The sequence below is a fragment of the Phalacrocorax carbo genome, chromosome 1, assembly GCF_963921805.1.
Source record: "Phalacrocorax carbo chromosome 1, bPhaCar2.1, whole genome shotgun sequence".
Taxonomy (NCBI): Eukaryota; Metazoa; Chordata; class Aves; order Suliformes; family Phalacrocoracidae; genus Phalacrocorax; species Phalacrocorax carbo.
This window is the reverse complement of record NC_087513.1, coordinates 49,354,483-49,415,430: the sequence shown is the minus strand read 5'-3', so window position 1 is coordinate 49,415,430 and position 60,948 is coordinate 49,354,483. Positions and strand designations below refer to the sequence as shown.

Here is a 60,948-nt window from a genome sequence, read left to right as displayed (position 1 = left end):
TAGATTTTGGATGACGCTTACAGTTTGCAACAAAGTTTAATAACGTCAGAAGCAAATATTGCAGGTTCTTAATCATCCTTTCCAAAAGAAATTTGGAAGCCATCCATTCCTGTCATTGTAACTCTGGATTTGTTGTTTGATTTTACTGTAAATGTGCATGGTCCCTGTTAAAGGTAATACTTTACTCTTAACAACTAAGAAATTCCATGCATACTGAACGCAATGATGAACCAGAGTCTAAATAATTATGGGCTTTACATATGCAGGAAAACAATATTCTGGGTGCTCATTTAGAACAGCATCACAGTTTAGTAGACAAGACTGCATGAAAATATCCTGAGATGTCACTGTTACTAATCAATATTAACCAGATCCAGCATACACCTGACAAATTTTAAATAGTCTTGTTATTCTTTTTTCTGGAAGATTAAAAATAAAAAGGCAGCTGGACAGGCAGTACAGAAGAGCAACAATTAATATTTGAATGACAGGAAAAAAGTCTTATACTACAAGATCTGACACTTTAATCTGTTTACATCAACCATGGAAGTAAGAGGTGACAATAAAAATAACTTAAAAGAAAAAGATTAATATCATCTAAGGATATGTGAATGGAAAGGGAATACACCATCAAGAACTAAAAATCAGGCAAACTGAGGTGAGAAATAAGTCACTTGAGTTGATCCATACGCAATGGATTTTTAGTTATTTCTGCGACTCATTGAAAAGCTTTTTCTTTCTTGCATTCACTGTTTATGTGGAAATAATTAAACCTAAACAAGACTTTACTAGTAAAAACAATTGTAGCTATCTCACATTTTCTGTTTAACTCTCTTTTTCCTCCTGTTTATGGTGACTTGCACAAGGGATGGAACAGTTGGAGCACTCTAAATCCTTCTTTTGTACTTTGTTTAACTTTGATGAGCAAAATGGAAATGCTAATCCCTTCTGCAGACACATGATTTCCTTCCTTTCTTCTTCTCTCTGAGACATTTGTTTTTCTGTTCTCTGGCCTTTGTTCCCTAGTACCAGTGAGGTTCATATGATGCACTCCTTTTCCCAGGGTCCTAGGGTGAACCTGCAGTCCAACAATTCATGAAATGCTGTTGATACTGAGAGAGTCAAAGGATGTACCAAAGGAGCTTCCTACCTCTCTGTCCTCTCACCATGCCTTTAGAACAAACAAACAAACAAACAAACAAACAAACAAGCAAACAAAAAGAAGACTCAGGGTGTTCAGTATCTCAGAAGGAAACACTCTCAAATACTTGCTTGAATTTTAGGCCTGAATCAGATTGTAGCTAACTTCAATGATTACAGGATTTCACATTGTGGTTTCTCTTTGTTCAATATAATTCTGAACACAAATTTAAAATTGGAAAATAAATAATAAATCATGATACAGCAAACAATGACATCACACACCAAGAACAAGCTGAGAAAAACATTTGTTTGGACATGAAGCAGACTCTCTGGTACAGTATATAATATTCATGAACATGTTGGAGGATCTTAGCGCTAAAGGCCTGCAGAAGTAGGATGTCAAAGAAGATGGATCCAGGTGCAAAAAGGAAAGCTCTTTGCTATGTGCCTTAGTAAAGATCTTAATGAACATTCAGTGGACATAGTTTGTGATAAACACTACTTTTATTTAGAAAACTAAAAATCATCCAGTTGGATTAGGTTGCGTTACCTATATACAGGTTAGGGGGTATCGGTTGAAAAATCATATTTTAAAATCTAAAAAAATTTTTACAAGTTCACAATAATAGATGTCTTTCCAAACAGTCTGTAGAAGGAGTTACATCTACTTTGTGGTCTTCTTTACAGTAATGTCAAAGAAAACAAGCATTCTTTGTAGGCATTTTATTAATAAAGGGTACATGTGTGCCACCAAATAATCTGAAACCTGACCGAAGTAGTTAACAGTTTATAGTTATTTAAACAGAAGCAAAAATTTAAAAAATTAAGTAGTATATATAAATCAGTAACCAAAGTGACACAATGTATGACATTTTATTACTTCAATTATGAATTCTCTCCTAGTTTATGAAAAATAAACTGCATATTATACAGCACTTTTAGGGAAGCAACAAAAACTTTCTTTTTCTAGAAATAATCCTTGCATAATTTTAAATATATAAGGAATCTTCCAAAAATATAAAATTTAAAGTTTAAGACCAATGTTTTCTATGCTTTCTGAGGTGACACCCTCATAACTCTATTCAGAACAGATGGCTCTTGACCCTGCTTGATGAGCCTACCCTACAGTCTTTGGCTTACACCCAGTGCTTTATACCAATTCCACCTGACTATTTTTTGCTGCCTTCTTTTGTAAGTGCCCCACATTCACTTCCTCATACTAACATTAATGTTAACATGCTAATGCTAACATTAACATGCATGTGTTACCTGCATTTTGGTCACGACACATAGTATATCTTGAGAAACGAATACTTATGGACCTCCCACATATGACCAAGTCACAATTGTCCCCACTGCATAATGGAAGTGAGCTCTTTTTATTCATATGTTGGATGCACTTCTGGTCACAGAATGTGGAAGAGAGTTGGAGGAAACCCACTGTGTCTTTTTAAGAGCCTGTGTAGCCCAAGCAGCTGAACTTACTGTCACCAATACTGGAACACTCATGTATTTCCTCTCCCTTATGCAGGCCGGTCCCCAGACGAGGAGAAGGTGATCATTCATTTTGTTACTATTGTTTTATATGAAAATACATCAACATCTTCATTTATTGCTCTTACTCTATATTTTCAGAACAGGAGCACCCTTTAGCCAGGTGCCAAGTAGAAACAACCAAATGAATTACTCATTTTGGGACTCCCCAGAACTGGATTCCTTCCAAAGCTGGATATTATCTTGCCCTCCTTCTTGAAAATCAGCACTAGAACTTTCCAGAGCTGATGCAGCAGACTAAAGACCTGTAATTCTTTTCAGGCTGGCAGACAGAAAAGGTGCTGAGAAGAAAACTTGGTACTATACACAAACTCTTTCTGAAGGTCAGACGATTTTTCATTATATGGCAAAACTAGTATTTTCCCCACACATTCTTTCTTATCACAAGTTCCTGGGGATGAATCTGTGAGGCCCAAAAGAAAACAAAGCACAGAAAAAATTATATTTATATCAAGTGGATGCTGACAGTCTGAATCAAAGGCTCAGTGCTTTATAATCGAGGTTTTGGAAAAACAAGAATAGGACAACCCTGAGGCTTTGGCACTGAGTTCAAGAACACAGTTAGAAGTCATTGCACCTCCAAGAACTGGGAGAACCGAAATGGAAACAAAGCCCTCTCTAAAAACAAGGGAATAAATTAATTCATTTAGCACTGCCAGCAATTATACAATGGGAATGCATTTTAACTAGGAACGTGTTAGGCAATGACCACAGCTGGATATGCTTCCAGCTGAAGTCATGCTCCAAAAACCACTGAATTTGATGGAACTCTCCATTAACTTTAGTGAGCTTTTAATCAAGCACAAGTTAGTAGGTCAGACAGCAAGATTCAGAGACAGCTGGAGAAGTTTGCAAGACAGTAACTTAAACTGCACAAGGCCAGAGGATCTGGAAAAAACCCAAGAGTCAGTGAAGGGACTAATTAGAGGACATGAAAAGCTCACTCCCAAATGTCCTTTAGTCAGACTCAGGAATTTCATTATCTTCTGTGATAACAGGATTCATAAAACACTAGGCAGTGATCTGAATCAGTTGCTAGCTCAATCACAGATTTTTTGTAAGCTTATTTAAATGCTTGTCTTTCTGCTCAGCAACATCACAAGGGCTATAAGTAGCCTTCCTTTTCCTTTGTTTTTAATGGCCTACTATTGTTAAGTGCTTAAATGTTGGGTCTTTTGGGTTTCTTGCTGTTCTAGGGTTGTTAACATCAGGACTTCTAACATCCAAAGTTAAACAAAATGCCAGACATTAATTCCAACATCAACTAAGGTGTGTCCTCTACAGATATACCACTTGATCTCCAAGGTCTGGTTCTTCAAAACATAAATTGAGACAAACAAAAATGTTTCCTTTGTTTGACTCTTATTGGCAAAATTTGTGTGCCATATGAAACATCATTGTCATAAGGTTGTAAAATGTTTTGTATAAATTATATCCTTTTTTCAAATAAGTTCCCATAGCTCTAACAAAAAATAAAAGCAATATCAATGTTTTTAAGTTAACATTTGTCTTCAATTAATTTAACTTGCTCAGTGTTTTTGGAAAACAAGACCAGCAAAGCATATTGTAGTGTGACAGGGATACAGTAAGTCACTAAAATCAAGGTTAAGGTAAGATCCAAAGCCGAAGTGGTTTGAGCTCAATTGGTCTTAATAAAACAAAAAAAGTAAATCTACAGACCAAAAGATACAAAAGTTTCAGACCCTAGATCACAGTATGTCTATTTCGACTTAGTTGTGTAAGAATGAAGGAAAAAACATTAATATAGGTAGAATTTGTTGTAGATAAGAATTTTTCTTCAGTAAAGAATAAAAGATAGGAGTCTTTTGTACAAGTGAAATCAATGCGCACTGGGCCTGTCTAGAGAATATGTTTTGTAAATGAAGAAGACATACTGGGAGTGAGGATTTAGAAGAGTAAATCTTGAATGACCAAGCGCAACAGCAAATAAAATACTTAAAAGTGAAATAATGTTAATTACTTCAGCACATGAAGCAGTGTAAGAATTACGTGTAGCAGTAAGAAGGTGAAATGATGTATTTTGCTGCATTGAAGATATAGCTATTTGCTTTGTTGCCAGGAAGGAGCATACGTAGGCATTGAAAGAAACTAGATCACTAACTTAAGGGGTAAACTAAGGCCAAAGCTACTAACCTGAAGAAAAAAGAATAGCAACAGGACACAGCAGTGCAGTACTTGCACTGTATTATTGCCCTCATTCTTCATGGAAGAAGCTGCTTTTACATGGGAAGGGACTATGAATAACGAAATTAAAAATACCTGAATTAATGATTCAAGGCCCCCATTTTCATTGAAGCAAATCATGCTGAACCTACCTTAGGAAGAAGTCTGTCATCCATGAGCCTTTGTAAGGCTAGTTCTAGAAATTACCACAGCTAGTAAGGCACTGCAGGCTCCACTCAATTGCCAAAACAGCACATGACACCTAATGTCATTTGATATGTCCTATAATATCCTATCCTCTACCTATCTTCTAACAGAGCTGTTGCTCTTCTACACTTTGACCTATCTATCTGCCAAACCCTTTCAGATGTCTTGGATTTCCTAGGCTAGCACTAGCATTTGATGTTGGACAATCAAATTGTTGAGAGCTGGCTTAAAATTCTTCACATGCTTTAGTGTCTCATACAAATTTGGCCTTGGAGGATGGCTTTCTTATTGGCAAAAATTTGTTGGGGAAGTTATATAAAGCAAAGAAAATCAGCTTTGTTTAGCACATTGGAATCTTCAGCTTGAATCCAATATTCCTCCATGGATAAGGAATGGGTTCTGCTTTTTCCTGTTAATATAGGACATTGACAGTGTTAGGAGGTGTATTTCACTGAAGAGTTGGAAGAATGACAAATAAGTTCAGACGAATGGTTGTATCTTGTAAAAAATACTCGTAATATGAAAGTAAGCACAGAATTAAGTAGGAAGTGATAATAATAGTAAAAAACATTAATAAGGAAAAGAGCTTGACTTTTAAGAACATTGTAAAACCTCTTTCTGGCATAATAAGGTGCATGCTACTACAGTGTATGCCTATCATTTGCAGCATATTATAGCAGTTCATATTTACTAAGGAAGCGGTATTTCCCCTTCAGAAGGAAAACATACTGGATAGAGTAGATCCTGAGTATTGCCTCATAAGTACTTACAGAAAAATAAAGGGAAAAAAAGTACCTCTAAAGACATACCAGACAATACCAGAGACAATGCCCAGAGCAGATGGAAATTTGTTAAACATCATCACATACAATAAGACCCAAAACAGAAATGTTACATATAGGAAAAAATATTCATATATAATCCAATTTGCTTAAGCCTTTATTTTGGATGTGGAAAATACGCATTTCTAGGTTATCAGGACACCCAAAGAATGTTTCTGGAATGCAGCTGGGAGTGTTATTGGTATATTGGTAGGTGTAGTAAGATAATTGAGGGGAAACAGTAAGAAGCTGTGACATGAAATAAATGCCATTTGCTTACAATAAACCTTTGTTTGACCTTCCTAAAATTCGATTCAGAAAAATCAAATATAAAGGTGTTTGAAGTCTGAGAAACTCCCTGGGCTGAGGTCTCCTGTTGAGGGTGGAAGCAGTACCACCTCCCACAGCCCCAGAATGCCACTGCCATTGGTCAGGGTCTAATACCACTGGCTCTGCATTCTGAGTAACTCCATCCCATTTGAGACATTGGAAGCTAAAGGTAAGTTTTGGTACTTCTCTCTTAGAACAGTTAATTGGATTTTTAATGCTGGAAATATTTTTATAGTATTTGTTTTATTTTATCATGCATAATAATGATTCAAAGGCTGCATATTGAGGACACTATTTATTTTTCCCTGGATATGCCTTAGTTCCTTCCTGTGAGAGGAGCACATAATCTTCATCAAAATATTTGATCTTACAGCTACTGCAGATGCCAATATCATTACAGTATGTTCCAATATATTACACATAAGGAAAGTGCAGAGACATGCAAACTCTGCAAGTTAGTGCAGATACTATAGTCATAGGTAAATAATTTTTTTTTTCACAGAGATTGTCATTATATTTGCTGGTTTTACCTATATATATACAAAAGTAAATACTTATCAAGCCCTATACTCTTTAAAACCCTTTTATTTCTAAGGAATGTGAAATGAAAATAGTTTTGAATAATGAGTATTTTTTTATTTAAGAATTGTCAAAGGAAATATTACACCAGCTATGTTAGTATGACATTTGGAGTTAACAGATAATATCCTTTATAGCTGAATCATTTGGGATAAATGACATGTAAAAGAAAAGACCAAAACCAGTCCTGTCAAAAACAGGCAGCAGACAATATAATGACAGAAAAATACCAAACTCCAGTACACTTCCATTTATTTTAGAGATTGGTTGCATTTTTCTAAATTTTATTTCTTTTTTTTTTTTGTACTGAAGCAGAATACCTTTAGTAATATTGGAAGCTAATACTGAAAGGTGCAATTCAACTAAGTTGTCTCAAAGACAAGCCCAAGTGGCTCAAGCTTCTCCCAGTAGCAGCTGAAAAGTCTTTTTGAATAAAGCAAATGAGGGAAAAATGAACGCCTTGTGTTGCTGACCATCCCCAGAGGAATTTCATATCCTCATGCCTAAACCAGCTTCATAAAGTCCTCTTTTCATGAAGCTAAAATTCAGTCTGTTGCTCAGCACACACATTCAAAAAAATGTCTCATGCATTTCTTATACTTAACCTATTTTAAGTAGCTACAGTTTAAAAATGAAATATTTTCGTGTGTGTATTATGGCATCACAGGGGAGTACAATTTATTAGACTTATGCACTGCTCATTATCACCGTGCTTTTGGTGAAATTAATGGGACCTGTAGCTAAATCAAGGTGAAAGTAAAGAATGAATAAAGCCTTGTGTCAGGCATCTTACATGATAATTGAATACATCACTTAGAAGAAATAGGGAATGCATAAGCACTAATATTCAAGCCTAGCGTGGAACTTTTAAAAGGGTGATAATTCAATTTTACAATTCTATTCTCCAAGGAGAACAAGTGACTGTACCATGCTACCATTTCTCACTAAGTTAAAAATGGTGTTGATTGAATAATGAACGAATGCGGAGTACTGTCACTTACAGGGCTATGGAGGAAACAGACTACTTTTTATTTTGCTCCCCAGACTTATGCAGAAGTGATAGTCCAAATATGCCACACCATTCAACCAATTAGAACTATATTCAGCAAAACAACTACTGCGTGAAAAGTGTTTTGATTATGCTCATCCAGGGACAACAAAGAAAGAGGTCCTTATGTTTTCTAATATTTTTTTTTATGGTGGAGGAGAAAGACAAAATTACATTGTACATTTAGCCTTTGACTAGTTTCTCAGAAGTTCTTTTCTAATGGTGTAGTGGAAATACGTGAAGTTAGAAGAAAGGGGGAAAAGATTAATATATATCTTTCTTTCACCTTTTCAGGTACTTTCTCACTGAGACCAGTTTATTTCTATATCCATAAAACTCAGTAGGTCTTTCCTAAATTATCTGAATGTTTGTATGGCCAAAGCAGTCTGCAGAAATTCTCAGATCCAGAGACTCTTCATGAAGGAAAACAGAATAAACCATTGAGTCATCATGAAGAAATGAGAGTTATCCATCAGAAATATTGTTGCATACTTATAAGTACTGTATTTGTGAGTTTAAGTTTTCATAGAGTCCTTGCAAATAGCAGATTGCCCATATTTTGTCAATTTTTTTTTTCCCTTTCAGAGAAGAAAACAGAATGCAGACCTTTGTAAATATTTTTCTGGGATTTTTTATCTTCGATTCTGTTGGAGCTGTGCCTATCACTGATACCGTAATTTATGATTCTGAGTTCTATGACATTCCGCTTGGAGAGCTGCTTCATCCATTTGTTTATGATGAAAACAAGCAGTCTGATCAATTCAAGGTAATCAGAACTTCATTTATTTTATCTTTCCAAAGTGCACAAATGCAGTGACTACTGATGAGTTTTTGTTGGCCGTAAAAATATTTATCAGAAAAATCTACTCGTGGTTGCTATTGCCTTTGGTTGATCAAAAGTTTTCTGTGCTAATAACACACCATAGTTCATTCACATTTCCCCTCATCTACAAATGTGGCCAAAATATTTCCTGGTGGGTTTTTTTTGGTGGTAATCTTTGAGACCGGGTGAAAACTACCATGGTTCCTCAGGTCTCGTTGCATTGCCACAAATTCTGTTGGAGATTGTCCTCATGATTTATCTGTCCGGATGAAGCATGGAGGCAACTGAGGTAGGGCGTCCAGCGTTCCCCATTAAATGAGGTTGTAAAATGCTGTTTACTGAGGCTATTTCTTATAGTAATAGATATGTTCAATACAAGTATTTTAGGCTATAAATGCTAGTAGTTTCTATTTCTGTTAGGAAAGCAGGCAGAAGGAAGTAAAAAGAAAAGGCAAAGCACTTGAACTGAAAAACAGGAAAGTAAGAAAGATTACTGAAGAAAATCTGTTGAAATTCTGTTATAGTATGAGATAGTAAGAATTGTTGCCAGTACAAGCAAGGGACTCCATTTGTTGACTTAAATGCCTCCTTCCCCTACTAGACTCCTGTATTTCATTACATTACTAAAAGTCTACATTAATTTTAATCTCACCCTGCTGCTTAGACATGAGCACAACTTCCCTGAAGGCAATATGTGCACTGTATGATTCAGGATTGAATGTAATAGAAGGTGAGTGAAAAATATAACTTTTAAATAATAATACAGTTTTATCACTATTACACATAATATTTTAGCACATTTTCACGTAACTGTACATAATTCAAGAAAATATGTTCCTTTGAGTGATTCATGATTGCAGCAGGAGGGAGAGGAACTAGTCTTTCATCAAGGTGAGATCAAAATTGGATAGCAGTCTTGAAATCAAAGGACAGAGACAATTTAAGAATAAATATAACCTGGAGAACTGAAGAGACAAAAATAATCTCAAAGTTTGCACTAGGACCAGAACCTTATAGTTTGGAGGAAATAAATTTTCTCATCTAAGAATGACTGAGAAGAACTTTGCTCTAAAAGAATTACTTTGCCTTTGGCCTGCTTCCCTGTGCCGCGCAGAACCAAAGTGCTTTACATACCCATGTGCTTGAGCTTTCTTCCCTGATAAAGCCACCCCCACTTTTAGTCACTGGATACTTGTGCTCTCTTTATTTCACATTGCCTAAGTCACAATTCCTGTCTTTGCTCTTAAAAGTGAAGCTTTTATCAGGCCTACAGAAACAGCTTCTTTCCCAGAAATGAAAGCAGCTATTTTTTACATGCCTCACCACAGAGATTTACTCATTCAAACAATATATTTCTTAGTAACACATTGAATGGTATGTGGGACTCTCCTGTGCTGTGCTTTCTCTGTGAGATCCTATGACACTGAAGTATGGGGTGGCCCCTTTCCAAGTTTCTGAGTGAAGGATAGAGACAAGGCAAGACTCCTGTGGTTCTTTTCCAGATGAAAAGAAATTCAGGATGATCAGTATTGCACCCAATAAGAAAAGATACAACAGGTCCTACCACAGGTTGCCCTCTTTAGGGAAGCATGGAATAGGCAGAGTCCAAAAAGCCTTTTCATTTTGTCTTGTAAACTTCTTTTCCAGAGCAGGATTGTCTCCCATTACTAAGCTCTTCAGACAGCCTTCTTAAAATTCATCAAGTGAAGGTCATCCATCATAGCAGTTGGAAGGAATGTTACTTTGCATATGGATGGACCTCCGTGTGAGAGCCTTTTTTTCCTAGATATTTAGCCAAAAATATTTTTTGCTTACATTCCTCTTACCATGTACCACCCAAAAGAAACCTAAGCATTCACTATTCCCCTAAACCCAGGAGAGCTCAGAGTGGTCAGTGCTGTAGAAATCAAGCAGCTTTTGTAGACATGCATGTCAGTCTTACAATTTATCTTTTAGACACGGAGTATTATTGACACCACTCAAATGTTAAACAGAATATATTTGATTTCTTGAGTGGGGTTACAAATTTCCTCCTTATGATCCTGTGATCATAAAGATATGAACTACACAAGTGGCTCTATGTGTAAAACCCAGTATTTTTTGCAAGGTCACAGGTTAGCTTTTATTATGCATAGCTTAAAAGATGAGCAATACCACAGAGACCCAGACAAACAGCAGGCCTTCATTAGATCCAGCTTGTGTAACTCCTTAGGGCCTGATTTAAGGCCTGCATTTCCTTTTACAGAACTCGGATTCATGTCTTTAGCCTTCTGAAATAGCGGAGAAAAAAAGAAACAGCATTTTCTGTTGTTCCTGTATTCAATTTAAGATTTTAAATTCAGTTATGGGCAAATATAAATCACTCTGTTTAATACTTTTTAGACTCATTCGAGAAATGCAAACTTTTCCAAGGTTGTGCGTCCAACTGATTTTCAGCAGGTCCAGGAGACTGACTGGTTCTAGGACTTCAGATGTGTTCAGTGTGTTGCTTCTGTTGATTTCAATAGCGAATAGGCACCTGATCATCTTAAGGAATTAAACTAAAGCACCTATGTTGGTATGTCCTTTCCAGAATGCTACGCATTGGGTATTGTAATCACTCATTCAATATGTAACCACCAAAATTAGGAAAGACCTAGAGGTAATTAGGGAGGGATTCCACCTGCTCATTTTATCTGGCTAAAATTAGGTGCTGCATCTCAAGACCATCCTCCAAGAGAAGTATGAATCATTCTCTTGGGATATCTATTGTTTTGGGTTGACCTTGGCTGGCTGCCATGTGCCCATCAAGCATCCTTCTCACTCGTCTTCCTCAGAGGGGCAAGAGGAGAAATTAAGATTAAAAACTCATGAATCGAGATAAAGGCAGTGTAAAGAAGAACAGCAAAGGTTGCGCACAGAAGAAAAGAAGAAAAGGTTGACAGTTAAAACAATATAAACATGAGCTGCTGTATTGCCCCTTTTCTTCATAGTAATTTATTATTTTCAATGAATATTTATATCATTATAGGGTCCAGAAGTCCCAGTCAAGACTGGGTCTTTATTGTCCCAGCTGCTCTGCAAACATATACAAAGACAGATTTCCTTCTTTAAAATGGAAATAATCAATCCAGACTGTCAAAGGCATTCTTGTGTAAGCTTCTTGCTGGTAAAACAGAAGACTCAGAGTTTTTCCTTCTTTGAAACTAGAACACTTTTTGGATAGTGTGTGAGAAAAAAAAATTGTGGAGAGGGATTCCCATGTACATTAGCTACTAACGTCTAATAAAATCATATTGCAAACTTTTGATTACAGTGCTTGTTAAATATAACCATTCCATTTTCCTGCAGGTAGGAGAAGGTAAGTTAGAAAAATAAGAAGTGAAAATAGAGGGGTAGCAGAAAAATATTTTCATCAGTAAATTAGGCTGTGAGGCTGAGAAGCAAGGGAGCTATCCTAGCACTGAATAAGCAGCAAAATAAGGGAGTTGAATATAGGTTACCCTGACTCTGTGTAGACAGAACAGGTGAGCTGGAAAGTACAATCCACACACACACACAAAAAAATCTGAAACAAACACCATGAAAGCCTAATATTTGATCCTGCATTAGCTTGTTGAATTTGTAGCAAACTGATAATAGGATATTCAGGTGCCTGCACAAAGTTCAGAATTTGAGTCATACACACCCATTCACTTACATATATGTGTGCATACATGCAAAGCATCTCTGCTGTTACCATAACATACACGAAGATGGACCTTATTTTTGCAAGAACTCCTCCTTGCCATTATGCAGACTTAATAAAGGCTTACACTGCTGTTTCTATCTTTGTGGCAGGTATCTGATTAAATAAGACTTCAAGGTAGATATGCAATGACTTTTCAGAACATGTTGTATACACTGTTTAAAAACTTATGAGTTGGTACAAGTAATGTAGAAGTCAGATAACTACATACTTGAAAAGAGAATTTAATTTACTGTTTGAAGCTTTTCCCCAAATAAGAAATTTTCTACTTTTTCAGAAGGGCTTGGACTACAGCTCTTACATTCACTTGACTGTTCATAACTGATTTCATATGCTTCTGCACAGATGTCTTCACAAAAGGTGAACTTTTCCATAGAATAAAAAATAGTCATGAAATACCTGAGTGGTGTTTCAACTATTTTGTCATATAGCAAAAGCAAATAGCAGAAATACCACAAAATGAAAAGGAAGGATTTGAAATAGCATGGTAGCCCCTGAGTTCTAGTACAAAAATTCAAGAAGAGTTCAACTTGCCCACTTACCTACCTGAAATGCTATAGAGGCTAAGTGAACTGGCTAAGACATTCTTAAGCACCTAAAACTCTGATACTGGGCTTGCCATTATCTACCACTACCTTAGCTGAACAGACTAACTGCATCCTTCTTGCCTCAGACTGGGTAAGATTCTCAAAGCAGTTGTCCTGGTCTGAAAACACATAGATTGGTCCAGTTAGGGCTCTTTGCTTAAGAGTAACTATCACAGTGTTTGAACTTCCTGTGAGAGAGGTGACTTCCCCCCCTACCTCATCCCCCCGACTTCCAGTTTTGTGGCTTCTTCCAGAAAGAAGTAATGTGCATCATCCCTACTGATGTGGGGTATGAAACAAGGTTACAGATATTTTAGAAAATCACCCCAAATTCCTAAAGTACACTCATGGCTATATTTTTCTTCTGAACACTGTTAAACTAAATAACGTGCATTTTTATCCCACTTAAAAATAATTTAAGATAAGAATCATTTTAGAGCCAATCAAAACAGAATCCAGAGTGTGGTTTCGTACACAGCTCAGAGGGGGGAGTGTTGTGGTTCTGCTTTGAGTAATTTCTAACTTTGTTCTTTTTTAGTGACTGTCAAATGCATGGGACACTAACAATCCTTTGAAAGGGTCCCAGGTCTCAGTTCCTTTCATTTTAGGCTACATAATAATGTTTCCTTTGGCTTGTTCTCCTTCTCTTGCCATCAAGTTTTGCCTCTTTGGATGTATTCTGGCTTTGTTTCAATATCTAATCCAAACTTGCCTCTGGCCCCCATTTGGTGGTTAGGATGACTTCTGGAACACAGATTTTTTGGGGTGCCAGCCTCCTCTGGCTAGCAACTTATATCTCAGCTCTCTTGCTTCTTGGATGAATGGAGAACCAGCACCTTTTTTTTCATCTGAAATGAAATGGAGTAAAACAGGTGTGTAAATTTAAGCAGATGGGTTCTTTGAATTACTTAGGTGCAGGAATGCTTCATTCCCTACAGAAATAGCCTTACGTGTGAGACAGATAGTTCAATAAATTCTTCAGAACACGCACAACTGTAAAACTCTAATGAAATTTCTGCCTGAATTCTTAGCTGCACGATGTGTATCAGGCACCTGAGTTAGCCAAGTAGAACTCTGAATTTCTTTCCCTAGATTCCTCGGTGCAACCTAGTATCCTGTTAGATGCTTAAAGAAGTGGTGGACTATCCACTAGTATCAGCATAGTTATTGCTTTTAATGACTTGTACCATTTTTATTTTGTTTTGTTTAAAGAAAAAATAGTATAGAAATGGTACTGCAGTAACTGTATATATTTCATAGCAGCACAATCCCTATTGTGACATCACAGAATTCTGGGGATTGAAAATTTACTTTGAATGTTATTTCTAAAGAGTGGTTTTGGCGCTGGCTTTCTTTACAGGAGATCTAGCCTGAACCAGCTTCCAATTTCTGCTTTTCAACTTCCACTCCCGACTTAGTTCTTATTAATAGAAGGGGATATAGTAGCTGTGGATAAAATAGCTGCAGCTATCAATCCTGGACATAGAGTTCAGACATGTTCAAGAAAAAGTAGGAAATACAAAAATAATTGATGTGCAGAAAAAATGTTCTCTCATTATTATTCTTTATTTGATATTGATGTTCCTCATTTTTAGGGTTGTGTAGCAATGCCTATTTTTATGATACAGAATGTCCCTCCCAGTGGCAGTGAATGCAGCACACCCATGCCCCTCTCCTCAGGACTTTCTTCCTTGCCCCATATTCATATATTGGACCTGTCATTAAATGTTAATTGACTTTACACTGACAGGACATTCCTATATAGCATAAAAGTCCACTCTGTGAAGATAGACCTAAACTATTAGAAATTTCTCTAGTTCTGGAAATATAGCAGGTTGTGAGCCCTACATCTGTTATCACTGCAGGCTACATGCATGTACTGGGTTGGATCAAATCAGATTAAAATTCTTTGTATTATGAGCTGTAGAATAAGAGGAAGGGCAGATCTGACACCAGACTTTGGCCTTGATGTCTGGTAAAAAATATGGATGCCTTTATATGGTCTTCTTTACAGCCAAAGGAAGATAGTCAGGCACCTCAGGAAGTTAATTCAAAACATACGTGTGCTGAACCACCCTCAGGAAGTGCTCTTCCTCCACTCTCTGCACTGGGAGTGTAAGGAGACTAAGCTACTAAATAGGACTCTTAAATTCAATGTCTGAAGTAAAATGAAGTGAATCTGGTCCTTTTTGTTCATGGTTCTAACACTGGTTGTAGTTCAGATTCAAAGAAATCACAGTGCATTTAGGAAAAGCCAGGCTGGTGAACTGGGCAAAAGCATTTCAGGTCCAGCAGTGCCCAGTCTGCCTGGACTGCATGAGGAAATATGCCTGAGACCCTGAGACCTCCTTTAAAGCGAGCTCTGGAAGTCCAGCTGAGGCAGCTCCTTACCACAGGTCTGAGGATTGACAAAATTCCTGGTGGATATTCTACCAGAATATCTCTGGTCATCTGAGTGATCTCCAGCTTTGTTTGTCTGGCTGTGTATGTCTACTTTGTGGCTTGGATCAGCAGGAGCTTCTGTGGAAATCTTCATTAAATAGCTGGGACTAGCTTTCAGTCCTTTTGTGCTTTATAATAGTGCACAGATCCCTGTTCTGATTTCTAAAACTGGCATATTTCTCTTTGAAATTTAATGTCTTGCAAAACTTCAGCACTGTTCCAGAGAAAAGCGTCTGCTGTAGGCTAACTCAGATATTACAGAGCCCTCAAAGCAGAATGTTAGAAATAAAATCTATAATTTCAAATGCAGTGCTGGAATGAGACTGACTTCATTTGCGCTCATGGAAATCCAGATTAGCTCCATTTATACAGACTTTTCATTCTCAGACAACAGAACTAGTAAGTAAAATCTCTGTAGCAATGCTGTGCAACATAAATGGTTTTACTCAGCTAAAATCAGACATGACATAGAAACAATTGATTTTGAGAAAAGAAACTTAAGGATATTCTGTGGTGAAGGTGCTGAAAAGACCAATTCTGTTTCTAAGACTAATTGTAAGAACATGAGTCTACCTATACTTTCCAAGGCAGAAGCCATAGACATAAATTTCCGGGGAACTGGGTTACAACTCTAGAGCTCTGTATCTTAAACATTAAGGTTGGTCTGACTAAAGTATGAATGGAAATTTATGTATGCATGCATGTCTAAAACCCAGCAGAAACAACAAAATAACTTAAAAAAAAATTAGAAGGCTTAAAGGGTTAAAAGAATGGCCTGCATTGATAACGAAGGACGCTGGACCCGACTGTACCACTTCCAGTACACTCTTCCCAGCAGCAAAACTGAGGAATGTGTTCTTTATGCCAAAATCAAAGGTCCTGCACCCTGATAACGTCACAGCACAGATAACTTCTCAGTGAAGACCCTTCATCCTACCACCAGCAGACAGGAAATAAGGTTGAAGAATATAATATATACCATTCCTTTCCATGTTAGACACATTGAAATCACATTCCCAATGAGGAAAAGGAGGCAATGGGCAGCAACCTGGCGTAAGATTCATGGATGCTGGAGTATCCAAGGCTCTGAGGAACAAGACTGTCCCATAACAGCTAGTGAATCTTAATGGAGATAAAAACCTGTCCAATGGTTGGTTTTCAATGCTTGCCAAGAAGAACCCCAAAGGCACTGAAAGGACTCAGTAGCTTCTGTCCCTTGTCTTGTGTTGGGGACAGCTGATCCTGGCCAGACAACTCAGGCATATGCATTTAGGTATCTGGGAGAATACGGGTGTAAACATACAAGTGATTAAAATCTCAGAGAATGAGTGCAAGTAGGCAAAGTCAGTTTACTTCGAAATTTTGTAAACAAATATCACCCTCCCCAAAATCTCACTGAGTTTTATTACACTAATTTCTCCACATAACTTATTTATGTAGCTTGGTGCCAGAAAATGTCAATTTCTCTAAGCCTTACAACTTGTAGTCTAAGTAGTTATTGCATTAACATGCAACGCCTCACAGATTTATTTTTAAGATAGAACAATAGGAGAAAAGGAGACCTTAAATGCAAAATGCAAGAAGAAACAAGTGTGAGACACTTTTGGAAAGGAAAACAAACCAAAAACCTCTACCATAATTAGACATTTTCTTGTAAGCCTTTGGTAGTTTCAGAACAGCTATGGGGGAAACTGGATCCTTTTGATGGGTCAGTGTGTGGTACAACTGTCCCTTCAAGTTTATAATATCGCTTTTTAAGTTCTGAATCTTTTTAAGCATGTTTTTTATAGTAAAAGAAGCTCTGAAACAGTACACACTTCAGATTTTCCTTTAGATTTAAACTTATTACAGTGAATATATCAACATTGATCCCAAAAGATGTAGATATAAAACAAAAAAAAAATCTGCCACTGGAATCACACCACCTCAGAAGAAAAATGTGGCAACTGGTGGCTTCCAGTCTTGCCGTTTACCTCTTTAAATCTCTTTATTTTCTGAATTTTATTACTTTGCATAGGTTACGTGAGTCCATAGTCCAAGTTACTCTCATCTACATTTTTAATCTGTCCCACCCCTGCTGACTCCTAGCCCACAGATACTCCTTCGTCTTACTTTTTTTTCCACAGCTCAGCCTCCTGAGCTGTTTCTAATCTTAAAAACCTTTTCATTTCTCTCCCCTCCTTTTCAGCCAATGGTAAGAGATACCTAAAGAGCTGAATCTAAAAGAAGCATCTGTGGTCAGGGGCTGGAGGTGCTTTTCAGAAGTTTCATCTTGCACTCTGCTGACTGAGAAAGATGCTAGCATAGACTAAATGGCTAACCCATGGGTGACTGAAGTTACAAGCTGACTTTTACCAATTGCATTTTATCACTCATTGATATGTTCAGATTTCTTGTAACTTTCTGGTCTGAAAGTATCTCTAAATTGTCCATCCACATTAGGCAGTTTCATTTGTAAATATAGTCACATTGATGAATATAGGAGGGGGAAAAAGAGATACTCCATGCAATCTTAGGAAAGATATCATATCACTCTCCTTCAGCATGCTCTGTGGCTACTATTCCGCACTACTATTCTCTAAATCTCTTGAATCATTCCAAAGACAGAGTAGGGTAACTATTAACCACATAGTTAGATGGCTAAAGGTAGGTGATGTGATTCTCTTTCAGTGTTTTCTTATGCCAGGTATTAAATCTGGCTTGGAAGGCTGATTATGATTTGAAGACTTGCAACTATTGGCAAAGAGAAACATGCTTTATTTTATTTCTCTACATTATTCTTCCTGCTTTGTGATTTTTCATAAAAAATGTTAGAGTAGCAAAGGAAATACAACCCCACTCCCACACCCCAAAAAAACCCCTATGGATAATAATACCATTAAGTAATATAGAATCATTTCTGTTTCAATTTTAGTAAAGTGCATGTTGCCAAATATAAACAAACATCTGGAAGATGAAGGATCATTCTGTTCAGTATATAGTCCAAGAAACATCTTTGTCTTGTTACAATCTTGCATGATTTATCAAATATGTAAAAGATAGAAAGCTGCATGGATCAGATGACCAATAATGGGAAACAGACTTTTACCTTTAGGTTACTGGTTCAAGTCCAATCTATGTACAGCAAGGAAATACTGCTCGTGCTCTGGGTCTGGTATGTAATAAGCACGTATCAGTGAACTCCTACTCTGTTACCAGTGTAAAAATGGCAACATCATTAAATTCACTCTAATAACTGGCATTTTTTATGACAGTCACAACTGGTGCAGGAGACTGAATAGATAGTGCTAACTGCTTGGAACAGTTTCTCAAGAACCCAGATTTAGCACATTGGCAAGGAGACTATGGGGAGGCTTTCAACAGTGCATCTCCAAAACTAGATAACATCCTGTAATAAGAGAAAGATACCAGCCTAGAAACAGAATTACTGGAAGTTAATACCTTTGCTTTGGTACCCAACAGCTACAGTGATTAATCAGCTAAGAACACCTGAGAAAGCATAAAGCAAATAATAAATCCCAAGATAGTAAGTTCCATAAAAGATGCCCTCAAATATTCGGAGAAGTGGCAGTCAGTGTAGATGACCCAAATCCCATGACAAGTGAAAGGAACATTATCTTAGGTCTGAAGCCTATTTACAAACCATATCTTGAAAATATTCTTCTTTGAATATTCTCTGAATATTATTTTCAGTAGAACTGCAACAAAAGATGCATACAGAACCATTAATAGGTCTCTGGATTTTGTTCCAAAGTTCAGGACACGGACTCTTATCTGATTTCCACAAAACTGGTGAAGAAGTAGACAGCATGTGAAAGCACTTTAGTGCGGTACTACCCTGGGTCAATAAAAGTCTGGAATGCATCTCTCCCTCTAGGCTTCCTCCATTTGGAGAACATCTGTCCCATTTCCTTTGTTCCCAAAGTCTTCTTTTGATTTGTCCCCAAGTCCATTCTTGGTTAAGCTGTCTTACTGTCAGTGCTGCAGATGGGAACATTGTGTATTTGTCTGCAGAAAGCAACAAGGTACATCCTTACTCTTACTTTCACCAACAGGTTACTCTCTCATAGTTCAACTGAAGTTCATTTTGCTCACTTGATCACCCTGCATTTTGCAAAGTTATGATCCTAGTAACTGCACCAGAACATTTTTATCTGTAAACCCTAGTGTAGTGAGAGTATCTATGGTTTATTGGAATTCAGCTAAAGAATATACAGAGAACCTGAAGTGCGCTCAGTCAAAATCTGAGTCTGTGAGGTTCAGAGCACTGTCTGGTTTTTCATTGCTTCCATATTCTCTGTCTTCAGTGAAACTAATTGATGCAAAATATTTGAACCTATGGCCATGATAGAATTTAAAGCAAAAAAGTAGATTTTAGATGGTTATTTAGATGTTCTCGGGCAGTCCAGGATCAAAATCTTTAGTACTGCTAGTAATGATATATAGCTACACTGCAAGATCCACAGTCTATTATGAAGTGTAAAGTGTTTTCTTCCAAAATTGTGGTAGATATATGTACACTTATGAATGTATATAAATATTTCACATAAATATATTTAAAATCTATCCTATCCAGGAATAATAAGATAAAAATATCTCTACTTGCTGAATATTATATAGTTAAGCTAAGAGATTCAAATAGGGATCAGAATATAGCAGAAGCTTTGCTCTTGCTTGGGACCCAGATCTCAGGTGTGTTGGTTCCTTTAACTTGTAGAGTGTACATAGAAAGCCTAATTTAAAAATTCTTAACCACTTGTCCAGCCCAGATGCAATCTACTTTTACCTGTCTTTCACAACTAGAATTTATGAGCACTAGTATGAGTGATTTCAACAACTGGCTCTCCATGGAGACAGCAAAGCCAGCAGTAGCTGTGGAATGATCTCAGAAAAGGAGATGTTTGGTCAGGTGAAAAACTCAGGATTCAACAGTTTTATGGTGCTGTTGTGCTAGAAGGCTGCATTGGAGGAAAATCTTTATTAATGCGTAATTTTAGGCTTCAGTGCCTTTGCACTTGGAATAAAGATGCTGAGACAAAATTCCTAATTTTTGGTCATGCCTTACATATAGTCTAAGGAGTGTTAACTGCAGCATAGGGGTACAGCACCCACAGGGGTGGATGTATACCTAATTTTTAAACAGTACTTCAGACATGCGAAGCCATATAAGGACACTAATTCATTGTCTGAGATTTAAAAAATAAAAAGTGCATTTTCAAAGGAGGCCCATGCATGGTCAAACAACATTATTACACATGGGGAAATCAAGGTACAGTGGTAAAGTAACTTGCAAAGGTCACACAGCTAGGGTGGATTCTCACTGTCTGGGTGATTGAAGTAAACCACTCTGCCTCTTTGCAAACACAGGCCTTTCTGCAACAAGCCTGGCAAGTTTGCAATATTCTTTTTATGAGGGGTGATATGATGCAAGAAAACTGCTATACCTTCATTTTTATCCTGAAGTTGTCATATGGCAAAATACAGCATCTTTAGAGTTAAAGTTAACACTATAAAATTTACTGGTATGATGAATTATGTTGAGTGGAGAAGAAAAAGTAAGGTTTCTGGTTCCATGCATGAAAGGATCTGCCAAATTTTACAGGGTTTTTCTAAATCAAGATTTTATCTAATTTTTTAATAGATATTATTAATTTTTCATACTACATAATGCAGCCACTGATGAATGAGGCTAACCAGAGCCTTCTGTTATTCAGATTTAGAAAAAAAAATTTGACAAAACCACTGCCAACATATTAGCAAGTAGTATGTGAACTTAGACCTCAGAATTCTTGGATAATAAGATTTTTAAAGCATGTTAGTGTTCTTAAAACAGAGCCTGCACAGCTACATTAGATGTGGATTTATGCTGGTACATTTTACAATTTTATGGTCATTTGACTCACATCTTTTTGACGCTTCACAGCAAATTTCCATTCGTCGTACAGAAAATAACAATTTTTAACACATCTAATTTGACTTTAATAAATGTGGAAAAAGCACTTTGTTAGTACTTGTTCTCACTAATGAAGCCTATGCATATGTGCATACAACAAAACATTTAAAACACTGAGATAAAAAGTGAATAAGCATGTTGGACTTTCATGAATTGTTTACACACCATCAGAATTCATTACAGCTGCCAGATAAAATGCAGGTCAAGCTCTAAACCTCAGAACATATATGACCTCTAGTGGGAGAATATGAACAACTGGAAGAGAAACAGCTGCCAGTGGAAGTAAACAGTAACATTTCCTGTTCCCTCTTAATTTTCCCTAGACAGAGATTGGGACAGCACTACCTTCTATAATTCAAGAGAGTTATTCTTCTGCACCATTCACAGAAGAACCTGAGGAGGAAGCATCAACACCAAAATTAATTGATGGGTCTTCAGCACAGGGATCTGGGGTTCTTGGACCCCAAACTCAAGATGGTTAGTAAGAATGAGAAATAAGTTTAATGTGTGTAGCTTTGCTTTTGAGTGAGCCCACTTTGCTTGCTTATGAAAGTCTACCTCTCTTACCGAAGAGGAGGTATCACCTGCCTATCTTGAATGCTCTGAAGTCTGACACATGCTTAGTCAAAACATTTCGATACTATTCCACTATGAAAATAGCTGTCCACCAATGAAGATTTTTTCCAAAGAAAAATTTACTTAACACTTAAATGCTTACAACTTAAAAATTTGCTAATGTTTGACAAATGCTACCAATACTTTTTTAGTGACTTAGATTTCAATATCATTACCAACAATCTTTATTTTATATTGATTTGTTACATGTTTTTTATAAATGTGTTCATACAAATGTAGTTAAAATGTTGAAGAATTTTTTACGATGAAAACTAGAAACTTTGAAACTTAAGGGAGGTATTTAGAAATTTTGAGTGAAGCTGATTTTCTGTTCTAACTAGATATAGCGATGTAAGAACTTTCTACACCTTGCAGGGGAATTAAAATTGTAAAACACAATCTGTCCCTCTCCCCCATATTGTGATGCTAATAATTAGCATTTGTTACCAACTACTTCTTGTAGTTGAAACTCACTAGAGTTATCTGCTGCTGTGATGGGTCTTTGTGTTGTATGGTGATCAACATACAACAACAGGAAACAACCTACTTTTTACTGTGTCTAACACTAGAACTGAGTGCCGTAGAAGACAAATGAAATGGGGGGGGGGGGGGGGGGGGGAACCCAAACAAGAGTTCATGCTTCCCAAATTGTGTGTTCAGTGAAGTTAATCATTCCTAGTCTATTACTAGTGAGCCTTGACCAGGCAAAAAGAAGTAGACTGATGTCAAGACAAACAAGAATGGAAATGAGAATTTCACAGGAGAGTTCTGAAAAAAACCACAGAATTTTATTAAATTTTGAAAGCTGCAGGATGTTGCAAAACATTTCAGGTAAATATTACATACTATGAATTCAGTATCTGCCAACATTTTTAAGCACTGAAGCAAATCAACTAGTGCATCAACTAAAGACATTCATGGGAGGCTCAAGGCTGTAATATATCAAATCAGACTTTTTTTGTGTCTGTCTATTTCAGCAACATATTTTCCTGTCAGATGTTGCTGCTGTTCTTGGCTTGGTACTAGACAGAAGACTACAAGCCAAGTTGATTATTCCTGTTGATATCTTTTTGAATCCTTCCCATACCTCTGTCCTTTTTCAGTGTACAACAACTATAGATGACAAATACCACTTCTCCAAGAAAAAATAGGGGAAAAAAAAAAAGGACAGAAGCAGAAGCTCTTTTCCTGTACTATGTTGCAATATTTTGAAAAAATGTCAACCATCCTAAACTCTACATTCATTTAGGCCTAGATTTACTGGAATGGTTCAAGGTGTGACAATTTATTTTTTCCCTGTGTCAGGCTGCTCCCTGTAGTTAAACTGTCCTGTAGAGGAAGTTAAGGAAAGTACAAAAAGAGTCTTATCTTCCAGAAATGTTATTCCTGGATGCCCAAGCAGAGATTCTCAAATAAAAGAGTACTCCGGTCACTGATCCTTTAACCTTGCCTGAAAAGATACCTCATATATAGTCTGCCCTTCAGTTAGTTAACGCTACCTGTTGGTAATAGACACAAGTTAAGAAGGCAAATTTTCCATGTAGCCACAACTGATCTGGAAAAAAACCTCATCTGCAAGAAAAACATTTTCATAGTCATTAATTATGCTACTATTCTATAAAGTAACCAGAAAAAAAAACAACCAGCCATCTTCTACAAGGAGGAGGAAACCATGAAACAGAAAAGTATTTTTATGGGATTAAAAGCTGAGAAACAGGTATGTTGATTTAACTTATAATCAAAGAAAAGATGTATCAAAATTTCAACATATGTAGCAATTAAAAACTTTTCCTACTAAAAATGACATTCAGACAAACCAGTCAGTGTCACATTTCTCACCAAATTTGAACAGTATCATCAAAAGAAACTTCCAAATTCACTGTATTCATACAGTTCTATGACCGAGATGAAATACCGTAATTTTTCATTTTCATGAACTTCTGGTGGTAACCAAATGTTTTTTTAACTTGGTCTTCAAGTTACCTTAATTCAGACTGATAGAGACATTTTTCATGATGCTGAATCACTGAATCAGAAAATGTAATTAAAAACATGCAAAGGAAACTGAGATTCTTCTCCATACATGTGTAGGAGATTTCCTTACAAGTTGTTCAGAGGTACTATTTACAGAACCAAATTTAGGAAATCATAGCAAGTTGCAGTTATCAGCTGTATTTCTCCATCTAGATGGAAGTGCACATTTGCCAGTTTAGGGGGAAACGGATCTTTTGTTGGCTGCTGTCACTCAATATTCGATTGTTATGGTCTGAGAAACATTGTATCAGAAAAAGTTAAATGATCTTCTAGTAGGCATAGGCAGAAAAAAAATAGTTTTAAGCAGAATTTAGTAACTTTCTTGTTGTAATTATATGATGTGGTGATTAAAACAGAATGGGAATGAAATTTATCATAGACAAAATTTTATATGCTTAAGTGACCATATCTTTATAGTAATTTACATATAATTTTTGTTAATTTTTTGGTGACAATCTGTTTTATTTTAAATTCTTTGATAGGTCTTCCTACTTGCCTTTTGTGTACATGCCTGGGGACCACAGTCTACTGTGATGATCACGAGCTTGGTGCTGTTCCACCATTGCCTAAGAAAACTATGTATTTCTACTCACGCTACAACAGAATCAGGAAGATCAACAGAAATGACTTTTCTAACTTAAGTATGGATAGGAGTAAAGTTGCAATTAGCTTTAATTTCTATTATTTCTTACTCATACTAATCTAAGACAGTGATTCATTTTATGTAATATTTGATGATGGTAGGATCATACACATAAATGCACATATGGAAAACTGGTTGACTGCTTTTGAATGTAAAGGTCAATACTTCACATGCAGATCTTCTGTCAATTTTTTTAATTATTAAAAGTAACAACATTCCTTCATCTTTTTGTTGTTACTTGTAAACAGCTTTAGAAAGGTAGGAAAAAAACCCAAACCTAATGGAAATTTTGTAGCATATTAGAAAGTACTGTTTTCCTAAATAAAACAAGTTCGCAGGTAGACATACTCCCAAATATTTGCAAAGTATCTCTTTGAAATGAATTTTATCTTTAAATTTTACCTTTAAATTCTGTGTTCATTGGTTTACTCCAGAATTATCTAGGAAAATCTTCAGCAAATTAAAGGTACTAATCCAAAACCATTTGTGGCCTAAAACTGGCTATTTAGGAAGCTTATATTTTCACATTTCCTACCTGAAATTCTTAAAGTCATCTGATTGTCCAGGAAGTATTAAGCCTACCCTGCTTACCGATAGGGACTGCTATACACTCAACAGTCTGAATATCAAGCCACATTCTTTGTTTTTGGTTTTAGACATAACTTTGTGTAACTAATGCTTATTTATTTAATTATGAGAAGTGTGGAATCAGTGCCAAAAAAAAAGGCTACTACAATAATTCAGGGAAATGCAAGGATCCTTTTATGAAAGAAAACTATAAGGGCTTGGCTTGCTCAAACCATGATGAAGATTGGGAAGGAACAGAATCGGTATGCAAAATATGCAAGGGGGATAAATACTAAGAAGAGAGAAAATTTTTTTAGGCTAAAATTAACTGCTAGCATAAGAATAAAATAAAAAACGAAACTAAAATAACCATGAAAAAAATTCTGGGTGGAAAATAAAAGTAAGCTACAGAATAATGCATTTAAAATTAATGCATATTAATGCACTGATATTTAGGCATTGTTCTTTCTCCAAAAATAATTTTAATTTTCTTTTTTTGACTGGAAAAACATGTTTGAGTGTATTTTAGAAAAAAGCCAACATATCAAATTTCTTACATAGAGGAAACTGTTGAATATATATACAAAAAAAAATGTGGAACAATGTAGTAAAGAATATGTTTATTTCCCTTTAAATTTTTTTTAATCAAATGAGAACCCTTTCAAAGATTCCCAGAACACACAGAAACTTTGAAACATTTAACTTTAAAATCTTTCTCTGAAAGATACAGGCAATTCTAAACAGGATGAGAAGGAGATGTTGGTCTCCTTTCTTAGGAGAACTGTTCAAATATGGATTATTGCATTATATACAGAGAGACAGAGCTATCACATCGTGGGTCCCTAATGGATCTGATTCAAGACCCTTCACCTGTAATATAAATAACCCATTTGCCTGTTTCTTTTTTAAAACGTTCAGGAAATACATTCTTAGATGGTTGTTTTATCTTATTTCTCTGCCAGACAATTTGAAGAGGATTGATTTGACTGCAAACTTTATATCAGAGATCCATGAAGATGCCTTCCGGAGATTGCCCCAACTTGAGGAGCTGGTGCTCCGTGACAATAGGATAAGGCAACTCCCTGAGTTACCTTCTACCTTAACATTCCTCGATGTTAGTAAGAACAGGCTTGGTCACAAAGGAATACCTAATGAGGCATTTAAAGTAAGTCTGGGTTTGATGGGAAAATATTTTCTTCCTCTCTCCAAAGGATGTGGTCAGAAGAGCAGCCTAAATGTCCCTCTAAAGTAGTAAAACCATTGAGGTTATAGGCACAATAACTGTGCTGTCTGCTTGCTAATCTATAAAGATAGAGCCTGATGTTACGAGCACTATTAGCTGGACATGAGAACCCTTTTTATTCCTCTTTGCAAAGATCCACACAACACATGCAATGGCACATGATGTCTGTATCTATGAATCAACTACCTACATGAGTAGCAAGACTCCAGAAAGCTGCTTGATGTTGCCTTACAAGCAGGCAAGAGGGAAGGGCAAAGCTATGGATGCTGCTGCTTCAAACTTACTCTGCCATGTATCTACGTGGGAACTTACTAGAGTATTCAATGAATGTACATACTTCCTTTCCACCTTGGAAAGCAGGGAAATAGGAACCACTGATTGATCATCCTCCCTCGAGAATTTTGGTGGGGAGAAGCAGCCATGTACTGCTCCTAATTGCATGTGAAATCTCAAGTCATTATAGAATATAGGCTAGCTTCATATGTTAGACCTGGCTCATGTGCACTATTCAGTTGCATCCAAGAAGGTAGTTGTAACCACCCATCTCTGAATTTCTCCTTTAGAAGACATGTTCTTAATGAAGTAACCAACAGCAGTTACTGAATCAGGTATTTTCTTCTAGCCCAAGATAAGTCAAGTGTTGGGATTAGGAATGTCAGATAAAAATCAGCCTCCCAAATCAAGACTCTGGCCTAGCACCCTTTTCTTCTGCACTGTCTTAATTTTAGCCATGAAGGAGTCTCAGCCTTTATATTCCATATTTGTCAAGAACCTTCACCCTGATATCTCACAGTTCTGTCAGTAGGAATTAAACTAGGGCACTGCATTCAAAGAGTAGTTATTTACCATCATAACTTGTGTGTGTAAAAAGGGGGAAAATGGCAGTATTCTGATGAGCATTATTGACCTAGCCAAGTTTGTGTCTTACTATTAATTACCAGATGAATCTGCTTCTTCCACTAAGTCAAGGGAGAAAGTTATTTACCTTATCAAATGGAATGAGAAATTTATTTTTAGCTCAGATATTTCCTATGCAGTTATAATTTGCTTCAACACCAATACAATTTTGCAAAATTGAGTAAGCTTGTCACAAAAGCAAGAAACCAGACAGAATAGGAAGTCTTTCTGCATAATGTTTGGAAGAGGCAGTAATTTCACTTTAGAGCAATATCATTGAAATGACACTTTAATTATTAAGTCTCTAGATATTTCAAAGAATTTATTTCCTTCATTTTCATCCAAACACCTAATCTTTAACAGCAACAGTTCTCAGCCTGTGCAAATCAAAGTTCGTGACTGTCTTTCAATTTCTGCCTTTTCAACCATATCATGCTAAAAGAAAATGTGTTAGTGTGTGGTGATGATCATCGCAGTGATAGATTTGAAACTAGAGATTTTCAAAAATTTCTAACATTTCCCCTGCATTTTTCCTTCATCCTCTAGGATCTGCATGAACTGCAACATCTTTACATCACTGACAATAACTTGGATCACATTCCACTGCCACTCCCTGAAAGCCTCCAAGCTCTTCATCTTCAGGTAGGCTACGAAAGTAATGACTTTATATCTCATGTACAAATAGTAAGTAAAACTGGAAAGGGTAACTATTGTCTTGTTTTGTTTCTTCTGCTTATCCAAAAGTGCACTTACTTGACTAAACAAACTATTGTAACGTTATTGTAAACATACAATTAAGCAGTGAATGCAGTATTTGAAAGTAGTAAAATTTAGCTCAGCTAAGCATTAATTATTAGAATTTGTAACAATATTTTTCAAACATAAAATTCTAGATTTATTTTTAGTACAGATTAAAGTTAGGTTCACAGCTGTCAAGAGCAACCTTAGCCTAAGAGACTTCAAAGACAGAAATCCCTCACACTGCTCATACAAATCTTCCAACAGGAATACTTTTAGATATCCAAAGAAAATTGCTTTACCTATTGGTCATTCCCAATTCCTAACATTTTTTCAACCAAACTTTTCCATTTGTCTATGTTAGAACACCCCATCCACCATCTGTCTATAATCCTTTTTTTTTTTTTATTCGCTTTTACCTAAACCTTTGTTTCTGAATTCTTCCTTTTAACCTTTTCCTTTTCCTTTATCTCCTTTTGTACCAATGCCCAATTTTGATTGAGATGTTTTTATTTGTTACATAATACAGAAAAAAAAATTTGAATAAATAACCTGATGTACTATACATTTTGACCTCTGTCTTTCAATAAATAAAACTATAGAAATACTCTGCCTGCTAGCTGACTACTTTTTTACACCTGCCCAAGCCTGTAAATTAAATATTCACTGCTATGTGCTACAGACCAAAGCTAGTGAGCTGGACTTTTTCCACACCAATTTCTGACTAGCAAAGGAACAGGGAAGGGAAGAATTTTCAGACAGCCCTCATTTTAGGAGACTACCTTTTTAGTCTCAATTTCTAGGATATATTGTACTCTAGCAATTCATTGTTGAACACAGTTGACTTCAAGAACAAAAGCTCAGTGAAGATAAGGTATATGAGGGGAATTTAAATCAAAGGAATAAAAGCTAAAGCATTCCCTTTTCACTGTATATATACAGATGGTGGTTAAACTAATGTGAGAGGGCCTGGGGGAAAGAAATTTGTCGCAGATCAAATGGCAGATTTGTGGCTTTGCAGGTTGAGGCACATCAAGATGCAGGGATGATAATTATGGCTCTATGACTTTTGGACTGGCTTGTGCTAGTTCCAATTTACATTAATAAAGCTCCTAAACATGATCCTGGAAACAAAAATACTCTATGCTTCTACCAGGTCCCTCCTGCAAAGCCTGTCTCTGCTACATGGTTTGAGTTACTCAGTTTTGAAGCTTGGCACTGGCCAAGAAATTTTCCCCCTGCTTGGAACATTTCTCTGTTGATGACTTGCAGCCACAATTTGGTCCCTTGGATTTAAACAAGTGTCTCTCTAGGCACTGAAAATACATCCATAAATTGTTCTTCAAAGAATAAAAAATTACTTTCAGGCAACTATTCTGATAGCTGGTTTTATTTTTTAGAACAACAACATTCAAGAGATGCACGAAGACACTTTCTGCAAAATGAAAGATTTTACTTATGTACGTAGGGCTCTTGAAGACATCAGACTGGATGGTAATCCCATCAACCTGAGCAAAACACCTTATGCATACATGTGCCTGCCCCGTTTGCCAGTTGGTAACCTTATCTAGGCTTTGACAGAAGCCAATACTATCATACCTTATAAGGATCTTTAAAGACAAATTATTAACTCATAGCTACACTAAGCAAGATGCATTTTTTCCTCATTAATTTGCAAAATATTTATATAAGTAATGAAATCAATTACTGAGATACAAAGAATAATATGAAATGCTAAAAGACAACTCCATTATCTACCCAACCGTAAGTTCTATAGCAATATAAAGAATGATATTTTACTACAAAAACTATACTGAAGGCAATAAAAGATCAATGTAAATGCAAAATTTTATGACGAACTATTCAGATTTAATGTATGAATTCTAAAGTTAAATAATTTTATATGTTAAAAACTAACTATAACATAGTAAATAAAAAAAGTTAAAATAGAATGTGTGTACACTATTGAATATTTATCCCCTTTTCATTTAAATATTTTTCTCTCAGACACACATCCATTTTTCCCCTTCTTCCCTTAAAGGTCCCTTCATTTTGGAAAATAACTAGCAATATTTAAAAAAAACACCCATGTTTTCTTTAGCAAACAGAATCTTTCCTTGAATTAATCATGAAATATAGAGCTTAAACTTGTATCAGACTACCCCAAAAAAGTACATAAACTATTTATTTATACCTTTGCAGTAATAATTGGTCTTTGTAATGCTGATGATATCCAAAGCTGTCTTCTATATCTTTGATAAAATTGCCTGTCAGATTATCCGGCTAATAAAAATTTCATGTGAAATAGCCTATTTGAAAAATAATGAACTTTATTCTGCATAGGAAGTGGAAAAAAAAATTTCCCTTGACACATTTACAGAGTCACAAAAAATTGAAGTTCAATATACTAAGGACCAAAATTCAGAGACCCAAGTCACTAACATCCTTGCGCAGCCATGGCTCAATTTCCAATTATTTGAAACAATTTCACTGAGCTTTTCTGCTTTACTGTTTAAGAGCCTTACCAGTTAAAGATTAAGAAATTCCCTTCCTTTGGATAGTTTGAACAACTCTCCTCCTTTTGTGGGGGAGCTTTAACATATTTTTCTAGGGAGAAAACCCCCAGGAAAGATCCACTAGATACAACACAGGTGCTCGCTTATTGTGTTCTACAGTGACAAGCAGCAAATAACACCTACACATCTTCAGTAATAAAGGTTTGATGAAAGACTTCATCCAAAAAAATCCCCATAAAACATTACAAATCCTTCCACTTTTACAAGTTGATACTTGTTAATATCAAAGTTCCCTTTCATCTAACTGAACATACATGCTCATTTAAAACATAAGTGCAGCTGACTTGCTAAATTTCTGTTGGGCCAGGCAATGGAAACATTGTTCATGCAGACCACGTTCTTCACCCTCATTACCACTTTCTACGACAGAACACACATATAACATAAGCAGCAGGTTTGTATGCAACAACCTCAGACAGGCTAAAATCAGAGTGGAAGAAATACAGGCTACAATGACTGTGCCTTTATGACTGTATCTTTACCAGTTTGGCAGTCTTACTTGAAATCTAGATAAGCAAAAAAAAAACCTCAAACCAAACATAACAACTGAAACTTGCTCATCCCTAGCAAGCCTGGTTTTATCCCCTTCCCCCTTCGTAGCTAGTTTAAAGCCCTCACAATGAGGTCTGCTAACTCCTGAGCCAGAATCCTTTTCCACCTTTTCGACAGGTGAACCCCATCTGTCTCCAGCAGGCCTGGTGCCATGTAAACTGCCCCATGTTCAAAAAAACCAAAATTCCACCGCTGGCACCAGCCTCTGAGCCACGTGTGAATGAGATGGGACTTCCTGTTCCTTCCCGTATGCCTCCCCGCTATCGATGGAATGGAGGAAAACACTACCTGCGCTCCTGATCCTTCAAGCAATTGCCCCAGTTCTCTAAAGTCCCTTTTGATTGTCTTTGCACCTCTCTCAGATACCTCATCACTGCCGACCTGAACAACCACTAGCGGATAATAATTGGATCCTTTTACCAGCCTAGGGAGCTTCCTGTTAATGTCTCTTACCCTTGCCCCAGGGAGGCAGCAGATTTCCCTATGGGATGGGTCCAGCCAGCACATCAGGCCCTCTGTTCCCCTCAGAAAGGATCGCCTACGACAATTACCCTTCTTTTTTTCTTACCAGTGTCTGTTGTAATGCGTGGGGCTGACAGGTTCCCTCTAGTCAAATCCTTGGGTGGATCACTCTCTGTATCTTCGTCCTCCTGCCCCTCGGGCTCCAGAGCCTCATACATATTGCGTAAGGGCACCTGGGGGGGCCAAGTCAGCTGGGAGAGGATTCGCTTACTGCACCAAGCAGGGATCTGCATCCATCTTCCGTCTCTTGGGTCCCCTCCCTCTGCCTGGCGGCATGAGGGCAGGGGAGCCACTCATTCCCTTGATGCTTCTATCTGCTGCGCTTGTCTCGGGGATGGTAGGGAGTGGCTCCACCAGTCTATTTCCCTCTCGCATTCCCTGATACTCCTCAGTCTTGCAACTTCTTTCAGCTCTGGCACCATGATGAGCAGACCCTTCACCTGCTCACACCTCATGCAGGTCCTGTCTCAGGAAACTATTTTACTCCAGAAGTCAAGAAATACTGAATGGAATATAATCACTCTAAACTCTGCCTTGGAAGAAACCTCCAAAACCACAGACTAGAGCTTCATCCCTTGTATAGCGGTCAGCTGTAGTAATCTAATGCAGACCTTACCCAGTTGTGGAAATCTAGCCAGGGAGTTCACAGTTTCTGTGTGTATATTTTTTCTTTTTTTGTGTGGTTTCTCTGAACTTCATTTGTTCACGTTACAAATCAGACTAAGTCTGACGGAACTCAGTTGTGATGCTCAGGTGCAGACCTGCTTCACGTGAACAGACCTCCTGAAGCTCGCTACCAAATTTCATTCTTCAGTTTGGGAGAGGTGTTCAGCATGCAGAGTGCATGCGCTACCTCCTCTGCTACTTTTCTCTGCCCGAGCCTCAGCTTCTCTTCCTCTGCGGTTCAGGATGCTGCAACAGCACTGCCAAACATAAAGCCTAAGCCTGTGCTTGTTTTTCAAGCAGTCTTTCAACTTCCCCATTCAAGTATATGCCAAGCATATGCCTGCGTTACGGAAATCTTCTGACTTCAGCAACTGTGAATGTGTGATATAGGCAAAAAGTCAATGTGAAATTTCACCAAAAGAAGTTGTACCAAAACTGCACCAAAGAGGAGGAGACAAAAACTCCTACAATGTGTTGTTTGGCCAGAAATGTCATGCCTGGCATACACTAAAAAAAAGAGCGCTGGAGATGCAGAAACTAGACAAGTCTATTCTTATTGATTTTTGTTTCCAATGACTGTGAAGGCTCCTAGGGAATATTATCAAGGCCGAAAGCAGTAGTGTAGCTATCATTTTCCACTGACATTTTTGTGAAAGAAAAGCCTTTAGAAATTTTCTACTTGAGTTATCTTCACACTGCTTTCACAAAGTGAATGTGCATGAACCTGATTGATTTTAGCAAAAGATAGATAAAACCAGAGCAACTAAGAGCCTTGAAAACACTGTAAAGGAAAAAAACTAAGCATTAGACACTGTGCCCAGACCTGCATTCATACTATAAGTCTCTGCTTCTTAGGGAAAACAAACAAACCAAGAAACTGACAATATTCTGCTGCAAGTGCACAAGGCCAAGCACATTCTATATATTCTCAATTTTATTCATTATACATATAGAATATCCACTATGATCCCCCTTATATTGTGAGTGGTTGTTAATGCAAAAATAGTAATCTCTTCTGTTGTCTGCCACTGAGACTACTACCTTTCACCATTCATGTTATTGACATCTACAAGGACGGTACCCTCACTCTTAGTTGCATTTAAAAGTGATGTTCACATAAGTTTCTGTAATTATTTCAAGAGTGATGTATATGAGATTTGAGGTTCTCATTTATTAAAAAGAATGGAGGTTAACCCAAATTTCAGGCAATAAAATAGAAAACTCATAGTAAGTAAAAGGGTGTGTACTCGGGTGGGTGTGTTTGAAAAAGTAAGGAAGCCAGAGGACATAATGAAGGGGGAAAATCTTTTTTCTCTGAAGTTGAAAATGCAAATACTTCTCTCAGCAATTGAATCAGGCAGAAATTTCAGGAGCAAACCCAGACCTAGACCACCCCAACATCAAACAATTGCTTCCACATTAATTCATGGGATACAAAGGGGTACATTTTCAACACAGGAGGGCAGGTGTACTCCTTTAATTTTAATTTTCTACCCCCAGATGGAAAAGCATATATATCCTTTGTATGGAGAATCTAAGTACCAGAATGCCAAACAAAAGGTATAGATTTGCAGAAGGTTCTCTTTGCCAAATACTCAATATTGGGGCAAGAACCTGGAAAGTCTATTAAGAATAAAGAACTGAATAAAAAATTTACTTTAAAAACCCAAACAAATGGTAATTCCCATCTTCTCTGTAGCCAAGCTGTATTTGAGGAAATTGGCTGTACTTCACTTAATTCCGTTCCTTATCTCTTTCCCTTGATCCTTTTACACTATTCTACACTTATAACACAGAATTTAGGTGCCTGCAGAAAATACCTGCAATGTTTGACTTGCTGGCTCCAGAGTGGGACACCAAGGGAGGTGTCTGATGCCTTCCGTCCACACTGCAGGACCTTAGTGCCATGGAACATAACTCCCACCAGCCAGTTACTACAACACAGTGAGTGTGGCATCAAGTCTTCAGACTTGCCTCATCCTATTTCCATTCTAGGATGGTATTTCCACTTATTCTGAATCCACAGAATGAAAACGTTCTGCTCGGAATTCCTTAACTGGCCAGGCCTTACACCGCCCTTACAGCATGAGAATGTTATCAGAGGTAATATCAGAGGTTATCAGAGGTAATCAGAGGAGGATCCTCTTCCCACTTCAGAAAATAGTTCAGAGTTTAGCACTAATAATGCCAAGGTTGCGTGTTTGAGTGATGTATGGGTCAATCTGCTCATGTTTTCCACCACTCCTTTCTGGACATGTAGCAAAGTCCTGGAAGTGGATAGAGCCTTGTCTCTGTAGGGCTAATTTCTGCAAGTCGCTCTCTGCTAGGAAGTCCATGCTCTTAGAAAAGCTCTGTTGGTGTCTCACCAAAGTAAAACGAGTGTGTTGCTGCACAATCCATTGATCAGTGCAAATGTGCCTTCAGCCACAGGACCAGTCTGACTCATCTTGGGAGACTCTGAGAATCCCAACCGTTCAACACTGTGCAATTACCTTTTTGTTGGGAGTTGATGGTAAATGTTAAATGTCTAGTTTCTATCAAAGAGCTCTTCCAAAAAGAAATACATGCAGACATATTCTGGAGAAAGGCTAAAGCTGTCAGTGTTCAACAAGAAGATAAGTAATGACATCAAACCCAAGCAAGTGGATCATTGTGAGTATTAAACTACTTTTACATGTCTGAAAAACTTCTCCTTGACATATTGAAGATGAAGTGACAATGCAGATTGGAATAAGTTGTATTTTCTTAGCCAATATGTTTCTCCAGCAAGCACCTTTGATACCTCACTCAAAATTGATCACAGATACGGGAGAATTATTAGCTGAATGGGCTGCTAAAGAAATCTTTCTTTTGATTTAGGAAGACCTCTGAAGTGCTACAATGTGACAAGGAGGTAAAAAATGAATACAGAACCTGCTATAGTTAACACGATAAGCCAGAGAAAGCTTTCCAAAAAGTCACTATGTTTAATGACGTCACCAGGCTGCCACTTTATACATAGAATCTGAGATCACAAGCTGTATCTGGAATAACAGTTAGGGCCACCCTGATTAAGCAAAGACTATGAACCCTCCTCCTTTTTTTTTTTTTTTTTAATTACTCTGTGAAGCTAAGCTGGGTAACTGTCAAGATTCATAAACAAAAACTGTAGCTACCTCTAGAAAAAACCGCATAAGAGATTTCATTTTACTAATGTGCATCATCAGTTAATCATTTCATGGACTACGACTGCCATCGTGTGTTGATAAAAAGTAACACTTTATATCATACCAAAGCCCAACTTTAAGGGTAGATGTGACTTTGTTTATATTTTATAAGCTTAATCCTATGTACATATTTTTCCTTTCATCTTTAAAGAAAACTGAACGAATGGGAAACTCTTTCAAGAGAAAAACAAAGGAAAATTGTGTGGATTTGTTGCAGGTTGTTTTTTTTTTTTAAATCAGCCTAGAAAATGGAATACTGCAAACAAATATTTTATATTTTTAAAAATATTCTCCTATTTTTCTTATTTTGTATTTAAACACACAGAGTAGAAATGCCATCAGAACAATTTATGTCTCAGTATAATACTATACAGATGCTGTAATTAATAAGTATGAAAATTCAGAGTCCTTGATAATGTCTCAGCAAAAGATGGACACAGATTTTGGTCTAAATGTGGATTTGCATCACTTACTATGAAACCATAAGCCTGATCTGACAGAATCAGTGGATGGAGAGGGAAGCCTAAAACAATAAATCACTGTTTCTTCCTAGCTCCACAAGCCTTGTGAACTTCCACAGAGACAAACACAGCCACAAAAATCCCCACCCTTTACATTTGTGCAGTCAGAATGAGGACACACCACCTGTTTTTCAATAAATAAGCATATTGTATAATACCTGTCTTCAACATAGCTTTCTTTTATAAAGCTTTTTGTCTCACCATAGCAGACAAATTTATCTATTTAGTTATTTATTCAGTACCCCAGAAAGCCAACAAAAGAGAATCTACAAATAACACCTGGTGTGATGTAAATACAGAAAAAGAAACCTTGAGATAGGCTTGTTGCCTTTCACAGTAAAAGGACAGGAATTAATTTCAACAGGTGATGTAAAGGACTGGATGCAGGGTTTTGACTCAAGAACAAGAAAGGCTTTGTGGCAGTGCTGACTTTCTGTGTGAGCTTGTGAAAGTTACTCAGTCCCTCTGTATTTTTCTCTGACACATGGCCAGAATAATATTCACTCTTTTTTACAAGGTGCTTTGAGGAAAGCAAAAATTAGGACTAACATTAAAGCTAGACCTGGTCTGGGGCCTGGGCTTATGCTGCGGGGAGGTGCAGATGCACCCTGCCCCACCCTGCTGAGGTCACAAAGACCCGTGCCCTTGTCACAGCCATCACCTCTATGTCACAAACATGCCCCGCTGGTTCCACTAGGTGGGGTGGCAAGGCAGTCTGTCACTTTGCCTCCAGGCAGCACCACCAGCCCAGGTGAAGACCCTCCCTGGGACGGCAGGGTGTTGGCATGGGGCGAGCAAAATACAAGGCTCCCTCCCCAACCTCCCAGCTAAACATCCCCCACGGGGACAGGGACACTGCCCTGACTGCAGAGCCAGACCCCAGCAGGAGAGGAGACCACCCCTGGCACAGGCCACCCAGCTATGCCACCCAGCTGGCTGCGGTCAATCCTGGGCAGCATGAGGAGGCACAGGAAGGTGAGGGCAGTGGCAACAGGCAAAGGAAGCAGCAGGTGCAGGGGGATGACATATCCTGCTTGCTCCAGTGGCGCAACAGGGCTGGCGGGGGCAGAAGACGACAGCAGCGACGACAGCACAGGAGAAAATGTTATTTTAGCAGAGACAATGAGCTAGGGCAACAGAAGAGAGAGAAATGTCTCATAGAGCAGAACCCCTGTGCATCTTCCTCCAATGGCTGCGAGAGGCAGGGTGGCCAGAACAGGTCTTCTGTGCATGGGCCACAGCATAAGCAGCCTGGGGAGGCACACTGGCGGGGTCACAACTGGAGGAGGAACCACATAAAACAACAACGCACTGAGCCCCTCCACCAAGACCACGCAGGTGAGCAAAGCGGTCATGGCCAAGAGGAAAGGCTGTTCTGGAACGTGAAGAAGTGTTGCTGGGCCAGGACCTTGCCCGTGCCGGCGGCAACACTGCTAGAGGCCAGAGCGCGCCTCCGCCCCATGAACATGGCAGGGTACTGCCTGCCAGGGATGTGCACGCCTCACAATACCAGCCAGTACATCATGGACCAGCATGAGTACACATGGAGAAACGAAGAGGAAGAGGCAGTGACGATGTCTGGAGGAAGCAGTAACTACAGCACTGCAGCCGAGGACTTCTCTCTCATGGTCCCTCTCCCTTCCACAGCCCAGAAGGATGAAGTCACATCTACAGAAGAGAAAGAAGAGGAGAGCACACAGTCTGCCTGCTAAAACTAGAAGTGCCAAAATTATATCTACTGTGAAACCTAAAGAAGAGAGACAGCACAAGGAAAGTATCTGACTTGTAAAACCATCATCTATTAAGAGCAGGCAAGCTCTTGACATTCAGCGCCCTAAATAAATATATATATGCACTTCTAGCCCTGTCTACTGGCTAGTGATTCACATACACTGAGATAGGGCTGGCAGAATAAGAACCAGAAAAACAAAAAGGTTAGCATTGCATATGCCAAAGTGGTCAAAACTGCTACCCCAGATATTTATCTTCTAGAGAAAATGTGTTCCCCTCAGGGATACATGTCCCATTCAGGAAGGCTTTTAAGTACATTACGATGATCCTAGAGGTCTTTTCCAACCTTAATGATTCTATGGTTCTCTGATTCTATATTCTACTGAAAACAGAAGGCCTTACTAGATGATCAAAACCAAACAACCCCAACATATATTTAAGCATACATTAGACACTAAAACCTGCTTATCCATGCCTAAAGTGTGTATTTGCCTGTACGCATGTATACATTGTATAATATAAACAAAATAAACACAGCTCCAAAACTGGAGGAAAAAGAACAAAAAGTCACATTTGGGGCACAGCACCCCAGTCACAGACCATGCACCCTGACCTGTCACAAACGTTCATATCACTTTCTTTTTACCAAAGGTCAAGAAAAAAAAAACGCTTGGTGATATACTCCAGCTTCACTTTTCAAGGTGAATGAAACTACAGCCATGGGAACCATCACAAATATACTAGTATTTCCATCTCAGGGTAGAAGAATCATATATGTCTAACAGCCATCAAAAGAGAAAATCATGAGTCAAAAACTGTTAGCTTAAAAGGCTGCTTAAGAGACAACGTTGTTGATGTGGGCTAGGGATTTAAAAGGGGGAGAAGGAAAAATGGACTTAGTGGGAAAGGCTGCATGTCCAACGTTTATATTTGTGGACTGACAAAGACTGTCCTTATGTCACTTGTGTGTGTGTGACTTGTGTCACTGGAATAATGTGTGACTTATGTCACTGGAGTAAGCTGACATAAGCCTTTTCTAACTTTGGTCTAAGTTGAGACAACGTCTAAAACTCAGCTAGTTATAAAAGTATTCAATTTTTCATGTTTCTAGTGAAACAACCCACTAAAAACCATAAAAAGAAATAAAATCAGTATCAAATACTATTTTGCTATAGATGTCAATATTCTTTCTGTGTAAAACAACTATGTTTGAGTGTGCAGTCATATATATAAATATACATATTTAAATTTCTTGAATACCCTATGTAGAATTAAGTGGCCATAGAGGCCTGTGGATCTATTTTTTCCTTTGGGTTCTTTTGTCCAACTAATTGTTTAAATATCCCAGATGCTCTTACTGAAGTTCACCTTTGAATCTCATAATGCTTTAATACTCTTAGCTCTTCCTCCTTTGCATTCTGCTTCACTGCTAGTTAATAGAAACCCTTTCAAAACATTTGACCTTGAGCATTTACCAGTATACAAATCTCTTATTTGGCAGAAATCCTCATTTTTACCTCCCATAGCTTGGCATAGCCCATGAGATGATATCATGGACTGTAATGGGATAGGGTGGTGTAGAGAGGGAGGCAGTAAAGCAAGAAGGAAAGGTTTGGTATGTCATAAACCAACCAGCAGAAACGGCTACTCCATATTAGACTTCTCAAACCTGTATTGAATTGAAAACCACGTTACTAAATTTATTCCTAAATAAGTTTAATTTTCAATATTTTTAGTGCTGGTAAGAATTATTTGAATCTTTGCTAATTGTGAAGAAAAAAATTGAATAAATGTAAGGTTTATAGCCTCATTATAGCATCCCCTTTTGTCACATTTCATAGAATCATAGAATGTTCTGAGTTGGAAGGGGCCCACAAGGATCATCACGTCCAACTTCCGTCCCTGCACAGGACAACCCCAAATTCACACCATGCCTCTGAGGGCGCTGTCCAAGTGCTTCTTGATTAGCGTCAGGTTTGGTGCCACAACTGCCTCCCTGGGGAGCCTGTTCCAGTGCTCCAACTCCCTCTGGGTGAAGAACCTTTTCCCAATATGCAACATAAATGTCCCCTGGCACATCTTCCTGCCACTCCCTGAGGTCTCATTTTTATGTCTTTGAAAGGCAATAAAAGCTTGATAGAACATTTTTGATAAGCCTAAAGGGTTTATATAGATTGGAGCATTGGGCAATAATTAATATTATGAAATTTAACAAGTCCAAGTGCTGGATTCTGCACCTAGGGCAGAGTAATGCTGGGTGCCCATATAAACTGGGAGAGGAGGGGCTGGAGAGCAGCCCTGCAGAAAGGGATCTGAGGGTGCTGGCCGACAGCAGGCTCAGTATGAGTCAGCAGCGTGCCCTGGCAGCCAAGAGGGCAAACCGCATCCTGGGGTGCATCACAGATGGTTTAACCAGCCAGTCAAGAGAGGCGATTTTCCTGCGGTACTCAGTGTTGGTGCGGCCTCACCTGGAGTACTGTGGGCAGTTCTGGGCTATACAATTTCAGAGGCATGTGAAGGTCCTTGAATGCACCCAGCAGAGGGCAACAAAGCTGGTGGAAGGGCTGGAAGACATGTCCTGTGAGGAGTGGCTGAGAACTTTGGGTTTGTCTAGTTTGGAGAAAAGGAGGCTGAGGGGTGACCCCATTGCTCTCTATGGCTTCCTGAGGAGGGGAAGTGGAGAGGGAGGTGCTGATCTCTTCTCCCTGGTATCCAGCGATAGGATGCATGGGAATGGTTCAAAGCTGCTCCAGGGGAGGTTTAGACTGGACATTAGGAAGCATTTCTTTACTGAGAGATGAGAGGGTGGTCAAACACTGGAACAGGCTTCCTAGAGAGGTGGTTGCTACCCCAAGCCTTTCAGTGTTTAAGAGCCATTTGGACAATGCCCTTAAAAATATGCTATAACTTTTAGTCAGCCCTGAAGCAGTCAGGCGGTTGGACTAGATGATCGTTGTAGGTCCCTTCCAACCTAGAATGGAATATTCTATTCTATTCTAGGTTGGATGGTTAACAAGAACTGAATTGTTACCAGACCGGAAAAGAGAGTCTCCCCAAAAACATTTCAAATTTAGTTCTCAGGTATTTCACATTCTTATTCAGAATGTTTCTATTCATTCTTCTTACTTGTTTTGAAATGATAAGATTAAGATAAAAATCTTTCTCTTTATGGATAATGAGAAATATTTAATTTTTTTTATAGTGACTTTCCCTTTCAAGTTGATTTATAAGATTCCCTGATATTAGAAGAGGAAAATGTTTTTCTCCTTTCTGCCTCTTAATTAACTTTTTGTTGTATGTAAGAGTGAATCTGTCTGGATACTTTGACAGGATTACAAATGACATCCTGCCAGTGATCACTCAAAAATTGACATTTTGATCAAACTGAGTATTATATTAACCTAACCTGCACTGTATTCTCAGACTTCCATATTTTATACTAGGGGATTTTGTATGTTTGGATGGCTTTTTAATTGTTTTTTTACTTACACAGACCAGTAGTATTACATGAGCACAGTTTAGCAAACAGTTCATAATGTTACCATAGAACAGTGAAACTGGTATTTCAAGCAACATGAATAAGTATTCAAAAATCAGAAAATAATAAATTTAGGCTTCTTTATTTATTACTTCTTTGGTCATTGAAATAACAGTGCCCTATGAAGCTGGAATTACTTATTCTTTTTCTCTGTTTTGTTATTGTACTAGAAAAGATGAGAATGCAATACACCAGTTAGTAAAAACTATTTATAGTTTTAATACACAGCTGAACTAGTTTGAATTTATTTCACTATATTTTCCCCGTGCACAATCTACAAGTTTTGTGTCATCTTCTTGACCTCATTTATGGACCATTGACACTATATTACTCAGGTGCTGCAATGCAAGAGACTGTTTTAAAGGGTCCTGAACATGAGTTCAGTTATAAAGCTGAAATGCTTTTCTTCAGAATTACTTCTGGCATTATTTATATTAAAAAATTCAATCTTTCAGAAGTGCTTGTAACCTGGCAATAAAAGTTTTTAAAGACAAAGTTTTGAATATCTGCTTGTTTCCTCTAATTCATCTGCTTCTGTGATATAACTGGGAAAAGCAGGTCTGTGGTACTGCTCAATAATATAGCAAAGCATGGTTTAAATATTGAATTTCTCCTAAAATGCTTTTAAGGAAAATAACACATTGCATTTTTAACAGTTTCATCTTCTGACAAAAGAAACTACAGTTGTTAGATGAGTGCTGTCCGTGAATACCATTTTATCTCAAGAGCACAGGAAAATTTTGGGTTTTAATTTACTGTGTGGATAGGAGAAAGAAAAGAAATTAGAAACTGAAAGATGTTCTTACAGTAATAAAGAGTCTGGGCCAATTCAGCTACAGAGATTATCTATAATAGTGTCCCAAGAACCAGACATAGGGAACTCACAGCTAAAAATGGTAGTTGACAGAGCATATCAGCTGCTTCTTTTCCTTTTTTTTTTTTATTTTATTTTTTTAAAATGGGGACTAATTTAGAAAAATAATTTGCTCTAAAGTGTTCTTGCAGGTAAGAGGCTGAAGCAACAGTAAGTTTATGGCAACATTTTGAATTGATCTTGTTTATCAAACTACATTTTATATTTAAGGTAAGTTCTCCAGACAACCAGTACCTAATAATTTCAAGCTGACGTGAAAATGCTTTCAAATATGTGGCACATCAACAGAATGAAAGTGTGAATTATGTATAAGGATAACATTTCTTAAGCCTCCTGAATAGCATTTCTTAATGCCTCCCAAAATACACCCTTCCTAAAACATGAATTTATTGCAAACTATGTCTGAATAAGTATTTCTAATGACTTCTGAAAGTACGTAAAGATCAGCTTGGCACTGGCATTTGCTTTAAAAAGCTCATTACATAGAAATCTAAATCACTAATATTTTTACTGTACATAATTAAACATATACTGAATTTCATAAATGAGGCCAACAGGGTATTGCTATGAATGCCATTAATGGCACTCCACAGACCTGTCAATATCTCTTTATTGTACGTTAATGAAGCAGCAAGGCTATTTTTACTCTTTCTTATTTCCTGATAGGGGTGCTGCAAAACAAAGTCCTGTTCTTCATTTACTGAATGCGACATTGACAGAACTAGTTATGGCCTTCTGCTCCTGCTTCCTGGGAATGTATCATAGAAGCAGCACAGCAAGGCGGCCTCTCTTCCTTTCCATGGTCTCATGTGCCAGAGACAAGAGATCCAACTGATCGGTGTTTCTTTTTAGGTATTATATGCAAACAGTGACCAAAAATAAGCTGGGAACAACCTTGCAGCCACTAGTTTAGCATAGTACCTTGAGAGATAAAATATCTGGATTTTTATCTGTGCTCCAGTGTGCAATTTATTGTACTACAAAGTTTTATAGAACCAAGAGAACGGGTTAAAATCAACCTCAAGAACGGACATTCTGGTCTCTTGAATTCTAAGTAAGTACTGAAATCACTGCGCTATTAAATGGTGAGGGAACAGTATCATCCCCACCTTCATAAACCTTGAGAATCTCTTCTTTGAATCTTTGTAGTGTAGCCATATTAGAAATTGAGCACATACTGTCTCTAGGACAGCGTTGGTAACAGGTGTATTGATCTGAAATAGCTATAACTGCATTGGGTATCGACAGGTTCAGAGCGATAGTTAGCTAACTCTTGAGTAAGGCAACTACATCACCAAGGATAATTCAGCTAAGCAACATGTCTCCTTCACAGACAGTTTATCCTACAGCTCTGACATCACAGTGACTCCTGAAGCCTCGTTGCTGCTGTTGCCCGATCTCTTGAATACGCCACTGTGACAAGTGAATGACTCTATGTTGGGTGTAGGGGGGGGCACCTGAAGGACCCTTCAGGTCCCTTGAGAAAACTGCTAAAGAAAATGGAACAGGACTATTGAGAGAGCCTTTTAAAGAGGAGCTCGGGGAAACACATAATCCTTATTCAACTTTCAAGTTACTCTGATACAAAAAAAAGCTGTTGAGAGAAAGTCAAAGCTAGGTCTGGAGACATGGATATAATGGAGAGAGTCCAGTGCAGGGCCAGAAAGATGGTTAAGGGATTGGAGCATCTGACCTATGAAGAGTTGCTAAGAGTGGGGCTTGCTCAACTTGGAGAAGAGAAGATGGAGGAGGATTTTACAAATGTGTATAAATGCCGAGTGAGGGCAGTAAAGGAGAAAGAGTCAGGCTTTTCTCAGTGGTGCTCAGTGAAAGGACAAGAAGCAATGGACACAAATTGAAATACAAGCAATTCCATTTAAATATAAGAAATACTGACCACCTCAGTGAGGGCGGTCAAACACTGAGACAGATTGCCCAGGGAGGTAATGGACTTTCCATCTCTGGATCGCCAATACCTGACTGAGCACAGTCTTAGGCAACCTGATTTAGCAGACTTCATTTTGAGCAGGAGGGTTTGACCTCACAATCTCCAGAGAGACCTCCCAACCTCAGTCATTGTGTATTTCTGTAAGCACTTTACCTTAGCTGCGTTTTTCTCCTTTGGCAACACAAAGCAGTTGTAAATCTCTACTCTAATAAACCTGAAAACACAGCTCCACACCATTAATAATCACATAAGAGGGCTCCTTTGCATTTACTTTCCTAGTGATCATGAATGAATTTTTGAAAAGAAATAGAATTCCTGCAGGAATTATAGTTTAAATGGGAGGTATGGCTCAGAATATATATCTGAAATGTAAACATTAAACAGTACTTGTAATTGTTTCCAAATTAAGCCACATTAAGAAATTGCAGGGTTAAGGATATACTTAAAAGGAGTCCAAACAGTGTAATACTTTTTTTTTTTTTCAAATGAGACATCCACGTGATTTATGTTCTTTGGTGTATTAATATCATTACAAAATCACAAACATGTAACATCCTTCAAAGTCTGTGAAATCTACTCAGGGACTGCAAAACACTAGGCTGATCATCATTCTGTGCTGGCTGCTGTTATTACTACCCCAGAAGAGAGATTTCGGCACCTTGCTTTGACAGATGTTTAGGAGATGAGTATACTGTATTTGAAAATGATATAGTTGTTTACAAAGACTGCAATTAAATTACTTTCTGATCCCAGCCTTCCCCATCCAGGAACTCTTCATTCATGGTAAGCACTTCCTCTAGAGCCAGCTCTCTCCCAGACTCCCATTTTTATTTAGATCCCTTCCTCAGTTTTCTCTTCTAATATTCATAGAAACATACAATCATAGAATGGTTTAAGTTGGAAGGGACCTTTAGAGATCATCTAGTCCAACCCCCCTGCAGTGAGCACAGACATCTTCAGCTAGATCAGGTTGCTCAGAGCCCCGTCCAACCTGACCTTGAATGTTTCTAGGGATGGGGCATCTACCACCTCTCTGGGCAACCTGTTCTCAGTGTAAAAAATTTTTCCTTATATACAGTCTAATGTTATCCTCCTTTAGTTTAAAACGACTACCCCTTGTCCTGTCACAACAGGCCTTGCTGAAGAGGTTGCCCCCATCCTTTCTGTAGTCCCCCTTCAAGTACTGGGAGGCTGCAATAAGGTCTCCCCGCAGCCTTCTCTTCTCCAGGCTGAACAACCCCAACTCTCTCAGCCTGTCTTCATAGGAGAGGTGCTCCAGCCCTCGGATCATTTTTGTGGCCTTATTCTGGATCCGCTCCACAACTCTACGTTTTTCTTGTGGTAAGGGCTCAAGAGCTGGATGAAGGACTCCAGGTGGGGTCTCACCAGAGTGGAGTAAAGGGGAAGAATCACCTCCTCAGCCTGCTGGCCATGCTTCTTTTGATGCAGCCCAGGATACAGCTGGCCTTCTGGACTGCAAACACACGTTACCGGCTCATGCCCAGTTTTTCATTAACAAGTACCCCCAGGTCCTTCTCAGCAGGGCTGCTCTCAACCCCTTCATTCCCCAGCCTGTATTGATACCGGGGGTTGCCCCGACTCAGGTGCAGGACCCTGCACTTGGCCGAGAACCTTATGAGGTTCTCACAGGTCCACCTCTTCAGCTTATCTAGTCTATTTGGATGACATCCAGCCCTTCTGATGTGTCATTCCTAGACTGAGCAGCTGAATGTTTTCCCTGTTCCTACCTCACTCTCATCATAAGTCTTCATCTACACTAGAAAACTAAAATGCTTAAGGGACTGTTATGCAGCTGTCCATACAATTAACACAGAATCACAGGTTGGAAGGGACCTCAGGGATCATCTAGTCCAACCTTTCTGGGAAGAGCACAGTCTAAACAAGATGGCCCAGCACCCTGTCCAGCCGAATCTTAAAGGTGTCCAATGTGGCCGAGTCAACCACTTCCCTGGGGAGATTATTCCAACAGTTGACTGTCCTCACTGTGAAAAATTTCCCTCTCGTGTCCAATCAGAATCTCCCCAAGAGCAATTTGTGTCCATTCCCCCTTGTCCTGTCCATGGGACTCCTTGTAAAAAGGGAGTCTCCATCTTCTTTGTAGCTACCGCTTAAGTCCTGGTACATGGTGATGAGATCCCCTCGGAGTCTCCTTTTCTCAAGGCTGAACAAACATGGAGTCTGGCATCATTTTGGCCTGAATGAACTAGTGCCCTTCCAGGAAATACCTGGAGTTAACATGGGCTAGAGACCACTCAAAGCCAGCTGCCTAGATGTGGCCATCATATTTTGGGTAGGAAAGGATTTGATCTATATGGAAATAAGCTATGCTACGTCAGCTGGTTTCAAAGCCAGGGAAGCCCATTTCATCTACTAATATCAATGCAGCTTCAGAGTCTTGTTTCCAATCTGTATATCCTTCCTTGCCTTGTTTGATCCACCTTTTCTGCCCTCTAGGTTCAAATTAAATATTTTCTCCTTCTACATTACTTGGTAGAAGCACAAAGTCACACAGGGCAGAAGCAGGCTTCCTACTCTGAGTTTAGAGCCCGGCCCCAACTCAGCCTACAATAGATTAGAGCTGCCCAAATCCTTTTGAACCCCTTCCAACCCCGCACCAGAATACCTGCTGGTATGGATAGTACATATGTGCTCAGAGCAGTTGGACTCCTTGGACAGTCAAACTGCAAAACCCTCACAAGTTTCCTGTAGTAATAACTAAACTGCAATTTCTTTAAAAATTCATAAATGGAAGAAAAGTGAGCTGTTTATTTTCATGCACGACAGAAGTGGTACGCCCTAAACCAAAGCCATTCCTCAGTTCAACATTGAGTTCCTGCTCCAAAGTACAGGCAGTTGAAAAAGAAGGAGCATAAGGGTTTTTAACAGGGACATGTCACCTTTTCATAGCCGCCTTCTCAGAAACAGCTATACAAATTTAGTTAAAAGTTTCCCAAATGTTAAACTGAAGAATATATCCAACATAGAAAATTTAATTCTTATCTGGCAAAGTTACAAACACCCGTACCAGGTTATTATAATGAGAATTACCATTGATAGTAGGCAGTAGTTAAAATTACAAACTAGTGAACTACCAACAAAAGCTGAACACATGTGAAGTAATTTGTTCCCCCATGAAATCACATCTGAATGAAAACATATATTCTGAAGAACACAACAGCATACCAGATGTAATAAGCAAGCTTTGGTGTGCACCATAGTTTTCATACCTAAACCTGAGATAGGAATCACCCCACCTAACTTTAGACACCTACTATGTCAGGTGTCCCTTACAGGACTTTAAGAACACCATCCAGACCTGAAAGGAAAGCAAAATGAGCTTCAGCCCTGCATGTGCAAGATATATTCTCGAGGTCACACTGAGCTCAGCTCCATGCCTCATGCACGGTTAGTTTTAGCCCTGAGAGCAAAAGGTGATTTCTGAGGCATTACCCAGTTTAAATTGGTGCAACATTTTCACATGCTAATGCATGCATTATGGAGATATTAGAAGGATACAGTATTTACGTATCCTCTACTTAAGGTGCCCATGGAAAATTTTGGTCATCTAGGTAAAAACAGACGCATGAGTTACAACGTTTTCAGTCAGAGGACTGGCCAGGTTGTGACTCTCTGCTACGGCAAATTTGAGATTCCAGTACTGTACCATTTCCTCTAAGACGGGATCAAAACTGTGGCTTAAATTATCTACTGTAAATCTTTTTGAATGTTATAAATCTGCATGAAAATCCGTAAGCAATCATGGATTCTTTTTCTATATATGAACAAACATTCTCCTTTGCAGCTCCCTACACCTTGCCGCTGTTTTCCGGGAAAAGCTGTGCCGATTCCCACGCGGCTCCGCCCCGTGTGTGCGTCGTCCCCCGCCGCTCCCTGCTGGCGGCGCTGCGCGCCCGGGAGCGGGGCCGGGAGCGCGCCCGGGAGCGGGGCCGGGAGCGCGCCCGGGAGCGCGGGGCGGCGCTGGGGAGGATGCTGCCCCTTCTCCCAGCCCCGGCAGCACCGCCTCTCCCTGCCTCTACCTTACAGCTGCGCTGCGGGTCTTCTCCAGCAGCGACACGGTCCCAGTGCCTTCAGAAAGCTGCAAAACTGGGGAGTTGAGGCATTTCAGCATTGTTCGTTTAACGGGTATTTTTCACGAAGAAAGCGGCAGGCCTTTTGCAGAAAAAGGTTTTATTCTTGATCGTAGCTCTTTGTCAGAGCCAAGCTTTCATTCCGTGCGCTGAAACCCTTCCCTGTTCGGCAGAGCTTTTTGCACCAAGTGACAGCAGCCTGAAAGGATCACAACTTCCAGATATCCTTTCAGTTTCCCTAACAAATGACACCTGGGCACTAAGACACTACGTTATTTGAGCATCGAAGGGACAGTCCTCTTAGGACAAGTCCTACATAGCTTAATAGCCTTTATAGTTTGATACTTAGGAGACAAAGTAGTTCAGGAAAGCATGAATAAGATGCCCACAGCTATGTAAAACCTGAGTTTTCACCTGCACTCCAGTCCTGGCATGCTGAATGATAACTGTGTTGCCAAACTACTTTGAACTTTGATTTTTCTGCAGGTAAAAAGTGATTTTTTTTTTTCTTGATATTACTACATATGCCAGTGTGTTTAATCCATTCATAAACTGGTTAGAAAGCTCTGGATGCACACTGCAAAAGAAATACATGTCTGTATCTTGGGGTCATCCCACCTCTTATTTGGTGTGGAGAGCATTTTTAACTGTTACTAAGATGCAAGAACTGGATAACAAGAGAAAAGCTGGTTTCAGCCCCAAAGAGGACTGAGGGTTGGGAGTGGGAGGCGAAAAATTTTAAGCCAGTAAAAATTCCTGGGAAGTGAAAGGCATCAACCCCCTGAATCTTGCTGCTGGTGGGAGTAGTAGAAGTAGCTTTCCATCTGCTCAGCTCTAGTATGCAAAGCTAGCCAGAGTCCAACAGAGAATTTTCCTGCTTAAAAACACAGTATATAAAAATTGAAACATAGTTGAGGGTCACACTGACAAACTGTCATTGTTTAAAAAATAACAAAGGTGATGGGAGATTCTGTTAAAAGCAAAAGGGAACATATCTTGGCTTTGTTTACAAATAATATTTCTGTTCGCATGGGTTTGGGGAAACAGAATTATCTGTACATGATAATACCAGATTAGGTTACATCATACATCCCAAAAAAACCTGCTGAGAATGACCACTGTATTCCAGTGCCTTGTGTACAGAATATATCACAAAGAGTGCACAAAAACGGCTTTAGACAATGATTTAGAGATTTAAAAAAAAAATCCACACACTGATTTTTTTAATGTCATTGCCTCTATAGAATAGAGCTTGGGAACACAAAACTATCCTGAATATGAATTACAGTGATGTTTCTATGTTCATAGGCTGAGAAAAACCTCAGAGAGATATATTTATAGAGGTGCCTATAGTGGATGCAATATGCCACTGATTTTGGTAAAGCTACACGCACACACACACAAAAACGTGTTACATTCTAGGGCTGAATCTTCTCCCTTTTAGGCATAGCAAAATAGAGGCTAGTGATGTCTCTGCTCTTAAATGTAGAAGAAAACCTATCTATAATCAATTGTCTGAGGAAACAGACGCTTATTGAAATATAATAGTAAGTTACAGAAAAAGGGGGTGCTTGGCCAGAAAACTTGAGAGATTACAGAAGATTCACGAGGACTTGATTTAAAAACAAACAAAGCAAAACAAACAAACAAAAAACCCCCAAACAAACAAAACTAACAGTTCTCCTCAGAACTCTTCATCTGCAAAATTTTGCTTTTTTCACAGGTAATCAAGCTCATGAAGACTTTTTAAAGGCTAGCAAATTGTCCAGTTTGCTGTGGATTTTCAGCAGAATGGAAAATGCAACAAAATTATTCTCCTCCTAATAATGCAGTGGTTCCCCTGGGAGGCCTTCTAACTGCCTGGGGAAATAAGCTGCCTGACTATATTTTCTTTCTCTCCCTGTCCTCACCACCAAGCCCATGACAGCAGGTAGCTAGGTAGTTTGTTAGCTAAATTACAATAACCAAAAACATATCAAGCTTAATTTTCAGGCTGTATTTAATAAGGATGTCATTTAAATCAGTGGAAGTCCATCACTTCATACAAGATATGCATCTTATCCACGTTATTTAAAATCCAGGGAGATTTATCTTGAACTTGTTTTCACCAACTTTCTCTGCTGCTTTGCCTAATTATCAGAAAGATGTCTTGCCTCCAGAGAGAAAGTAATTTAATATGTTTTTCTAGTTGCTACAGTAGCTGAGTCATAATACATGGTTTGTGAAATTACATCCTTTCTTTGGTGGTGGGCAATAAGAGGGAGCTGCATGAATTAGTGTATACGTAGGAGAGATTCAGAGAAAAAGATGGATTTTGGCAGGGTAAAGTCTACTTTGAATCCACAGAAGTATCTCTAGTGTAGAAAAAAGGACTAAAATATCCACTGGCAAACTAAAGGTTTTGGCAGAACATTTCTCCTGAAAACATGCTCCAGTGTGAATTGTCTCTAAAAAACGCCTGAGATAATATACTAAAGTAGTTGAAAGTACTCCTTGTGCATTTTTACATCCCTAAACATTTTGTTAAATCATGTTAAAAAAAATCTTTAACAAGAAGACGGCTAATTAGAATGGACCTGTCTAGAAATTACCTAACTGCTGCAATATACTGAAAAAAGCCAACCCCACCTTCAAGGGGATTTTTTTTCTTTTTTAACATTTAATCTTTTAAATAAATGCCCATACTGATAGCTATCTTGGCCAAATAAGGATCCAGTTTTTAGATTAATTGACTATAAATCTCTTCATTTTTTGAAAATGTTTTATGGCTAATACTAATTCATTCAGTGCTCAGAATGAGGATTTACTGGGTCAGATTTCTGTTTGGATTATCATTTTACCAACAAGAATTTTTTAAAAATAGGATTATGTGATTTATTCCTTTTTATCTTAAGAGTAAAAATAATAATTAAAAAAAGTCTTTAAAAAATTAACAACAAGAGAAAAGAAGACACCAAGATGAGCAGCCTTGTAGCATGTCAGAATAAAGCTAAGTGTCTTGGAGAAGAATTAAGAAAGCAATCAAACAGAAGGCACAACTGAAGAAAGCCCTATGACTGGAGGGCCTGCTAATGCAGCACATGTTCCTACCAGTCAGCATTTCCTTTGAAAGGCTGGAACACCCTTGTTTGCTCTTTAGTGACAGATTAAGCACAGATGGCAATTCAACAGTCTTGTCTGCGCTTGTTGGCCCAGAGAACGTGACCTGCATCTGTTTTAAGCAACAGACTAATGTGTTTGCTCAAGACAGCAGCAGGCATTGCTGAGTAATCCTTGGATTCACATGAGAGACTCTTTTCTTGCTTCTGAGACTTTTCCAACATGGAAGAGCAGGTGTTCGTATGTGCTTGTTCTAGGATGAAAGATGGTTTTCTGGAACACTGCTGAAATTTCTATTTTGACAGATTTTTGTGGAGAATGTGAAAATGAGCACGTTATGTTTCAGAGAAAGGTTAGTGGAGTGCTATGCCACAAAAATTTTGTTCTTAATATGTTAAGGCAGCAGGCCCTGACTCAAATGTGATTTTGAAATAAAAATCAAAATATTTGTCGCAAGTCTAAGAGTATTTACTATACAGATGTATAGCATTTTCTGTAGACCAAAATTTTTTATGAAGTAAACACAAATCTACATATGGTAAGTTTGTCATCTATATTCCTACTTCTAAAAAACATTCTGAAGGCAGCTTTTACCTTCAAGCTAAAACTTAAAGATGTGCTGAACTACCAGAAATTCAGGCAATATCTACAATATCTATAATGTTCTTGAGCTAACTAGAGGCAGACCGGAACCTGGTACATTCCTAAACATAGTCCCCATCTCCATGTTGATCTCATTGTTCTTTGCTGTTGAAGTTAGACTGTTCTAAAATCCTAACTGTCTTTTGAAAAGAGCCTACTTTCGCTACCCACTTTCACCCCTGCGAATTTCCTGTTGGACACAGCTCTGGGGATATCACTTTGAGGGCAGATGGTTAAAGGTCTGTCCAGTGCACGCTGGGACCCATCTGTACTGCACTTGTGAACATGATGCCATATGTACAGGAAAGCTGAGACTCCTGTGTAGATGTGCCAGGTATTCTCATACCCACATCTCCTTGTACTTCTGAGATTACGCCTTACAAACCATCCTGCGCTGGAGGCATATGTTGAAACTGTCCCAAAGTATCAGGTAGTCTCAAAATGAGCTTTTAGTCTTAACAAGAATGCTTGCTTGTTGTTAAATAAAAAAAAAAAAGAACACAAAACAACAAAAAACACAACAAAAAACACCAAACACCCAAACAAACCCAAAACCCAATAACCCTAGAACAGTTTCCCTGTTGGGTACATTTCCCTGCAATGGTAGATAAAACTTAGCACATAACTTGTCCATTGTTCACAAAACTGGTGAGATATAATTAATGTGGAAAATAAGGATTTTCTGGAAAGAATTCTAAGGTACTACCCCAGGGATTTCAGTAAATGCTGAGATCCTAGTGGCCAAACTTGGCTTTTTTTGAAACCTAAATGAAATCTTCATCTTGTGTGTAACATTTAAATAATTATTATTTCTAAAAAAAAAAAAAAGACCGTTGTTTCAAGACTTTTTGTGCAGTCGAGTTTTGAAGAGTTAAATGGTCAACCTTCATATTAATAGGGATTTCTATCTGCTTGTGTCACAAGGTACTTTTTCCCAAAATCAGTTTTATTCATCCTTTTTCCACTGTGGTGACACTGCATCAGAGCAGGATATGATTGTGGAATGTAAATTCTGCGATGTTATGGCAGAAAGGCCAAGGACTGCATCATGGAAATAAGGAGAAACTACACATAATGTAGAGACAATGATAATTCTGAAGCGTTTTTGTTGTCACATTATATATTTTTCTTCCAAGGAAAAGAAATTTCATAGTTCTCAGAGAATTCAGTTAGCATGACCTACAATTCAATAGCTAATTTTAATACCAATAACTCTAGTTTTTAAAATCATTTGATAAAACTCTTCAAGTTAACTCTGTGAGTTTGAAGTTCAGTCTTAACAGACCCATAATTTAACAGGTTTTTGCAATCCTTCCAACTCTTTTTACAATATTTTTTCATTAGTGCTTTACAAGGAGAACAGGATATAAATTCTACAGTGTTAAGGAACTAAGAACAGGAGAATTTGGAGATGTAGACTATTAAGTAATTTCTTGATACAAAACTCCTGAAGTACATCCTCACGCTCCAACAAATGTTATATTTCTAAAAAGAAGATTCTTTTTTTGTCAAGTTCCAGCTCTAAAAACTTAAAATTTCATGAAAAATCAATATTTTTTTCTAGAGTTGGTAGCTGAACCAGATAACATTTTTCTTCTGAAATCAAAATCTGGAGCTAGGAGGCAAAACCACTAAAGAAAATCCATGATCACTTTTTCTGCTTTCTTTGTGAAGTTTAGTTGGTTTGTTTATGTGTGTTTCTTTTGTTTCTTTTTTGGGTTTTGTTTTGTTTTTATTTTTTTTTTTGGGGGGGGGGGGGCAGGACAATGGGCACAGGCAGGGAAGAAGGTATATTTATAAGGAAACAATGTGACATTCATTTCTTATATGTAACCCACTGTTCACTTAAAAAAGTGTCAGAAAATTAGAACTATTTGACTATAAATTTTAAGATTACATCACTAAATAACTTTTTAAAAAAATAAATAGAAGTAATAGTCACTGAAAGAGTTTGCGTCATTCCTGTCTTAATGATACTCGGGCTTAAAAAAGAATCAAGCAATCTTCACCTAATAAATACCATTGGTTGTAATAGTTGGAACATATGCATAGGTTTTTCGATTTATTTTTTTTTATATAAAGACAAAATTAAAGAACCCATGGGGACATATGACAACTTTTTTGCTTTTTAAGTATTGGCCAAATTAACAGGTAGCATTAGCATGATAGAGATTTTTTGAACTGGAACTACTGTTTTAGTTGACAAAGCTATTAAGAATTATTTTCCTGCTAATGTAAAGCCTGTATTACATTCCACTCCATGAAGCTTAATTTACTTTTTCATTACTGTAAATGAAACCTGTGTTATACACTATGTGAAGAATAACACCTTGCTCTAGCAAATTATTTCTGCATGTGGTGCCATATACATTACCAATGTGTGTATCAGGGACATTGTTAGCTAATACAAAGTGTCATATCTAATCAAGTCAGTGTTGCCAGAACTATTTATTTCACCTGAGGACCTGGATTCCACAGAGGTTTCTGCTTTCAAGTTATTAGTAACCAATATCACACTGAGTACATTGATTAGTTATTAGAGTTTTCAGAAAGACTGCTACTCCTCTAACAACAAACCAAGCTCACTGAAAAAAAAAAAAAACCAAACCCCAAAACCAAACCACAAAACTGCACTGAGCAGAACTACCGCAAGTGTGCTGGCTTTTTTTGTCTGCTCCTTTTTTTTTTTTCTCCCCCCATGAACATTAAATAAATTCTGGTCAAAACCAAGTTGATAGGAACCAGTGTATTGACTTTACCAGCCTCAGAGCAGGCCAGGCCCGCCAAAGCAAAATGCTTTGAAACATTCCCTCTTCTGCTCCTCTCCTGCTATTCTTTTCAGTCCTGCACTGCGCTTCAACCACAGTGTTTATGAGGCAGGAGAGATCCAAGACAAGCTTGTTGTGGGTAATCCGTCCCAACTACACACCTTGGTTGGCCCCAGCCAACAGCCTTCCGTAAGCTAGGGTAGTTGCTTAAAGAGGCATCTCTGTGACAGACATGTCCAGGACTTGCCACCCAGAACGGGCAGACCTGCCTTGCAAGCCTGCTGCTCTCCACAATGGTGATCCATCTCATGGTAGATTGATATCAGGAGGGTCAGACTGAGACCTGTGTATGTTGAGGTGAGGCCATTTATCATTACCAGAATCCCCACAGCTTCCACAAACCTATCAGGTTGCCCTGGCACTCATACAGCAAGACATGTAACCATTTGCAACATGAAAATTTCTCCATGTTCAGGATATCACAACCCTGATGTAGCAGGATCTGGCACTTGCAGTCACAAAGCAAGAAACAAGTCTCTAGGGCTGTCTTATAGCTGGCAGTTTGCTACCTGTTGGGGCTCCATATTCAGAGGCAGCTGTCAATAGCACTATCCCCAGCTATATTCTTGCATTGTAACCCTTTACTAAAATGAGATTTATGACAGTGCACAGGACCCTACAGATGGGGTTTTCAGCGTTTGGAGTTAAGAAACCTAGAAAACATAGGAAACAAAAGCAAGAGTAGGGGAAATGTGAGCATATTGCTCAACGAGATGGGTCCCTGGTTACACAGGACAGGGAAATGACGGAAGTACTGGATGACTTTTTTGCCTCTAGTCTTTACTAGCAAGACTGGCCTTCAGGAATCCCAGGTTCCAGAGACCAGGCGGAAAGGTTAGAGCAAAAAAGCTGTATCCTTGGAGGAAGAGGATCAGGTCAGGGAATACTTAAGCAAACTGGGCATGCGTAAGTCCATGCACCCTGATGGAATGCACCCACAAGTACTGAGGCAGCTGGTTGATGATTGCGAGGCCACTCTCAATCTTTGATTGATCATGGTGGCTGAGATAAGTACCTGGGGACTGGAGGAAAGCAAACGTCACCTCCATCTTCAAGAAGGGCAAGAAGTAGGACCCAGGAAACTAAAGGCTAGTCAGCCTCACCTCAGTCCCTGGGAAGGTAATTCTGGAAACTATTTCCAGGCACATTAAGAATGACAAAGTCATCAGAAGTAGTCAGCATGGCTTCACTAAGGGGAAGTTGTGGATGGATGAGCAGACAGTAAGGTGGACTGAAAACTGGCTGAATGGCTGGCCCCAGAGGATGGTGAACAGTGGCACAAAGCCTAGTTGGAGGCCAGTGACTAGTGGCGTACCCCAAGGATCAATACCGGATCCAGACCTGTTTAACAACTTTATTAATGATCTGGGTGGTGAAGTGGAGTTTAATCTCAGCAAGTTTGCAGACAGCACCAAACTGGGAGGAGTGGCTGATAAACCAGAGCATTGTGCTGCCATCCAGAGGGATCTCAACAGGCTGGAGAAGTGGGCTGCCAGGAACTTCATGAAGTTCAACAAAGGGAAGTGCAAAGTCCTGCACCTAGGGAAGAACCACCCCATGCACCAATGTGTGCCGGGGACTACCTAGCAGGAAAGCAGCTTGGCCAAGAAGGACCTGGTGGCAAAGAAGGCAAAAAGTATCCTCAGCTGCATTAGACAAAGCATTTCCAGCAGGTCAAGGTAGGGGATGCTTACCCTTTATTCAGCACAGCTGTGAGACCATCCCTGGAGTACTGTTACCAGTTCTAGGCTCCTCCATACAAGACAGACGTGGACATACTGGAGGGAGTTCAGTGAAGGTCCACAAAGATGATTAAGGGACTGAAGGACCTCACATATGAGGAAAGGCTGAGAGAGCTGTATATAAAAATCTGAAGGGCAAGTGCAAAGAGGATGCAACCAGACTCTTTTCATTGGTGACCAGCAACAAAACCAGATAGAGTAAGCACAAACTGAAAGACAGCAGGTTTCCACTGAACATCAGGAAATGCTTCTTTACTGTGAAGGTGACAGAACACTGGCACAGGTTGCCCAGGGAGACCATGGAGTCTCCCACCTTGGGGATATTTAAAAGCCATCTAGACATGGTACTGGGCAACTGGTTCTAGGTGTCCCTGCTTGAGCAGGGGACATGGACAAGATGATCTCCAGAGGTCTCTTTCAACCTCAGCCATTTTGTTATCATGATTCCGTGAAAGACATTCTCTCCTCTTAGCATCCAGACCTTGCTCAAATTCCTGCAGAGGTGCAAATAGGAAAAATAAATACACTTAAAATATGCAGGAAAGGAAAAGAAAATCCAAGTAGGTAATGTTGACAGATATCTACTCACCACACAGAAACTGAAAGTGCAGCAAGTTTTAATTACTTCAGTTCAGAACAGAAATAGTCATTGATAGCTATGTTGTCCTTCCACTGGAGTACAACTTGGGAAATAAAGTATTAAGAGACTTTTAAAAAAGAATCCAAAAACAGTCAAATGAGGATACGTATGAGGGTAGAAAAATAATCAATGTGAAAAATGTTATAGATAAAATATCCAGAAATTTCAGCAATTTAAAAAGAAAGATTCAATTTAAAGTTACCCACATTTTAAGCGTCTTTTCTGTCTCTCATCATTTTAGGACTATGCGGAAAACTGGATTACAGCAGTGCTATCCTGACTTTACTGAAGTAACAGGACATTGCATATTTTCCAATATATTCCCTTCAAAACTCTGATCCCTCCCTTTCCTGCTACTCTCTCAACAGTACAGGTCTCTCTGTAGCTTTGATTCTCAACTACAGCATTCTTCTACAATTTTGAGTCCTGTAGATGTAGATGGGGTCTCAATCTTGCTCTTTTTCTTTAAAGAGTATCTGAAAGATTTATTGGTGTGCTTGTTTTGTTGTATCCAAACACATATCTTCGACCATAGCATAGGAACACTGATGATTTTATGCATTGCTACAAATATGTTGCTAGAGAAACATAAGCTGTATCTATAATGTGTCTAGAAATAAACTAAAGAGTACAAAAAAAAGATATTCCCAGGCCCTGAAGTGACCAATTTATAAAGCTAAACTGTTAGAATAGGTCCTGTGGTGATTTGGCCCAGCAGCTAGCACTGCTCCAAACACCTCCTGAGTGCTATTCAGGGGTTAGCATGGGCTGAATACTATTCTCATTAGGCAGTTACAAGGATGAGCTGCTTAGAAGGTAAGAGAGTTTAGTAGTATGGAGAACCATCCAAAATACATTTAGATCATTAATATAGATGGATACTAATGCCTATAGTCTTTTGGTCTGCTGTAGTCTGAAAGCCTGATACATACCCCGAAAACCAGTCTTTCCATCAACCCTCAAGCCCTTTGTAAATTATTTGTCTCTTTTTTCTTTTTTGGGCCACAGAAAAAAATGAAAATAGGCAAATCTCATGATGGCCAAAAATTACTAAATTCAGGCTTTCACAGATCAACACAAGAATCTCATGCAACCTTTTATTTACCCCTTATTAAGTGAACCAGAGTCTTTTTGCATGGCTGTCTCAAATGATCACTTTTCAGCTTCAAGATTAATAACCTAAGTAAAACAGTATGGTTAAAATTTAGCTTAAAAATTAAGACACCTAAATTTTATGCTCACACACTGTAATCTAAACTCTCAGCGTAATGTAGATCCCCCCAGTGCAATGACAGCCTACAGACCTTGCTCAATGTAGGTCTGAAAGTCTACTTAAAGATTCCTGCATTAGGTGTCATAATCTACAAACTGAATCTCATTTCCTCCTATATCACAACAAATCCAAACTAATTTCTACAGCTAATTTACAGGTTTTCTTCCTTTGATACTATGGAGATATAACCATTTTTATTTTTCTGAACACAGCTAAATGAGACCAGCTGAGCAGTCACTAAAAAGTGCATCTATGAATGAAAGCTCAAACATAAATGAAGCTAAAAATAAAGGTCTTTCCTCTACTTCAATATGGCAATCAGTAATGACTTTGTCATCTTCCCATTTCAAACTCTAGTTACTTTAGTGTTTTATTTTGGCTTTGATTTATCTTCAAAGATATTCTGTCTTACATTTCAGAGCAGCTCAATCGATCTTCCTGATATAGATCAAGCCTGACAGAAAAGCAATTGATTTTTGGTCTCATCATTAAAACACTTTCCTCCTTTTTCTAGTTACTCTAAAGTATTGATCCATGAGATAGATATGGCTTTAAACACATGCCTTAGAAAAACAGTGAATATTAGTGGCTCATTAGTTCCACTACGTCTTCAGAGAGATCTGAAGTATCTTTACAGCTAATCCGTGTGATATTGTGCTACAGCTTTTTCTGACTACATATGCCTATACTAAAGAATAAAATATTAACTACTACTGTGGCTTGACCCAGTGCAGCTTGAAGCATCAACTAAAACAACAGCAAGGACTGCAACTTGGACTGTACGTATACATATACAATGACAGAAAAATACCAAATTTTCTCCAGCAAGACACTTTCAAATTCTGGCAAAATACCAGATAAAACACTTGTATGCTAAGATATCAAAATGAACAATGAAATGACTGTAAAAGGATCCTTCTAATTAGCTCCTTTTCTGGAATAAGGTTCATATAGGTTTATTAAAGAGACAAATTCTAAAATGCTGCCTTAAAAAAAGGTTATAGAAAAGGTATATCCCACATACAGACATCATGGTTTGATAGTGCTGAAACTGAAGAATGAATGTTAACACAGAAGGTAGAAAACTGCTTCTATTACCAAAACAAAATAATTATTATTGACAGTGCTTAATGTGATAAATATTACATATCTTATAAAGCCTAGTCAGAACAATGAACTATTTTAATGCTATTTTTTTCCTTAGAAAGAAATGCATTCAGCTTTGATATGAAGAGCATGTTAGATACAACTGTATTTTTCAGGAATGCCAAGGTAAAGGGTTTAAGATTGTCATCAACAGCAGACAGCTGAAAAGAAGACAAACATCAGCAGTACTTCAATGTAATTAAATAGGTAAAACATCTACATGAATTTCTGGTATTTATTCTTAGAGTCCACAGTAATTGAGCTTTCAAACCTGTCAAGCAAGAGAGTTATTTATCTAAGGTGGCCCAGCAATCATAGCACATGTTCTTGGCCAAGAGATTTGCAAGTTTCCTTGAGCCATTTTCAAAATTACACCAGCGTAATCACTTTCAGCTTCAGACACAGAACTGCCTCCTTCACTGTCTTTTTGCACACAAGTCAGAATTCACTGCTCTAAACCTCTAGTCACAACACACACCTGCCACAGACTCCTAATCTTCAACCATATAAATACAACAGACTTTTCAGAAAACTGCTAAAAAATGAAATAATTTTAAGTATTGCACTGTTGGTGTGAAGTAAAGCTGTCGCAACTGCAGTCCCAGACCTACAGATATACATCTAAATTCTGAATTATTTCATTACAGGTTCCTCCAGAAGAACCGTGAAAAGTGAAAAACAGCATTGACCTTAGCTTATGCAAAAGAGGAACACCCTTAGCTGACCATGTTCTGTGTTATTAATGATTAAGAGGAAAGGAAAAAGGGGAAATAGTTCATCATTTTTCACCAGTGCAAAATGAGGTTGTCAGCAATTTAAGACACATTGTGTAAGACATTTAGCATCCCTGTACCATCCTTTACAACCAATATATCTGCCACATCTTACTTTTTTGACCGAGAGCCATCACTTCTCACCACATCTGTTGACTACATTTAAGAATGGGGTTTAAATGCCACAAACGTCAAGCAGTTTTCCTCAGAGGATAATAGATATGGTGTCTGCTTTTTGGGGAATGCTTGTTGTCATCTTGTTATGTATTGTGATTAGAAAAAGGATATTAAGTTAAAGCAGAACTGATAGCTTGGTTAATACATAGACTTATACTCCCTGTAAGTCAAAAAAGAGAAGGTATTTTCAACTTGGATAGAGAGGGAAAAAAATCAAATAGATTAAGAACTTTGAAAAGCATCTCCTTTA

The 60,948-nt window shown here is 38.3% G+C and overlaps 1 protein-coding gene across 1 annotated transcript; it reads left to right on the top strand.

The window, feature by feature from the left end:
* Positions 1 to 6,346: 6,346 nt before the first annotated feature.
* On the top strand, positions 6,347 to 30,295 carry EPYC (epiphycan). Its single transcript, XM_064458340.1, has 7 exons — positions 6,347 to 6,408; positions 8,452 to 8,632; positions 21,722 to 21,875; positions 24,530 to 24,688; positions 26,220 to 26,422; positions 27,944 to 28,039; positions 29,536 to 30,295. Exons 2-7 carry the CDS (start codon positions 8,465 to 8,467, stop codon positions 29,704 to 29,706), a joined length of 951 nt encoding a protein of 316 aa, XP_064314410.1. The 5' UTR covers positions 6,347 to 6,408; positions 8,452 to 8,464; the 3' UTR covers positions 29,707 to 30,295.
* Positions 30,296 to 60,948: the final 30,653 nt, after the last annotated feature.

What these genes read in the sequence shown, in the direction of transcription:
- EPYC (XM_064458340.1), top strand. Translation starts at nt 8,465, where the DNA reads ATGCAGACCTTTGTAAATATTTTTCTGGGATTTTTTATCTTCGATTCT. An exon ending in TGGACCCCAAACTCAAGATG is followed by an intron (nt 21,876 to 24,529) that starts GTTAGTAAGAAT and finishes ATTCTTTGATAG; the next exon opens with GTCTTCCTACTTGCCTTTTG. An exon ending in AAATGACTTTTCTAACTTAA is followed by an intron (nt 24,689 to 26,219) that starts GTATGGATAGGA and finishes TTTCTCTGCCAG; the next exon opens with ACAATTTGAAGAGGATTGAT.